The 60,948-nt window shown below is 37.9% G+C and overlaps 3 protein-coding genes across 10 annotated transcripts; all 3 read right to left on the reverse strand.

Annotated features, from left to right (window-relative positions):
• Window positions 1-9,574: 9,574 nt before the first annotated feature.
• LOC149000082 (disease resistance protein RGA2-like) lies at window positions 9,575-13,352 on the reverse strand. Its single transcript, XM_089140860.1, has one exon. The coding sequence runs from the start codon at window positions 13,219-13,221 to the stop codon at window positions 9,781-9,783; it is 3,441 nt and encodes a 1,146-aa protein (XP_088996986.1). The 5' UTR covers window positions 13,222-13,352; the 3' UTR covers window positions 9,575-9,780.
• A 5,669-nt stretch (window positions 13,353-19,021) lies between these two features.
• On the reverse strand, window positions 19,022-23,535 carry LOC149000083 (putative disease resistance protein RGA4). 7 transcript variants are annotated; one of them, XM_089140168.1, is made up of 4 exons: window positions 19,629-23,535; window positions 19,385-19,524; window positions 19,223-19,241; window positions 19,022-19,112 (listed from the first exon to the last, which is right to left on the reverse strand). In XM_089140168.1, the coding sequence occupies exon 1, from the start codon at window positions 23,280-23,282 to the stop codon at window positions 19,833-19,835; it is 3,450 nt and encodes a 1,149-aa protein (XP_088996294.1). In that variant the 5' UTR covers window positions 23,283-23,535; the 3' UTR covers window positions 19,022-19,112; window positions 19,223-19,241; window positions 19,385-19,524; window positions 19,629-19,832. The 7 variants fall into 7 exon arrangements, with proteins under 7 accessions (XP_088996294.1, XP_088996293.1, XP_088996290.1 ...); XM_089140167.1 differs by having other exon boundaries at window positions 19,338-19,524; XM_089140164.1 differs by having other exon boundaries at window positions 19,022-19,524; window positions 19,629-19,688; window positions 19,778-23,535.
• Window positions 23,536-29,151: 5,616 nt separating this feature from the next.
• On the reverse strand, window positions 29,152-60,036 carry XPO1A (exportin 1A). Of its 2 annotated transcripts, XR_016170781.1 has the most exons (33): window positions 59,603-60,036; window positions 58,800-58,916; window positions 52,967-53,059; window positions 52,810-52,881; window positions 52,105-52,212; window positions 51,902-51,984; window positions 50,420-50,561; window positions 50,119-50,187; window positions 49,932-50,009; window positions 49,671-49,733; window positions 49,530-49,574; window positions 49,269-49,373; window positions 49,046-49,144; window positions 47,987-48,187; window positions 47,322-47,381; window positions 45,353-45,463; window positions 45,171-45,268; window positions 44,971-45,079; window positions 41,952-42,017; window positions 41,479-41,577; window positions 41,279-41,359; window positions 37,220-37,309; window positions 35,972-36,057; window positions 35,764-35,844; window positions 35,493-35,675; window positions 32,267-32,333; window positions 32,071-32,181; window positions 31,772-31,879; window positions 31,563-31,700; window positions 31,345-31,482; window positions 31,168-31,272; window positions 29,854-30,026; window positions 29,152-29,741 (listed from the first exon to the last, which is right to left on the reverse strand). XR_016170781.1 is itself a non-coding variant. In XM_089140400.1 (32 exons), exons 1-32 carry the CDS (start codon window positions 59,699-59,701, stop codon window positions 29,904-29,906), a joined length of 3,228 nt encoding a protein of 1,075 aa, XP_088996526.1. In that variant the 5' UTR covers window positions 59,702-60,036; the 3' UTR covers window positions 29,152-29,903. The 2 variants fall into 2 exon arrangements, 1 of the variants encoding a protein (XP_088996526.1); XM_089140400.1 differs by having other exon boundaries at window positions 29,152-30,026.
• Window positions 60,037-60,948: the final 912 nt, after the last annotated feature.

Raw genomic sequence — 60,948 nt, forward strand, 5'->3', positions numbered from 1 at the left:
GGATGGATCTACTTATTTGGATTCCAAACTCAAACCATCCGGTGACACTAAAAGGTTAGGTTGATAAAATTCTTAATTGTTGCTTGGTTACATAATTCCATCTTGATTCTGATTTCAAATCAATGGAATTTGAATCTATAGTATCATAATACACTAATTCAAACTAAGTTACTTGAATCTACTTAATTAGATTCATGATTCAAAGGATTTGAAATCCTTAGAATGACATAAGTGCTCTATATAGTGTGTTCTTGATTCTCCTAATTAGTAGCTTTCCAAGAGGTAAAACCGGGGGGGCTGGGAAACCCGGGGGGGGGTTCCCGGGGGCGCCCAGGGGGGGGGGGGGGGGGGTGGGAGTTGGGGTTGGGGGAAAAAAGGGGGGGGGGGAGGAAAAAAACCGCCCCTAGGAAAGAAAAAAAAAAAAAAAAAAAAAAAAAACAAAACCAAACAAAAAAAAATATTGGGAAAAGAAAGGGGGCCCCAACCCAAAAAAAAAAAAAAAAAAAAAATAAAAAAAAAATATATAAAAAAAACAGCAAACACACACGGCAAAGCACGGACCAAAGAAGGATAAGAGAGTGAGACTTGAAAATTAGAGATATCTCGAATGCAATATAAAATAAAGACAAACGCAAGAGAAAAGTAAAACAGGGAGAATGGTATTCACACAGTAAAGGAAATATAAAGCCAAACACAAGGCACACATGGACAAGAACAAACCCGGCGTTGACTTCCCGCACAACAAAAACCTCCAACCCGGGCAGACCTCCACGGCCTTAAGGTTGCGCCGCGAAGCACGAAGCCATCGCAAACACCCGAGACTCCCCGATCGCACGAATCCTCCAGACCCCCAAGATGCCAAAGGGCAGCACCATCCCACAAGGAACCAACACAGAGCAGCCCATAGAACCACCAGCTGCCACTCTCAACCAGCACGAATCAGCAAAAATCCCAAACAACCGCCCAAATTAGGGTTTCACGGAGGCGTGAAGGCCTTCCACAACAGAGGATTATACTCACAACCATGAGAGACAGACGAGGGAGATGAGAGAGGTTGAGAGAGAAATTGAGATATGTCGTGAGAGGAGATTGTGAGAGACAAGCGGGATTGAAATTAATGATAAATTGATAATGATTCATGACTAAAATGTCAAAATTATCCTTGTAAAGTAAGTAAATAAACAAAAAAATAGTACCAAATTATTGATATTTGAAAACAAGAAAAGGACGGAAAGGTCGAAAAGATTTGCGAAAACGAGAATAGTAAATGCTTTTATAATAGTAGTATGATATGATAGTATGTGTTATTCCCAGATTGACACGAGAGGGGGGTGAATTAGTGCTTCAAAATTCACCACAATGTGGCGGGTCTACCAGACAGGACCACTCGAGCATCAACGCACAAGCACACGCCACCACACACCACAAGGGCTAGGCTACCAGACAGGACCACAACGCAATCAAGGCACCCAACAAGTGCAACAAAGAAAAATAAACAAAAAAGCAATGCACCGAGACGTGGTCGGCAAATTGCCTACACCACGGAGAATACCCACCTAGGGTTCGAATATTCAATACACTCCTAGATATTTTGACGCACAACAGCCAGGAACACCAATCCGCATAGTCTAAAATGCAAAGACAAGGGCACCAACCCCAACCCCCTAGACAAGCTCCAACTGCTAGGTCACAAGTAAACCAATAATTAAGTTCCCCAAATTACATTCATGATCTAGGTTCTTCATCATTAAACATAACCATAAAATAATAGACAATAACTTGTGAATACGGGTTACCTCAACTTGTGTAAGATGCATGGTAACAATACGTCTCTTTTCTCCAACTCTTTCTCTTTCAATCTTTCAGTTTCTCTCTAAAAAAACCAACAGCCATGTTCCCTTCTTCTTCGCGCTTCCTCCTTCTCTCACTCTCTTGTCAAACAAAACAAAAGACTCTTATCCAAGCTTCAGATCTCCAAAGCCAACCAACCTCGGTCGACCTCCACGCTCTTCCAAGCTCCTCAAAACGTCCTATCTCTTCTGCTGGAGTTTGCTCTCCTTATAGATTAATTAAACTCGAGTTTGAATCAAACTCGAGTTCCTATCGACTAAACAAGGAGTGTTTTGACGTACAAATCGGACTAACTTAGAGATCTCTAATGAACAATCCCACCGTTGGATTTGAAGATCAAGAAGTCGTGAAGCTCTCCTCCAAAAATCGGCTCAATCGGACACTGGATGGCCATCCGATGAAGAGGTTGATCAAAACTGGACAGAGACCCTCAAAAACGGGATTCTTGAGAGACCCTCAAAAACGGGATTCTTGAGTTTCTTTATTTGAATTGGATTCTTTCTCTCGGAACCTTTTGTGCGTTGCTGTACCATATCAAAGCCACTTAAGTTGCCAACAATGACAACACCTTCATTTTAGGCCAATGGAACAACAGATGATATAGTATGATTACCAAAACCCGAGCTATTATACGAGAAAAAGAGGAGAAATAACAAAGATAAATAAATAGAAGAGATTGGTTCCGCCTACCCTTGTAGGTACCAACCGGAATCCTCGAAATCGATCATCCGATCTTCGAGATCGATAACAACCCGTCATCGTCATCAAACACCGCCGAAAAGAGATCCCGAAATATATCAATAATCGCTAAAAGAAGCCAAAGAGTGAGAAAAAACCCTAAGTAACGAGTTGAGCATTAGAACAACCGTGAGGAGAAACGATTGAGAAAATTAAAATTTGCTGGAAATATTGAAGATTTGCTTTGCAACCCTAGATCTCATGCATTCGAACCTAATAAAGATAAATAAATAGCAGAGATTGATTCGAGCGAGTTGAAAGGGAATAGGGATATCCGCAATGAGAGAACAAATACAAGATCGAGAGAGACGAGAGGGACACAGCGAGCGAGGGGAGATGAAAGAGAGGGGAGAGAATAGAGAGCGAGAGCCGAGATGAGAGGGGTCGGAGAGATAGGGGATTAGAGAGAGATAGAGAGAGTTGAGAGGGATAACGCGACAGACTTGAGATAGATTGAAAAAGTCAAGAGAGAAATCGAGATTAAAATTAAGGATAAATTCATAATAAGTCATGAGTACAATGTCCAAATTATCCTTACAAAAATAACTAAAAAGTTAATAGATAGTACAACATTATTGGTATTTAGAAAAATTCTAAGGACGGAAACGGAGAGAAAAAGATTTGCGAAAAAGGTAGAGTACATGCTTTTATTATAGTAGTATGATATATATATATATATGCCACCGAGTGGGTGCGTACCCAAGACCTCCCCGTGGGTGGGCGGGTCTTTAACTGTTTGACTAACCCACAAGATCTATTTTCGTTCAAGTAAGGGATTTCTAGCCAATTGAAAGGATCTTCTGATCAATTCATAGATCGTTTCAATTCCATTAGTAATGAGGATTTGGAATATCAGACATTGATCGATCAAAGAGAGTTTCAACAACTAAAAGAAAGATCAATTCTTTGGGATCCTTCCTTTCTTCAAACGGAATGACTAGAAACCGACTCTTGAAATGCCTTTCTGGATATTCCTCAATATCTCGGCTTCACGGAACATGAGAAGCGGATGAAAAATCATATGCTTCCAGAATAAATCAAAGAATTTCTTGGGAATCCTACAAGATCAATTCGTTCTTTTTCTCTGACAAATGGTCAGAACTTCATATGGGTTCAAATCCTACTGAGAAGTCCACCAGAGATCATAAATTGTTGAAGAAAGAACAAGATGTTTCTTTTATTTCCTTCCAGGCGATCGGAAAATAAAGAAATGGTTGATATATTCAAGATAATTACATACTTACAAAATATTGTTTCAATTCATCATATTTCATCAGATTCGGGATGTGATATGGTTCCGAAGGATGAACTGGATATAGATAGTCCCAATAAGATTTCACTCTTGAACAAAAATCCATTTTCTTATTTATTTCATCTATTCCATGACTGGAATAAGGGGGGATATACGTTACACCACAATTTTGAATAAGAAGAGAGATTTCAATAAAATGACAAATCTATTCACTATATCAATAACCGAGCCGGATTTGGTATATCATAAGGGATTTGCCTTTTCTATTGATTCCTATAGATAGGATAAAAAATATATTCTTGAATGAGGTATTCAACTCCAAGGATGAATCAAAAAAGAAATCTTTATTGGTTCTACCTCCTATTTTTTATGAAGAGAATGAATCTTTTTATCGAATGATTAGAAAAAAATGGGCCCGGATCTCCTGCGTGAATGATATGGTAGGTCCAAAACCAAAAAGAGTGGTATTTGCTAGCATCCTTTTTGCACCTGCATGTCGCCAAAAGGAGAGCTGGGAATTTTTCTAATAGGAGATCAGAGTGTTTTGCCTTGGAGATGGAAAATTGGTCCACCTGCTTTTATCAATATGCAAATTTTTCCTTATTTAGTTAAAAGAATGAAATTGGCTGATATTATGACAATACTAGGTATTATAGATATTATTAGGCATAAAAATGTGGATATTTATAGAAAAAGAATAATGATCATTTCCTTGTCTCTCCTCTCTTTGCAATTATCCACTTCCGATTGAAGAAACCTTCAATCAAAACAAAAAATGAGCCATTTTAAATATTTCTTAATTCCATAAGGAATTGAATAAAAATTTGATTAACCATTTGCTATGATTCCTATGCTTAGTGTGTGACTCGTTGACTTTTTAGGGTAAGGCTAGAATTCAAAAAATGGACCTGTCTATAGGTTTAAAACTGTTGGACTCTACTGGAAATCTTCTTATACTGTTGGACTCCAATCGATGAAATCAAATGCAAAAACTGTGCAAAATTCATGAAGCTACTGCATTAATGGTCCGAAGATGTCTCTCCAACATTGCAATGATGCATCTTGCTCAAGGACTACTTGTACTCCTTCAAATTCAATGTGATTTCAGTCGTTGGAGAGCCACGGAATATATATAATCCCTGGAACTATAGCCATTGTTGCTGTATCTCTTTTGTTGTCTGATGCTCGACGGCATTGTAGCTTTTGTTTCAGGCGTATCCAAGAATTTATATTCAAAATGACTGCTTAAAATCAGATCAAATCCGGCAAAGAGAATTTCTAAACCAGAGATAATTCAGAGAACAATATTTAGAGGAGATGATCTATTTGATGGGTTACCAGAAGAATATAGCTTTGAGAAGCCAGATCGAATCCAAGGTACAACTTCTGCTGTTCAGCTTCCTGCTTGCCTCATAGAAAGTGGTAGATGCTACCCTTCCAGATGGTAGATGATTACGAACATCATCGAACACAATGACGGAATTCCTAGACATTGTTCAATTTCTCAGTAAGATTTACAAGGGTTCCAAGGCCTCAAATGTTAAAGTATGTTATTTGACAGTTCTGTTGGTTACTTGAAGCCCATTGCTTGGTGTTTTCTGTGGGTGAACATAGCTGGTTCACCAATTAGGACGGAAAAACTCCTAAAGTGATGCTGAGAAAATGTAAATGAAGTAGTGAAGTACTGAGAGAAAACGTTGCTACACACAGGATTCTCATGTGAACTAAATTAAGGACTTTACATGGCAATGACAGGAAATCAATCGATGGTTATCTGGGAGGGAAAAAAATCAATGATTTTCTCTTCTGGATTCAGTACTGAACTTGGTAAGTTCCCTGGCTGAGAGATTTTGTTCCTTCTGCTAGAGATCAAGTTCTTCAGCGTTGCAAGTTTCAACCATGGCCCGTTTGAAAGTGTTTTTCTTGCACGGGTAATAATCATGGACCCAATGAAGTGTTTCTAGCATGAGTACTGATCTCCCCAGTCTCTGGACTTTAGTGGAGGCCGTCGCTTCAGAGCCACACAATCTCAAACAGGAGGGAGCCTTGCTTCAATGTCTTGGAGCCTAAAGGTTACAGCTCTCTTATGGGCTTCCAATCCTTCAACTTCTGCCATCTTTGCCACATACGGACCCAGTTTCCTTAGTCCTTGTTCTGTTAATGATTGCATTGTGATGTACTTGAGGAAGGAATCAAGAGACACCCCACCATACATCCGAGCATACCCATATGTTGGAAGAACATGGTTTGTCTCCAACACTCTCTGGAGTCCATGCACGGCCCCAAAAATACAGAACCTGCAGGCGCTATTACTGTTAGGTTCCCTTCTGCTCAACGCAAAAAAGGATAACTGCAGAAGTTAAAAATGGGAAGCAAGTTCAGCCAATGTTCAAGTAAGGCATAATGACTGCGGACCATGACATGTTGGATAACTGTGATGAATAGTCCTTCCTATCAGAAATAGAGAGGGGGGAAAGGAAACAATGAATAACCTTAAATAGTCCAAGCAACAGATTTACATCATGAGGGACCAAAAGGACGATGATTGCCAAATTACAAGTCCTTGATGAAATATCAACCTAATCTGAAGGGCCAAACTGAAAAAGGTATGCTTTGAATTACTCATTGATTCTATGACTAGGGAGGGAGAAAGAGGGGGGTGGAGCGTGAAACGCACACAGGGTAGGGAATCATTTTATTGGTGAACCAAACAAAGATGATGTTCAAAAAGGAAAGAGGCAGCAAGAAATAACAGATGCGATGCAGATAGCAACATAAATGATCTTACCAGAAAAAATAATGTATTCCAATGAGAAGATTGCCTACTTTGAAGTTTGAACAGAACCATGAAGCCAAGAAAATTGCAACGTTTCGCACATATTTGGATGCATTTGGATCTGATTGTGGCAATTAATCTACCTACTCAATACCAATGCATTGTACTGTTGAATTTAGCATATAGAAGAGCATTTAGATTTTTTTTTAATTTTTCTGTCATAAATTTACATTGGAGTATGTACTTGTAGTCTCAAATGTGCTTTATTGTAGCTATATAATACTATCTCGATCTCTTCAAAAATAACATAATCGTAAAATACAAGAAAATTATAACAAAATAAGATTAATAATATAAAAAAAGGATAAATAATCATACAAGAAGAGTGGACATGACCTAATCTAGGGGAACAGATAATTTTTTATATATTCGAGGGGGGTTGCAGGGTTGAACCCACGACCTCTTGAGTTGTTGATTTTACCAATTGAGCATTCTGCGGTGGTGGTTCGTGATTCAACATCTAAGATGTGTTAGACTAAATTTTTAGTATTTCTTAATTCTTTTTTAAATCTGAAAGCTAGAGTTTTCAAGGATAATTTTCCTACACAATTTTACTCCAACAATTTTAGGAAGTTTCCACTTTCAATAAATTTTTATTTATTTTCTATTTAATTTGACTTTGTCATTTTAAAAAAGATCATTTCTTATAAAAGAAAATGTAATTTAGGAACTCTTTTTGTATTTTGGAATCCAAAATGATTAAAATACAAGTGTAAACTTGGTATTTCATATTCTCTTTTCTTTTTTCTTTTTCTTTTTTCAATTCTAAAAGAAAATGATATTGTACGTCTTTTGGCTTCTGCGTTCTGGATGGACACAATAGACATTAAACATTCAAGTACAACGGTCTTTTTACACAATTAGAACTGAGGGGGGCAAAAGTAATTTCCTAAAGAGTAGGGTCCTTAGTAATTAAGCTATAATACAATAGGGCAACAGTAATTATCCCCTATAATAAAATATAGAAGAAAAAAAAGCAGCTACAAAGTAAACTACATACAATAAAATCTTCTTCCCCACCTCTCTTCCTAGATAAATTATCTGCTGATTAGTCGAAAGAAACTCAACATCCAAGTGCAACTCTTGAACCACCAAAACCATCCTCACTAACATGTCAACACACCTACTAGTTTCACGCATGTTGTGCACAATAACAATAACTAGTTATAAACTTACTAATTATATTTTAATTTATTGTAGGAACAATTATTGTTGCCCTTTGTACTATAGCTTAACTACTTAATTGAACATTGCTCTTCACCTAAGACTTTGACCTTGATTTTAATCTAACCAATCTGTCTTGGCCAAGTTCAATCAAAATGCACATAAGGACTAGCCTAGCTTGGCTAGTCAAGGTCAAGATTTCATAGATTTATCAACGTTCACGGTGAGGAGGATAAGAATCATAAGACAGATCAATATTCCTTTTACTTTTTTTTTTTTAAATTAAGATGGATTGCATTAACAATGGAAAAAATAAATAGAAATACCTTTAGAAATACCTTTAGAAGAAAAAAAATTAAGATAGAAATACCCCTTTCCCACCAGAGCCCATTAGAGCCAATGATCTAAGTTTAATTCTTCATCTCATTATTTTTTTCCTTGGGATTTGATGTTCATCTAGGTCAACTTATACGCACCTTGACTACGTCTGCAGGGGAGCTTTTATATAATTAATATAGACATGCGCGCAGGACTACACTCCTGGCCTTGAGGGATTCAAACTCTGACCTCCTACGTGGCAGTATTGGTCTTTTACCAACTAAGTCAATCCTCCGGGTTCATCCCATTGTTTACTTTCTCCACAAAAAATCAATCAATTCTTGCAAATTCTTTACAACCAATCTCCCTTTACACAATTATTCTCTGCACCTATCAATAGGAAAAAGTTTTGGGGCTCTGCAATGGAGGGAAGGTCATAAGTATGGTCATTCCTTCTGAGCCACATTATAACCACACAAAACATCAAAGAAACAGAGATTTACATTCAAAGAAACACAGAATGCTTCCAAACAATGTTCAGAAGATGGACAATGTTTCACATTATGTATAATGGATTAAGAGGTTTGATCCAAACTCATTGAGCCCTGTGAATAACAATCATTCCATTCATAGACTGATGAGTTTTTTTACCACTGAGATCTTATGCAACATACATCTTAATCACTGCAAATCATGAAAAATTTTAAGAAATCTCTTCCTCAGATATATGTACATAATCATATTTCCATATATAGCAGTAGACACAACTCTTGGATTTCTTTCACATACTTACTTATTGATTGAATGGATAGCAGTCCCATTACTTACTATTCATACACAATACATGTTACATGAACAACTCTAGCAGATATCAGGCTTGGAAGTGCACATATACAACTCCAGCAGAACCTTCCCGACTGTCGGTGTAAGAGGACATCTTTTGGCATTGGCATTGTGTATGCAAGGACAACCTTCTGACCTTCTCTAGTTCTCTATATATGATTAACACATGAAAATCAAATAAGACTCAAGAGAAGTAATAACATACCATTGGTATTAAGCATACTTTTTGGCTAATTATATCCTCTTAGCCTTAAGCAGTCTGTGATTCAATTTGGGTGCAAGGTGCAAAAGCTCTGTCAACAAACAAGAAAATACCTCTGGAGAAGTTGCGGGCTGACCAGCTTATCTATAATCGATGTGGAAAAAGAGCTCTTCTGGAGAATCATCCTTGGACAAGACACAGCCGACACCAGCACAGAGAAGTTCATAGGTATGGTCATTAGACAATTATTTTCTGCTTCTGTCAATAGGAAAAGATTGATGCACTATAATGGAGGCAAGCAAAGATCTCTCTCAATACCCGGTGTACATGAATGGGGAAATGAAGGTTCCAAATCCAGAAATATATGAACATAAATGGGAAGAAATGTAGAGACACAACTGGAAGTAAAATTACCTTCAATTCCATAGTGTTTTCTGGGGAGTGCGCTATTCGCTTGGTATTTGTGCTCCTCAATTATTACTTGATCTTCTGGTCATCGATGAAGATGTTTGGGATGTGGGATATCTTGCTCCAATCTTCACCGATTTCTTTTTGGCAACTTCGTCTCAAGGAAGGTCACCTCATGATTCTCAACTCTCGGAGTGCCGAGAGACGCTGCAACACTCCCTCCTCCTCCCCCTGAGGTATTATAGACTTGATCTTGGAGCAGGTTCGGATATCAAGAATCTCAAGGGATGTGAGCTGCCCTAAGCCTTGAGGTAAGGAGGAGTAGGGTGATACCCTCACACGCAATAACTTGAGCTTTGGGAACAACAACACCAATGACTTTGAAAGTGAACCTGCATCTTCTTTTAAAATCAACTCCTCAACATGTAGAGAGAGAAGAGGAAGATGGGAGAGCGATGGAGTTGGCAGCTTCCAAGTCAGATTTGGACAATCCCATATCAACAAGTTCCTTAGTGATGTCGACTGGATAAGGTCTTGTGGAATTGACCTTAACTTGGGCAGAGTGTTTAGATGAAGATACTGGAGACATGGCATAAAGATGAACCCTACTGGTGCTGCTTTATGCTTCCCATCTTCTACTGCTTGGTGTACCCTCACATCCCACTCTTCCAAATTCGGCATGCTATCCAACTGAAACACTTTCAACTTTGAAAACACGATTATATCAACACTATCATCATCATAGATTCCAAAAAACTCTATGCCCATGAATTTCTGATCCATTCCACGTATTACAAGGGTTTCAAGAGATGGCAATTTCCCTAGAGTCGAGGGCAATTGCTTCAATCTTCTGCAATTCCGAAGTTCTAAGAACACCATATAGGAGAAATTGATGCACTCTGTAGGACTAGCTATCCAATTGGGGAATGCAACACAGGGGTAGTCCGAAATTGATAGTTTCTCAATGTTTGGATGCGGTTTGAGACCTTCCAGCACATCCTCCATCCTCCTCCGCCACAATATAACTTCTTCTTCAACTTTTTCTAGTTCTCCTCCTCCTCCTCCACCTCCTCGTCTTTCTATTTCAGTTCTACCTTCTCCAATGACTTCTTCTTCTTTTGGTTCTCCTTCTTCATCATTGACGTTCTCGTCAACTTGTGACACACCGTGATCTTGATCAAAATAGATATACAGAGCACGAAGGTGTTGCTTATTCTTCAAGCACGCTGTCTCAGCATCACTACCATTTTCCACTCTTCCCAGACCTATTATACAAAGAGTATCGTGGAGGAAGTTGAGATCTTTAAGTTCTGTAATCTTACATCCTTCCCTTTCTACCCGATCACCACCGCCACCGATAATGAAGTTTGATAATTCACGCAATTTGATTAATCTCCCAATTCCTTTTGGTAGATAACTTAATCGCCGAGAATTTATCAAGTCAAGATTTACCAAATTGATCATTTCCCCAATCCCTTCGGGTAGTTTATGAAGATTCCTGCAATCGAAAAGCCATAAAGATTGCAAATTATATAGACTAGTCACTGATTTAGGTAACTCTTCAAATATTGACTTGGACAAGTTAAGGAACCTTAGATGTATTAGCTTCCCTATCTCATTTGGAAGCTCTTCAAGGGAAGCACCAGACAAATCTAGAGTCCTGAGACACGTCAAATGATCAAATAACTCAGAGGAGATTTTAGGAATCCTTCCATAGGTACGAAGAGTACGTAGACCTTTTGCTTTGTAAATGAAACAAGGAATTTCGCTTATCCCTTCTAAAACTAGGGATATATGACGAGTTCTACGATTGAGTTCCTCATTTCTAATAGTATCTCTAATTTTCAAAATAAAGCATGCATCCTCTTCAAGGGATTTTGCGAAATCAAACACAAGATCGTGCATCTTGTAATATTCCCATTTGCCTCTTGACTTTGAAACATCTTTTTGAAAAAACGAACGCATAACCAGATGATTGAAGTACTCTTCACCCACCATAAATAAATCATCTGAGCTTGCTCCAGTATGATCACCAAGAAAGCCTTGTGCCATCCATTTCATGACTGTGACTTTTTTTGACATTCCATGACCACTCGGGACGTGTGAAAAATATGCAAAGCATTGTTTCAAATGAGCGGGTAAATCATTATAACTGATTAATAGGGATGGCAAAATTTGTGTATTATTACCAGATGATAAAACTGCCCATAGATCATTGTCCAACACATTTTGCCAATCTTGCCTAGATTTTTTAGAACTTAAAAGACCTCCAAGAGTCCTTGCAGAAAGTGGCAATCCCTTACACTTCTTTGCGAGTTCCATGCCAATTTTTTCCAACTTATCACACTCCTCTTGTTCCCTTCCAGCCAATGCATAATGTCTTATCAATGACCAACAAGCTTCATCACACAATATGTCCAACCTATGGACATAAGTTGCACCCATCATGTTTGCAACCTCTAAGTTGCGTGTTGTGACTATAATCCTGCTTTCTTGAGAACCAAGTTTGAGGGATCTCCTTAACGGTTCCCATTCCATTGGATCCTCATTCCACACATCGTCCAAAACAAGGAGGAAATGCTTTGCTTCAATAGACTTATTCAGTTTATCATGCATATAGTGCCATGAATTATTATTATCACCACTTTGGTAGACAGAGTCTCCAATACCACCAATTTGTTTGATAATATCGATGGCAACCTTCATTTTATCAAAGGATTGGGATCCCACATGTACCCACATTCTCTTATCGAAATGTTTCTCAACTCTATCATCATTGAAGACCAATTGGGCAAGTGTGGTTTTACCCAGTCCACCCATCCCCACAATGGATATGACTGGGATTGTTATGGTAGAAACTACTAGTTGTTGTTGTTGTTGAGTATTACTACCCACTCTTAGCAACTTGCTTATAATGTTATCTTTATCCTTGCCGCGATCAAACACCTCTGATGCATCAATGAATGCGCTAGTTTCTAGTTTACTTTTGGACTCTTTTTGAAATATTTCAGGATTCCTACTAGTAACTGTTTCATGAATAAAATGAAACTTCTCTCGCAACTTTGCAATCCTATCTACCTTTTCATTTATTTCTTTTATCCTCCAAGCAATGTCATGGCGCAAACCGACTTGCTTCAAAGAAAAGCAACAAGAAGGAGGAGAAAACAAGTTGCCAAGACATACCTTCTTAGAAGTGCCACTCGAGCTGGTGCGATGAGCATGATCATGATTGACTCCTAATCTCCGTTGCTCTTCTATTTTTGATTTGAGAATTGCAGTGCTCCACTCATCCAAAACATCATTGATGTCATAGGCAACATCTTTCAAATCTCGTAGCCAAAGCTTCACTGTCTCATCCATAAATTGCCTTTTTTCAGCATCTCTGAGAACGGCCTGGATTATGGTAAAAGTATGTGAGAGGTTCTCGACCTCGTCCCTCACACCCACGACCAATCGCACTTCTTGTTCAATCTCCTTTTCAAGGATGGTGGCCAGTTGCTGGATGACGGTAGAAACAAGTGCATCAACCATTGTTGTTGCTAGAGATGATGATGATGATATCAAGCAAATAGCAAAAGAGAAAGATTCAAGGAAAACAGACTTGAGCATAAGCAAATAGCAAATAAGAAGAAGAAGACTAAGAAAGAAAAAAACTCAAGCAAATGTGAGCTGAAGAACACCAAAGAAGAGTTAGGAGAGAACTAAAGTGAAACAAATGACAGTTTGGTTATGAGAATAGATGTTGGAGTTGATGTTTAGGAAGTCACGCTTGTAATATTAGATTATATAGATCTATACTAGACCATATAAGATTCTATCAATCTATTTGATTATCTGGGTCTTGTTTTTTAAAATAAATAAAAGAAATAACAAAAACAAATATTTAAATTTTTTATTAAAAAGATAAACCATAAAGAAAAAGGGCTATGTATAATGTATGTGCCCAATATCAGAAAAAAGTCACATCAAATGTAATAAATTCAAAAAAGAAAAGTAGAATAAAGCAAATACCAAAGTGAAAAAGTCAGATAAAGTCTAAAGCAAGAGTAAAAGTATGATTGATTTCAAAATAAAGTAAACAGAAAATATAAAATAAAATAAATTTGAAAGTCTTTCATATTATGCAATCTCCAACTTTCTTTGGTGGAAAGCATAAGCAATCAAACTTCCTAAAAGACATGAAGGTAAATGAAAGACTAGATAAGGTAAATGATTGAGTTGGTAAGTTTAGAGGTTAATTTATTCTATAAAATTAAAATCTATCAATGAAAATGTTTTTGTTTTATTAATTATGAGACATAGAAGTGGGGCCCATCAATTTGGTTAAAGCCTGCAATATTTAACTTATGATTTGGCTTTTCTTTTCTTTTTTTTGGGTCTAAAGATTTGATTAATTGATGATCAAGGGAATGGTACATTTGAATTTCTCACAAAAAATAATTTAAAGGCAGTGGTACTTCACAAGTGAAGTCATTGATTACTTCTCATCTGATTAACTTGAGAAAAAAATTTGAAATGCGTTAAAATTATTAATGTCCAGAGTTTAAGTAGAAAGGTTGCTTAAATCATTATACCTTGAGTATCTAGTTTGGATTCAAAAATAAAAGTATTCAAAAACACAATATTTATTCTCCATCCCTCCTCTATCTTTTTTTTGCTTTTTCCAACTAGTATGTATTAAACAATACTATGTTCTATAGTTAATTGGACTCTCCCACAAAGGTCCATTACATTGTTGGATCGTAACTAATCTGATAGTGTATATTAAAACATCTTTAAGTATGACTTAAAAAGAATTAAAAATAGGATTGAGACAATATGAACTCATCTTAAGGAATTGGTGGAAGAACAAGAATGGAAGCTAAATCATACATGGAAGAACATAAAATTGAGAGAGAAGGAAAATCAAAAGATTGGAAAGTCGGAGATTCAATGTAAGCCAATGATAGTTGTTTAAGAGAATAACAAACCTTTGAGCCATGAGAGACTAAGATGAGAATTCAGTACTAAAAGCCCTTGAGACTGAGAATAATTTTTAAAAAATAAAAATTATTATCGTTTGGGATTAAATTATTATCAAGTTTTCATCATCTTCATTATTATTGTATGATATCACTAAAGACTAAAAAATAATATCACTAAAGACCAACTTTTGCTTTGATTGCAGAAAAAGTAAAGTTACGAAAGTTCAATAATGATCAAGACTGTAAATGAGTAACTACGAACCAAATCTTGAATCAATATGCAAATTAAATAAGTGATACTAAAGTGTATTTGGACTTTAGTGTTAAAGGTCAGTTAATGGTTCTTATTCATTCCTATTCCAAAAAATGTTACTAAAAACTTTCTTCTTTTCACATTGTGTATGATGTTTGATATCACCAAACTTTTGCTTTGATTGTGAAAGAAGTTGTGAAACTCAATAGTGATCAAGGGTGTCAATTAAAGTACGTTTGAGTTTTTTAACATCGTTCCTCACACCCACCACCAATCGCACTTCTTGCTCAATCTCCCCCTTAATGGTGATGACCAGATTATCAATGACAGTAGAAACTAGAGCGTCAACCATTGTTGACGCTAGTGATGATATCCAGAAAATAGCAAAAAAGAAGATTCAAGAAAGAATGACTTCATGGTACAAATGTTCGTTGAGGGAATCCTATGTACCAAACACCAAAAAAAAAAAAATTTCCCATGCGGGTGAATTCACGATGCGCCAGCCCACTGGCAAGAGTTCGAGAAAAATAAAAATATCAAATTGATATCAATCTATTTGACGCTTATTAGTAAGGCCAGCCAAGGATTTGTATAATTAATTAACTAGCCCATATGGAACCACCCAAGTTGGGAGAAAGTTTCAATTATTTTACTATTGTGAGCCATGCTTCGACATATTGTTGTTACGGGGTCCCGCCCCCGGGGCGGCCGGGGTTTGGTTACGGAGCTTTTGAATTCAGAGATTTGAAATCTTTGGATTCATGAATCCGAGATTTATACCCGTTTGGTTGTGAAAATGTCTAGATTCATGAAATCTAGAGATTCATCTTTTTATAACTAAAAACGTGAATCGTAGATATATGGGTATGGGGTGAAATTCAGAGATTTCATCCCTATTATAAAAACGTTAAATATTTGCATATTCACAAAAATCACAGATTTCATTCTGCATATTCGATTAACCAAACAGTTAATTTTATAAATTATGACTTCATATATTTGAAATCTTCAAACTCATGTAACGAAACAAGCCCTTAGGTAACCCATCAAAATCGATGGATGAACCAACCACTCATATAAAAAACCCACCAACTTAAATTATCTAGATTTTTTTTCTTTTTTAATTATCTTAGAAGTCCTTAATCGGATTCACATCTTCTATAATTCTCACTCTCTATAATTTTCAGTAATTCCTATTTCGGATTGTAACGTGTAATAGTTAAGTATCCAACCATCACAATTAAACCCCAACTAAGAATTGAATCTAATAAATCCCTAATTATTGAAACACTTGCACGACTGCATCTTCCTCCTCCTCATGACCTCCCTAATCATGTCCATCTCCATTGTCAATACAGCTGCACAAGATATGTTCTATGAAGATAGAAGTCTTTAGAGTCCAGAGACGAAAATGATGAAACAATGAGTTATGTTTCTACAGCTATCCGTCTTGTCAACCTTCAGCCAAGTTAGCATTATTTGACAATCATATTTAGACCTCAAACACTTTATCCAAATCTTGATACAGTGCCCAAATCCTTGATTAAACACTCCATGATTCATTCATTTACTATATAAAACAGTACAAGTTATTGATTACATTTATGTATTGAACACTAAACTTTGAAAGGAAACGTACACCACAATTTCATAATAGACCTTACTACATTTACTCTACTAGCAATAACCAGCAATGCTGTCCAGTACAAAAACCAAAGCACATCCCCTTTGTTTCATCTAGAACAATCTGCTTACCCAACATTTGGGTGTTTCCAAGAACAGGTGGTAAGTTAAGAGTCTTCTTCAGCAAGTTGAGAATACACCAGACAAGCTATGAATGAATCACTGACCAAGTTAGCAGCAGCTAGAGAAATTTCCAATTCTATGCCACCTTGAAAATACATGGTCACATTTGGAGGGACCAAAGGTTCAAAAACATTGCCGGTCGTGTATAACATGTACCCAAGAATCCTTGGACAGGATATATGTACAGGATCATATTTCTATATATAGCAGTAGACACAACTCTTGGATTTCTTTCACATACTTCATGACTGAATGGATAGTAGTCTCATCACCTACTATTTCATACACAATTTATGTCACATGAACAACTCAAGCAGATGTCAAGCTTGTAATTGCACATATACAACTCCACCAGAACCTTCCTGAGTGTCGGTGTTAAGAGGACATGCATCCTCTGGCAGTGGCGTTGTGTGTGCAGGGACAATCCTTTTGACCTCCTCTAGTTCTCTATATATGATTAACACACGAAAATCACATTAGACTCATAGAAATATTAACATACCATTGGAATCAAGCATACTTTTTGGCTAATTATGTCCTCTTAGCCTTAAGTAATTTATGATTAAATTCGTGTGAAAAGTGCAGAATCTCTGTCAACAAACAAGAAAATACCTCTGGAGAAGTTCCATGCTGACCAGCTTATCTATAATCAATGTGAAAAAACAGCTCTCTCGAAGAATTATCCTTGGACAAGACCCAGCCAACACCAGCACAGAGAATCTGTCATTAGACAATTTATTCTCTGCTTCTGTCAATAGGAAAAGATCGATTCTCTGTAATGGAGACAAGAAAATAGCTCTCTGAGTCTCAGGGTGTACAAGAATAGGGAAATGAAGGCCCCAAAGGCAGCATCAATGTACATCAAATATAAACATCCTCAAATTCCTTTGTTAATGTTGAAAGCAAGAATACTACAGCAGAGAAGGACACAATCATCTACAATCTATTCAAGAATTAAGCAAACACGAGGTGGGGAAAAACCACAATAGAAGATCTTTTCAATGTTTGAGCAAAATGAGATAAAAGGAACAGGGTTCCATGGACTAAAGCAAACATTGTGAAGGAAAAAAATCATGTGAATAAACATGATGAGAAGCTAGCAGAAGATCATCGATGGGAAGCACTACCAGTTCAGCAGAGACGAGAGATGATGAGGCAACTCTGTTTCTAGCAATGGGAATGTTGAAACCAAAGTAATAGCCAGTTTCACATTAAAGGTCAAGAAAATAATGTTACCATGCTTGGACATCTTCACTGCTAATGAAGATGAGAAGTGTTATAAGTAGCGATAGGGTCTCCTGGCCTCCTACAATGTTGAGTTCAATTGCGGATGATATGAGGAAGGTGTGCAAGTGATGAACGGGCCTCTCCAACCACTTTGCTGATGCAGATTCAGGTGATGATGAAGGCCCTGAAACAGAAGACCACAACCAAATCTCACTCAATGGCTGCGGAAGAAACAAAATCCTGATAGATAAAAAGGGATTGAACCAAAGCTTGAAAAACTTGCTAAAAATGTATCAGATGAGTCAAGGTAAATGAAGTAAATGGCTGAATGAATCTCATATTTAAGAACCCAAAATTCAGTAGCCATACCATGAATCATGAACTCCGAATCTACATCTTGAATGGAATCAACTATAAAAAATAAACAAAAACAAATATTGGCAGTCACTAGTGGTTTGTCATCTAAGAAACTGAGAGTTTATCTGACCATCAATGCAACAAATATAAGCATCTCAATATGATTAAAAATATAAAAATAAAGAAACATGTTTATCGGGTTTAAAATTCTGCCAGAGACCTTAGGTAAATAACTTTTGACCATGAACTCCTAAAAACTACAAAATCCTTTACTCAGTGTTTTTGAGGCCTTATCACTAGATCCATACGACTGGTATCAGCTTGATGAATTTAAAATCACTTTTCATACTTTCTATCAATCTCACCTTTATAAATCAAAGTTGGTTAATATATAAATCTTAAGGTCCACAAATGGTTCTGCAACAGTGACTGTAGAATAGAATGTAAGAAGTGAACGAGACTAGAAACCAAATACATTAAATCTAAGCATTTAGGAAACTAGAATGGGAAAAGGGGATTAACCGGAAATATCTTACATTAATCAGGACTTGGTGCAAAATAGAGGAGCTTCTTAGAATGCATAGCACCGATCTCTACAGTCTATAAATCTCAATTTCTCTGAATCATTTGAATGCAATGATAAAGTGGCACTGGCATCTGGCCTGTAAGCAAAGAAGAGAGGAGCACAAATGGATAACCTGTTTTTAATTTTAAAAGTAACAAATGCAACAAGAATATCGCTCGATCAAGATTAACCCTGCCAACCTTTAGTCTGGATCATTCGTTTGCATGCTCTTACATGCCTCATGAGTTCAGCAGTGCACAGAGAAAAAAGAGGAATTTTGAAGATTGTCAGAAGAGATTGCTCCCAAAGCTATTATCCCCACATTCACCTTTGAGTCACACAAAATCATTCATCATTTGAGATTTGGCACCAGATGTGCAAAAACAGTAAAACCATCAGAATAGGTGAGCATTATGTGTGTAGCATTGAATTCCCTACCATCTTGAACTTCAAATCCCTAATTAGAACAACCAATTGTTCAGCAAAAAATTACAGAGAAATAAAGAGAGAACCCAGCAAACAAAGTAATCAACGGAGATGGGAAGCAACATACAAACATATGGAAGGGAAATTTTGATAGAGAAGCTCTTTTGACATCACCTGTCATCATCATCACACTATTTTTTCCTCTGGAAACATCCACGGTGGTCCAAATGAGAAACTCTCTCAAGCTCAGGAACACTAGAAACTCTAAGATCACCGCAAGATAGTTGGCATGGCAAATAAAGATACCTACATCTCTATAATAAAATGTACATACTCCACATCAGAGTTGCTTAGAAGCAGGCAAATTGACCGAGGATTGAAAATAAAGAAGAAAACTAATATTTTACAGTAGGCTGACCTGATCAACTTGAAATCTCCACAAGTACCTAGATTCTCCAATATCATGAACCTCAAACATCTAAAACAAACAAAAAGATTAAACAACAAACCCAAAAATGGATAGAAATGGGAAGAGAAATGCAGATACACCTTAGAAAGTAAAATTACCTTTAGTTCCCGACTGGTGCGCTATTCGCTTGGTATTTGTCCTCCTCCTCAATTATTACTTGATCTTTTGGTCATCGATGAAGATGTTTGGGATGTGGGATATCTTGCTCCAATCTTCACCGATTTCTTTTTGGCAACTTTGTGTCAAGGCAGGACACCTTGTGATTTTCAACTCTCGGAGTGCCGGTAGACGCTGCAACACTCCATCCTCCTCCCCCTGAGGTATTATGGACTTGATCTTGGAGCAAGTTCGGATATCAAGAATCTCAAGGGATGTGAGCTGCCCCAAACCTAGAGGTAAGGAGGAGTATGGTGATACCCTCACACGCAGTAACTTGAGCTTATGGAACAACAACAATGACTTTGAAAGTGAACCTGCGTCTTCTTTTAAAATCAACTCCTCGACATGTGGAAATGGAGGAGGATGGGAGAGCGATGGAGTTGGCAACGTCCAAGTCAGGTTTGGACATCTCCATATCAACAATTTCCTTAGTGATGTCGACTGAGTAAGGTGTTGTGGAATTGACCTTAACTTGGGCAGATCACATAGAAAAAGATATTGGAGATGTGGCATAAAGATAAACCTAGTTGCTTTATGCTTCCCATCTTTTACTGCTTGTTGTACCCTCACATCCCACTCTTCCAAATTCGGCATTGAACCCAACTGAATCACTTTCAACTTTGGAAATGCAATTGTGTCAACCCCATCCTCATCCTTGATTCCAAAAAACTCTACGTCCATCAATTTTACCTCATCCATTCCATTTATAACGAGGGTTTCAAGAGATGACAGTTTTCCTAGAGTCGAGGGCAATTGCTCACATTTTCTGCAATAAGTGAGTTCCAAGAAAATTAGATTGGATAATAAATTGACGCATCCTGTAGGATTACCTAACCAACTGGGTATCACAAGACCGGGGTAGTCATGAATTGATAGTTTCTCAATGTTTGGATGTGGTTTGAGACCTTCCAGCACATCCTCCATCCTCCTCCTCCACGACAACATAGCTTCTCCTTCTTCTTCTTCTTGTTCTCCTCCTTCGTACCCAATGCCTTCCCCTTCTCCTTCTCCTTGGAAAATTTCTACTTCGTCTCCTTCGTCATCCATAATGCCATCGTCATCAACTCCTGAAATACCGTCATATTGATCAAAATAGAAATATAGACCATGAAGGTGTTTCTTATTCTTCAAGAACGCCATCTCGGCATCTCTACCATTTTCCACTCTTCCCAGACCTATTATCGTAAGACAATCCTGGAGTAAGTTGAGATCTTTAAGTTCTACAATCTTACATCCTCCCCTTTCTACCCCATCACCACCACCGATAATGAAGTCTGATAATCTGCGCAGTTTGATTAATCTCCCAATTCCTTCTGGTAGATAACTTAATTGCCGACATTCCGACAGCTGAACATCTACCAAATTGATCATTTTCCCAATCCCTTCGGGTAGTTTACAGAGCTTGGAGCAATTGTAAAGCCGTAATGTTTGCAAATTATATAGACTAGTCACTGATTTAGGCAATTCTTCAAATCTTGCCTCGGACAAGTCAAGGTACCTTAGATGTATCAGCTTTCCTATCTCATTTGGAAGCTCTTCAAGGGAAGCACCAAACAAATCTAAGGTCCTGAGACACGTCAAGTGACCAAATAATTCGGAGGGAATTTTAGGAATCCTTCCATAGGTATGAAGAGTACGTAGACCTTTAGCTTTGTAAATGACACAAGGAATTTTGCTTATCCCTTCTAAAACTAGGGATAAATGACGGGTTCTGCGATTGAGTTCCTCATTTCTAACAGTATCTCTAGTTTTCAAAATAAAGCACTCATCTTTTTCAAGGGATTTTGCAAAATCAAACACAAGATTGTGCATCTTGTAAAATTCCCGTTTGCCTCTTGACTTTGTAACATCTTTTTGAAAAAACGAACGCATAACCAGATGATTGTAGTACTCTTCACCCACCATAAATAAATCATCCGAGCTTGCTCCAGTATGGTAACCAAGAAAGCCTTGCGCCATCAATTTCATGATTGCGCTTATTTTACCCATTGCATAATCACTCGGGACATGTGAAAAATATGTAAAGCATTGTTTCAAATGAGAGGGTAAATCATTATAACTTATTAATAGGGATGACAAAATTTGTGTATTGTTACCAGTTGATAAAACTGCCCATAGATCATTGTCCAACACATTTTGCCAATCTTGCCTAGATTTTTTAGAACTTAAAAGACCTCCAAGAGTCCTTGCGGAAAGTGGCAATCCTTCACACTTCTTTGCGAGTTCCATGCCAATTTTTTCCAACTTCTTACACTCTTCTTGTTCCCTTTCAACCAAGGCATAATGTCTTATCAATGACCAACAAGCTTCATCACACAATATGTCCAACCTATGGACATAAGTTGCACCCATCATGTTTGCAACCTCTAAGTTGCGTGTTGTGACTATAATCTTGCTTTCTTGATAACCAAGTTTCAACGATCTCTTTAACGGGTCCCATTCCGTTGAATTCTCATTCCAGACATCGTCTAAAACAAGGAGGAAATGTTTTGCATTAATAGACTTATTCAGTTGATCTTGCACAGATTGCCATGTAATATTATTATAATCACCATCTAATTGGTTGATGGAGTTTCCACTACCCCCAATTTCCCTAATAATATTGATGGCAACCTTCTTTTTATCAAAGGATTGCGATCCCACATATATCCACATTTTCTTGTCGAAATGTTTCACCCTGTCATCATTGAAGACAAGTTGGGCAAGTGTAGTTTTACCCATTCCGCCCAACCCAATAATGGAGATGATTGGGATTGGTCTGGCAGAGACCACTAGTTGGTGGTGTTGTTGTTGACTACTACTATCCTCTCCCACCAACTTACTTATAATGATATCTCTATCCTTCTCACGACCAAACACCTCTGATGCATCAATGAATGCACTAGTTTCTAGTTTACTTTTGGACTCTTTTTGGAATATTTCAGGATTTCCACTAGTAACTGTTTCATGAATAAAATGAAACTTCTTTTGCAACTTTGCAATCCTATCTACCTTTTCATTTACCTCTTTTATCTTCCGAGCAATGTCATGGCGCAAACTGATTTGCTTCAAAGAGAAGCAACAGGAAGGAGGAGAAAACAAGTTGCCAGGGCATACCTTCTTAGAAGTGTCACTCGTGCTGGTGCGATGAGCATGATCATGATCGACTCCTAATATCCGTTGCTCTTCTATTTGTGATTTGAGAATTGCAGTGCACCACTCATCCAAAACATCATTGATGTCATAAGCTACATCTTTCAAATCCTTTAACCAAAGCTTCACTGTCTCATCCGTGAATTGTCTTTTTTCAGCATCTCTGAGAACAGCCTGGATCATGGTAAAAGTATGTGAGAGGTTCTCGACCTCGGCCTTCACACCCACAACCAATCGCACTTCTTGTTCAATCTCCTTTTCAAGTATGGTGGCCAGTTGCTGGATGACGGTAGAAACAAGTGCATAAGCCATTGTTGTTGCTAGAGATGATGATGATATCAAGCAAATAACAAAAGAGAAGATTCAAGGAAAACAGACTTGAGCAAGCAAATAGCAAAGAAAAAGACTCAAGAAACAACAAAACTCAAGCAAATGTGAGCTGAAAAACACCAAAGAGGAAGACTCAAGAGAGAACTAAAGTGAAACAAATGACATCTTGGTTATGAGAATAGATGTTGGAGTTGATGTTTAGGAAGTCACACTTGTAATATTAGATTATATAGATCTATACCAGACCATTGCAGCTGGTGCGTAGCAGCTAGCTGAGACATAAAAGTAGTTCACTGCATTCATTATTAAAAAGAGAGAACCCCATGCGCCTGAATTTAGATAGAATAAACTAGAAGCAAAAAGCAATATAAGATTTTATCAATCTATTTGATTATTTAGGTCTTGTTTTTTAAAAAATAAAAAAAGAAATAAAAGAAATAATGAAAAAAATATTTTAAATTTTTATTAAAAAAATAAACCATAAAGAAAAAGGGCTATGTGTTTATCCCATATCAGATAAAGTTGAATAAAGCAAATACTAAAGTGAAAAAGTCCAATAAAGTCTAAAATAAAGTATGATTGATTTCAAAATAAAATAAACAGAAAAAATAGAATAAAATAAATTCGAAATTCTTTCATATCATGCATTGTCCAACTTTCTTTGGTGGAAAGCATTAAAGGAAAAGAAGCATCCAAACAACTTTAGTTATTTTTTAATATAAAAATGTAATTCTTAGACACTAGACGATAATGTCCGTACTCTTCTCGGAGATGTGTTATTCATCTCGTGTTTTTTATATTAATGCCGCCGAGTGAGTGCGAACCCAAGACCTCCCCTAGGGAAGTTATTCATCTCGTGTTGGACATAGTCAAGCGTGGCCTTTCCAACTAAAAGTTGCACAAGCAATTAAAATTTGAAAGACTAGATAAGGTAAATGATTGAGTTGGTAAGTTTAGAGGTTTATTCTATAAAATTAAAATCTATCAATGAAAATGTGTTTGTTTTATTAATTATGAGACATAGAAGTGGGGCCCATCAATTTGGTTAAAGCCTACAATATTTAACTTATGATTTGACTCTCTTTTTTTTGGGTCTAAAGATTTGATTAACCGATGATCAAGGGAATGGTTCAATTGATGGATTAAGGGTCTGTTTGGCTACATGAATTTAGAAATTTCAAATCTCTGGATTCATAAATGGAAATTTATACCCGTTTGTTGCGTAAATCCTTGAATTCTTGAAATCTAGGGATTCGTTTTTTTACACTAAAATCGTGATTCTATAGATTTATGGGTATAAAATTTCATTATAAAAGCGTTAAACATTTGCACATTCACAAAATCACATTAACAAAACTCTTCGAACCACATATTCAAGTTCATCAAATCATTAATTTTATGAACCATGAATCCATAGATTTGAAATCATCTAGATATTTGAAATCTCCAAACTCAAGTAACCAAACAAATCCTAAAGTAATTAGAAGGTTTGGATGCCAATTGTTCATTATATTATTCTTTAAATTGATCGTTTAACAAATGGTTATAATGGCAATGTTAGTTTTTTTTCATAAGTGTTTAAACAAGGGTTGTTAAACAAGGGTTTTCATTCACATTTGTTTTTTGCAGACGACACCTTCTTGTTTTGCAAAGCAGAAATCGAAGAGGTGCTAGCTCTTAAAGTTGTGCTGGAACTATTCATGGATCTGACGGGACAAGAAATAAACTTTGAGAAAAGCGGGGTCTTTTTTAGTCGGAATGTGATGAGGGAACAAAGAAGCCAGATACTTTCAATTTTGGGAGTATCCGAAATCAAGGGAGGAACAATGTATTTGGGGTCAAACATGGTGCAAGGAAAGGCTAAAACAAAGACAATGCAAGTCGTGGTGGACCGAATGATGCAGAAAATGTCAATGTGGAAGGCAACAAATATATCATATGCAAGAAGGGGGGTGATAATGCAAGCCTCAATCCAATAATTGGCCCTATACCAGATGCAGTTCCTGAGATTCCCAAAAGCTACATGCAAGAAAATAGATGGGATTTGTCAAAAATTTTGGAACAGTCCAATAAGAATAGGCAACTGAATCTAATAGCTTGGGGGAAATTCTATCAACCAAAAGAAATGGAAGGAATGGGATTCAAAAGAATGGAGGACTACGATACAGCGTTACACCTCAAACAAGGATGGCGAATACTCTCTAATCCAGAGGCGATTTAGGTTCAAGTCCTCAAGGCCAAATATTTTAAGTATCAGAGTTTTTTTGCCCCAAAAGTAAAAAGGAAAAAAGGATCATGGGTTTGGAATAGTATCACAAGCATCATTCATGTACTAAGAACAATGGTGAGAAGGGTGGTCGGCAACGGGAGAAGAACCTCGTTTTGGTTTGACCCATGGGAACAAAACCAAGAGAACAACTTAGTAAGGGAGCAGAACATTACAAGATGGCCTCCGGAGGCAACAGTTGCAGAGGTGGCAAGTGATCTATTCAATCATCAGGAAGCCAGGGAACCAATGTCTCTTGCGGCAACCATTCCTCCAATCAACCTTTCAAACCAAGAAGATTCTTGGTCTTCCACAATCTCAACAAATGAGGATTTTTCGGTAAAGTTGGCTTTCCGTGAAATGATGAAACAGCGGTTTGCGACTCATGATCACCATCTTACAAAATAGTGGAACCAAATGTGAAAACTTCCAATCCACCCCAAATTTAAAGTATTTTTTTGGCGTGTTATAAATGCAAGTCTCCCGGTCCGTGCACACATGGAAGCCAAGCTGATTGCGTGATATGCGGGAAGGAAGAAGAAACAACGTGGCATCTTTTCATTTCATGCGAATGGGGAAAGCGAATCCACACAGCAAGCCCGTTGGGACTACGGATAGAAAACTGGAGAGATATGTCCTTACTGAACTGGTGCCAAAAGATGTGTCTACTTTTAACAAAGGAAAAAAGTAGATGGTTTATGTCAACTTTCATAATCTTGTGCTACTTTATTTGGAAAGAGAGGAATAATAAACTTTTTAATATGAATACACCTAACCCGTTTATGGTGCTAAGGAATATCTAGAAATGGATAAAAGATTTAAAGTTGTAGAGAGAGGGAGAAAACACCAACTTATCTGTTCCCTTTAATAATACAAATCATATTAACAGAGGAGAAAATTGGTGTACAAAAATGCCACAGACTAACAAGAATATTATTCTATGTGTAGGGATTCTTAATCAGCAAATAGGAGCGGTTGGATGGAGCACTGGAGCGTGCAAAGACGGACATTTAACGTCCGTCAATTTTGGAAGAGGAAACGAAAATGGGATCTTGGAGAATATGCTCAAAGGTTTGCAATAGGAGATCGAAAGCGCAAACAAGAGTGGGTTTAAAATGGATGAAATATGGACAAACAATCCTAACATTGCAGATATCCTACCATGGCCTTCAAGAAAAAAAAATGGACTCTTCGGGAACAAACAATTATACTAGAGTTGACAACAACGACAAAAAGGTCGGAATACAAACCTTTCACAAACCCAGTGCTCCAGATATATTTTGAGGGGTATGCCAAAACGGCATTAACCTTACAAGATGACTGTAAAAGAACTATTTTCAATATCTGTAACTGTTTTTTGACGTAATATTAATGCAATTTCCTTTTTCATATAAAAATAAAAAAATAAACAGGCCCTTAATCAATAAAAGTTTTTTCTCTTTTTTCTTTTTCTTTAACTCTCAAACGTATTGTTAAAACCAAAACACTCATGATGTGAGTAGTTTGGCAATAACTCTCAGAAGAAAACAAAAGTTGTCATTTCATCTTTATTCAATTCACTCAAAACGTTATCGCGAAAACTCTTCTTTTTACATTTTGTATGATGTATGATATCAGTGTCACTAAAGATCAAAAAAATAATATCACTAAAGACCAACTTTTGTTTTGATAGTAGAACAAGTTGTAAAGTTCAATAATGATCAGGACTGTCAATGAGTAACTATGAACCGAATCTTGAATCAGTATCCACATTGAATAGACGATACTAAAATATATTTGCATTTTAACGTTAAAGGTTCTTAATCATTCCCATTCCAAAAAAAAGTTGATCAAAACTTTCTTCCTTTCACATTTTGTATGATGTATGATATGACCAAAGACCAACTTTTGCTTTGATTGCGGAAGAAGTTGCGAGAATGATCAAGACTGTCAATGAGTAACTACGAACCAAATCTTGAACCTGTATCCAAATTGAATAGGTGAAATTGAAATATATTTGAACTTTAGTGTGAAAGAAGGCCAGTTAATGGTTCTTATTCATTCCCAATCCAAAAATAGTTAATAAAAACTTTCTTCTTTTTACATTTTGTATGATGTATGATATCATCAAACTTTTTCTTTGATTGTGGAAGAAGTTGTGGAAGTTCAATAGTGATCCAGGTGTCAATTAAGTATGTTTGAATTTCTTGACATTTTTCCTCACTGCCACCATCAATCACACTTCTTGTTCAATCTCCTCCTTAATGACAGTGACCAGATTATCAATGATAGCAAAAACTAAAGCGTCTAACATGGTCGATGTTGTTGAGCCTCTAGGGAAACGAGGGGTTCAACTTCAGTATTGTGCACTAAATGCACAGCACTGTGCTACCAACAGTCGAGGTCGAAATCTCAGTCTTGGCAGCATGTACTGCATATTTAATGCACAACATGACAACACTCAAGTCTTTGCAAGAAACGAAGAGATGACATCATCTGAATTTGATCAAGTGCAGAAAACAATGTCTAAGTTTCAGTTTTCATGGGGATGGAAAACAAGAACCCTCTACACATCAAGTGAAAAAATTCCAGCCTTAATTACCCACTTTTTTGGGTAAATGCCTAATTACCAAAGCAGATTCTTCTCTCCTATACTGCCAAGAATATTAAGTTTTTTCCCAAAAATCTTCCTCCAAGGCTAATAATGTAATTTTGACAAAATCTTACCTGCTAAAAAGCAAAAGAGTTCTTTCCCAAATCACTTTGTACGTACATGTCAAAGCACAGTCTAGAAAGGATATGTCCAAGTTTTGCTGAACCTTCCAACCCAAGTGATGCCCTGAAATGGAAATATTTCATTGATAGTGAACTTTTCATCCGTTTTAACCAATCTCAGAAGAGAATGCCATTCTAGTGATGAAGGCCATTGGAATTGGATGGAAGCGCTGTGTTCCACATTTTGGATTTGTTACAGAGAGAAAAGCAAGTGCTGAATTCTACTCTTTGATAAAGCAGCCAACTACATGAATTACATTGAACTGGCTAATTTTCCTCCACTGGCTGGTAACCCTAACTGTGATATTCCATTATTAACAAAACTTGTAACAAATCAAGATATTTCTCTCCAACTCCTATCCGATGCTAGATTGAGAGCCCTGAATGGAATAACCAAAGCCATTAATGAAGTCTTGTGGAAGGGGCTTTGGGGATACCGTGCTGGAGAGATTGGGAGATGGCATCATTGTATTTGAAGGATTTAGCATTAGAGTCGAGCAGCGAGGAGATTGAAATTGATGAAGATGGGTACCCAACAGGGGCTACAATATCAGCGTCCGTTCATATACTTCAGATACTAGCAAGGAATTTAACTCCGAAAGTCTAGCTACTACCCAGGCCCTGGTTCCATATCAGATAATACGAAGGAGAGAAGGATAAATGGGAGATGTCGAGGAAGGAATTTAAGGTTATCCTTTTTTCAGGGGTCGCTTTACCTTACTGTCCAAGTATATAAATCATATTAGATTTGATTATCATCAACTACAAAAAGTTCATGTTCGTCCAGAATCATGGAGCATATTAGATTCCGACCCAACTCTCCAACACTAAGAAAGTGGCACACAAAGATAATTTGAAAGTCAACGAGCTCGATCAATTGGTGTATTTCAGACAAAAAAACATTGGTGTTTCATATGGCTAAAGTTGGTCATCTGAAGGGTTACCAACTAGATACTAAAAAGCATAAAGAAATAAAACCTGTTGTTGGGAAGATGAGAGAGTTCACGCCCAAATAATTCATCAGCAAAAGGATCCAAGACAACCAAAAAAATGAATTTAGAGAGATCAACAAGATACAGTTTTTTTGTTTCTCAACAGAGACCCACCAATCCAAAACCTGCCTAAACTAGTATAAAGTAAACACTATCTTCAATCGTTAAAATATCTAAATGGGATATTACAAGTATAATCCCAGATCATTTTTTAGACACCTCCAGTTGCCAAAAACACGGTAAGGCCAGATTCTACTTGGCCAGAAAATGAAACTATATCTCTCTACATTAGCAGCAATCACTAGATCTCATCCCCTGTGATGAGCCATCCCCTACTTCAACCGACAACACAAATGCCCTGTAAGTATCACCAGTAGTCCACAGACGGCCCTTGCCCTCCCTAGAGAAGCACCTTCGCAAAGCACCAATCTAAAAAAATTGAAGTTGGGAAATGGGGGCACAAGGAGATTAACAGAAAAAAATTAAGAGCACCTTCCCGTTCACCACCAAAGAAAATTTGGTAACGATCCAAGGCACTCACTGAGTGGGCAAACACACGAGATTAGCAACATCAAAGAACTTGACCGACCGCTATGAATCTACCATCTCATCCTGCAACTCACTAGGGGCAATAAGCCCTGGAATAGAAAGCATGCGTTGGCGCTCCTTTTCTCTCTGAGCTGCAGCCTCTTCGGCATAGAGATCTTTGTTATCCTGCAATACATTTGAGCATTAGAATGAGAATCATATATTGTAGCGAACATAAATATGTAAGGATATTACAATTCCAAATTCCCTTGATCCAAGATCAGTTATAACAATTGACCATAACCATAAACACAGAAAAGCCACTTTGATCCTCTGGATTCCTAGGAATATGTATTTACTAAAATTTATAGGGATGGTTGGTGCTCTGGGACCATCCATAATAACTGACAAATTGTCACCTTCCAGTCTCATTGTGTCAAGGGTGAAAAGGGGCTATCTGGGAGCATTTACACAAGGCAAGTGATGGAGCAAAGTGCCAATCCTGCTTCATGAAAAAAACGGGGGGAAGTTCCAGGTCCCACTGATGCTGCTTCTGTGTGTACTCCCACTCGTCCTGTGCTGTTGCACAGGTCACTGACACAAGTGCCGGGTGGTGCCAGAGATGAAAAAACTAAGTTTTTTTGGTAGACCAGCACCTGGGCCCAGCCTGAATAATACCAGTGGCAGGCCATGGCTATGCCTGTTCACAGCACTCAGTAAAAAACCTTTGAACTTTCTGAGAGAAAGGGGTTAAAAAAAAAAAGAGAGGCTGAAACTCGAGAAGTATTTCGGCTGAAATAAAAGCAGATACAAATTTTCGTTAAGTTTGATAAATGAAAAGAACCTACGCACTCTTAGCTACTGATATATAAAAATAAATAAAAAAAAGGAATGAATCCCTTCAAGTAGAAGATAATCATGAATGTAGCATTTGCTAATAATGCATGACAACTCTTGACATAACAAAAATGAAATATAAACCCCAGCAAGTAGAAGCAAGAAAATACTGCTCCTTGTAAATAGCCCAGCACACCTAAAACAAGGTAGATATAAATGGGAAGTCGCACCAAACCAGGAGTAGACGAGAAATTTTGAACATTGTGTCCATAGGTTGAAGCGCATCACCCTCAAACCAACCCCCCCCCCCCGGCCAAAAAAAAAAGAAAGAAAAAAAGAAAGGGGCTTAGTAAGAAAGATCTCACACAGATGCTGCAGTGTTGGATTATCAAGTGGTTACACACGGGCATGCATTCAACAGAAACAGACGCACTTAAAGGCAATAGGGAAGACAGAAAGCTGAAGTCTGATCCAACTAATTTAACATTACCTGAGCCGAAAATTCTTTTGACTGTACAAGAAAATCTCGGATATGATCCTTAAACGTGGAGAGGTCATTCCTCGACTCAAACAGCCCATTTACAAATTGCGTAACCTGAAAAGTCAAAGTTGTTCAAAACAATGAAAATTTGAAAAGGCAAAATCCAGTTAAAGGTCCATTCCCTACCTCCGCTGTGGTCATGTTGGGAAATGATGAACCCAAAAGTTTTATGGTGTATTCACGTATGAACATAGAATTGTTGGGATATGGATAAGGAACTGTAGCGGCATCCCACAGAGGTTCCGTCAGTGATCTGGAGTCCACCTGAACAGGTATCGAAACTGTAATGATACTGTAGCTAAAAGAAATTGAATCAAAGTCAGCAAACTTGAACTTTCAGTTACCAGGCAAAACAAGTGCTGCAGCACTGCTACGTGCAATTTGAACCCAGGTTTATGGAATGTGTCTGTCAGAACGGCAAAAATCTCTTGCTCAATCGTCAAAAAGTAAGTCCGGTGAAACTGATTGCAGAACTCAGAAGCCTGTATAATCCATAAGAGTAAGATCTACAGTGAAATCTGAAAAAAGACGATGTCAGTAACAAGAATCGCACCTGGAAGTTTTTCAGCATCTCCAACAAAAGAATGAGCCCAGTTTCAGCAATATTTCTTTCTGTGTGCCGAAAAGCCCAGATAATTGAATCCATTACAAGCTTCAATTGCTGAGCAAAAGAAGATAATGAAAACAGATCAGCTCATTAAACTGTCGTCAAATAACAAAATAGTCAAGTAAATAATGTGTGCAGACACCTGCAAATAAATAAACTTAGGAAAACCAACCACACAATATTATCACGATATCAAAATTAAGCATCAATCTCAGGAAAACATTTGTGATGGTTCCATAACCAACCTGACTTGACAAGTGAATCAAGGCAGGAAAACAATGTGTAGCAATTGCACGCAGTAAAGAGAAAAATTTAAGGCGATGTTCTGGGTAGTCTTCAAAATTCTTTGTAATCATCTGCAAGAAAAGTGATTTGGCAAATAAGAAAAATGTGAGGGCAAACAACAGAGAATGGCTCTTTTAACACCAGCAACATATTTACCTCAAGTGTGCACTCAAAAATCGCTTCAAATATACGTGGCACATCCTCTGTCATTACACCCTTGTACCTAAACATGGGAAGAAAAAATGTATTCTAAAAAAAAGGGGGGATAGCAGGAGGAAAATGATTACACTGACTAGTTCATTACATCATCGGATCACCCTAGTTAAAAGAAAATATTTATGCTGCCTTCTCAAGGGATCCAGTAAAGGCTCTATTTAGATGAACAATTTATGGAGCAAATCATCTACTATAAAAAATAATAATAATAAACAAAAAAAATTACCAAAAAAGAAGAAGAAGAAGAAGAAAGAAACAAAACTGCACAACCTAAAACACAACTATTATGTAATTGTGAAGCAAAGACAGCCAGAAAGCAGATTTCCAAGATCAATATTCATGCAAATGCACAATTAGACAGCACCACAGTAAATATAGCATCTACAATAGACATTCACTGAAAGCAGTACATACAGCACCAACCAAATTACCCAGATCCATTGTCACAAACACTAACACTAACACTCAAGCTTGATCTATTATAAGGTTAACAACAGTGTATAATAAACACACCCTCTCCTTCCAGCCTCCTCACCCTGGACATGCACGTCTGCACACACATGAACCTATATGGAAACTGGAACTAAGGTGATAAGGGTCAGGGACCCTATTGCACTTCCATGCATTGAAATTTGATTATCTGCTCTAAGACAATCTTGCAACCATTTATCCTTAAAGCTCGAGCAGAAAGTAAGGGCTGTTAAGAGTATTATACATATGACGGGTACTTTGGACATTACCTATTATCTTATTGTATTATGTTTTATCCTTTCCTTTTCTTCTTTTCTCCTTTTTTTTAAACAGAAAAAACATTTGGCCTGCCGATGGAGGCATCTGTAATTCCTAGGACCATATTTGTAAGCCAATTTAGGGGAAAGGAGTCCGCATTCTCTCTCTCTCTCCCAGTGAATGTCTTTTTATCACTCATAGTTGTAGTCACTAAAGGAATGTGTAGTTGAGCACAAGTCATCCCCCCAAAATCTGCCAGATGCAACCACTTTGGCTTTCTTAAGCTATGTTTTATCCAAAATGCTTTGATTTGTGTGTTTTGGCTGTGGGTGGGTGAGTTGAATCATTTTAAGACATTTGTTGTTATAAGATGAAGCCACATTATCATAAGTGAATGTGGTTTGTCTTTCTTCTGGCTTCCATGGGGTGTTTCTTTCGGAATTTCTTTTCTCCCAAGCACTGGTAGATAAAGAATTTTGGTAGTGAGTATTAATTTTGATTGGGACAACAAGCTGACTCTCTAGGTGTGTGCACACATCATGTCAGAGGTCAGTGGACCGAAGGAAGCATCAGCTAGTGGCTTGAATTTATCAACCATAGCCTGCAAATCGAATATGAAGAATCAAAAAACCCAGATATCCACTGCAAAGTTGAACAATACCAACTATTTGGATTGGGCTCACTGAGTGAAAGTCCTCTCTGCAAAGTTTACGAAATGTGGATCAAGGCTCTCAAGTCCAGTGATAGCGATGTCTGAAATTGGAGGTTGATAACTCTACCGTTACGACTTGGTTGACTTTCCCCATGAATCTGAGATTGGTAGGAAGTTCATGAAAAATCAGACTGCCAAATAAATTTGGTATACTATCTCTAAGATGTAGACCGAGTTGGCAAGTCAGTGAAGGTCAACAAAGTCCTTCAGAAAGCCATCATACTGAAGCACTGTGCCTGGATTATTTATCTGGGAGTATGATCACTATAGGGACCTTCAGCTACCCAACCAAGCCCAAGGACAGAGCAAAGGCATATTGGAAACTTGAGAAAGGACATGTTTTATTTTACTTGACAAGCTGAACCTGAAAAATGAGCAAATCCTAGTGCAAGTTTTGAGATGGCCACCACAACCTTCTTCTGATAAGGTACATAGCCACTTGTATGCATTCCCCCAGCTTCCATAGAGAATGACAAATTGGAGAATGACGCCAGGGGCCAAATACTGGAGATAACAGATACATGTAGTCATTGTAGGAAAGCCACGAAAGAAAGGCGTGCAATGCTTCATGAACATCCCTCTGAACTAGCAGCTACTAGCATGTGTGGTGGAAAGAGAAGGGAAACCAGAACATACACCAATGGTTGAAACTAAGTGTACAAAATCCCATCCAGACTACACGTAGATCACAACTCTCTCACTAGGGAAGATCTAGAAACCTTTCAAACAGATTCAGATGGATAGCTCTCTTTATTTTACAACACCAACTTCACCTAGCCTTGCAAGCTTACATTATCTCCTTTCATCTCCTTGGGTCATTGGCTCAGAAGTCACCAACTACATGGCAGGTCAATGGTTCCCCTTCCTCGGTTTCTGGTAAAAATACTGGCATGTTACCTATTCAATTTTCCCTCACTCAGTTCTCCATCTTCCTAATTTTGCAATTAACAACCAATATTAGTGAGAGGAGTCCATTCCCTTATCAGATATGATTCAACACTTCTCTTCTTTTTTCTTCCTCTCACCTTCTCCTCTTTTCTCCCTCTCAGCTCTTACCTCCTCTATTATCTTCAATGAATATGTTTCCCAAAAACAAAGAAGGTGACAACAATGTATATCAATTTAATTTTGAAATAATATCACCAAGGAGGAAAGAAGGGAATAACAGAAAGACACTCCGACATTCCATAAGGTTAAACCAAAACTGCAATGGTTTACAACCAAAACCCATGCAAGATGTCAAAACCCCTTATCTAACATATGAAAAGTACCAGCAAAAATTAAGAACATTTAATACACAAATCTCTAGAGAAATTCACTCTGAAACCACCATGTATATCAGCACCATAACAATTTTTGGGTACTTTGCAGTAAATGTGTAATTAGTTTTCCCCTCTCATAGAGTGGATTGTTAACATGATCATGAGCAGATTCTATTCCTATTTCAAGACTTTTGATAACATAGAGACCACTTCACAACAAATTCACTTACGTCTCTTTCTTTAAAGCATCACCTTACATAAAGTGAAGTTAATCATATTGTAACAGAATGTAAACCAACTAGACTACTTAAACAGTTTGATGGGATATTCCAACCACCACCACCACATGAAGGCCAAAACAGTTAATGCTGGCTCTGTTTTTAAAGTAATGTCTCCTAGTTGATACACATTGAAAGAATAAGTTTCAGCAAACCACATGGTTAGAGGTTAGTACAGCACTCACTTATTAATGATTGTTGCAAAAAGTGACAAGACCTCAGACTCCCTGGCATCTGGCAAATTCCTAGCATAGTCGCCCAAAACAGGATCCATCATCGGTGGAACAAACTGCTTTCCAATTTGAGGCTGATCTTCAGCTTTGTCCAAGAATGTCTCGATGAGCTTTAGGGTTTCCCTCTTGACCGACCTGTTTCAATAAGGAAATAATTTAAATACATAATTAAAGATTCCTGGATTATGTAGCAGAAATGACTTGATCGAAAAGTCTCCCTTACCTCAGTAGTTTTACATAGGAAGTTTTAGAGGCAAAGGGCCCTCCTTCAGCAATACCGTTTGATATAAGCTCACTATACATTCTGTAGCAAGCATCAGATTAATGAGTGGGGGGAAACCACTAACAAGCAGGAAAATAGAATGGAAAAAGTGTGATTCATAAGTCAAAATAGCATCAACAATAATGCGGCAGTTTGGAAAGGGAAGCACCTGTACACATTGAGCATGTCCAGAAAGATCAAGGATATCTGGGACAGGAAATATGTTCCAAGTGAACTGGCAACACTTGTATTCGTCTGGCAAGTAATCAATAATTGACCTTAGTCAAAATAAACAAAAACCAGCACAGCCAACAAAAGGTTCACGAAATTAATGCATAGATAGAAAACCTAGAAGAATTATCTCCACCAGACAGTAAATCAAACCTCATTATATGCCAAAAGAAAGTCAAATGACACATTGAAAGACGTCAGCCAAATTAAAGGAAGCTACTGATCATCCAGAGAAGGTAGGCGAAAAGATTGCTTCCACACAAAAAGTATCATCTTGCTCCATAGAGAATTGGCCTATCTTACACCAGTAATTGTCTTGAAAAGCTAAAATATGTCTGGTACATTTATTCTTAAGACATGGACGGCTTTCAGGAATACGGAGGCTGATATCCTAAGACTCCATAAGAAAAGCCCTTGGATCACAGGGTTAGACAGTACAACCCACTCCTCCCTTAAAGTTGTGTGCACACCATGACAATGTCAACACATCACCACGAAAGGGGGTGAGCTTTGGTGCAATGGCAAGGTTTCTCCAGGTCTAGGTCTCAAAACAGCATCCACACAAATGCAGGGAGAGGCTGCAGACTTCATGACCCCCCAGGGTCGCCCTGTAGAGGCAGGAGCCTCATTTGCACTGGGTATCCCTTTTTCAGTTGCTTTAAAAATATCAGCCAAGTTGTTTCGATGCTTTCTATTTCATTGGAACAGAAGTAATAGTTACATTGTGAACAAGTTAGGCTAGCCAAAAGTTTTGACTTTATTTGCTCTCTAATCCATTATACATATCACTCTTGTATCCAAGAGGCAAAATGGAAGGATAAAAAAGCCAACGTGTTGGTGGCATCAGTCATTCATGCTCAGGAGATTACAGCAAACAGAAGCAAAGTGAGCACTCATTAGCATAATATGTATATATCCCTGGTGTAATTACCACCCTCCCCCATCTCAACCCCCCAAAAAAGCCAAAACCCAGAAAAGAACACCAAGCCCATCTATCAGTGATTTTGACCAAGTAAACAATACTAACTGTACAATTGCTAAACCAGACACCCTCCCCAGAAGAAAAAGAACAAAATTTCTCTTAAAAAAATAATTAAAGAGAGAGAGAGAGAGAGAGAGAGACCACCACCATGATAGGTATATGCTCAGCACAAAAGAAATGAGTGAGCATAGCATATAACAGTACCTGCAATATGTTCAGTACAGTCCTAATCACATCTGGGTCCTTCAGGAAATCTACACGCTGGCGAGCTTGCCCAATAATTTCTGCCCATTTCTACAGGGGGAAAAAATAATTTGAGTCAGTTAACAAAAGGAGCACTGGCTAATGCAATAAACAAAATGAATCACAAAGCATTAGCAGCAAGACAAGACAAGACCAAACAAAATGGAAGCAATAGCAGCAAGATAACACAAAAAAAATGGAAGTATCACTACTATGAAGACAAATCCCAGTCAGTACAAAAGGTAGGCATATTTTCAGCAAAATCTGCTTAGACAAAATAAAAATTTGCCACTGTTACACTAGGAAGCCAAGGTAGCACGGTTATCAAAGCGTCCGCCTAGGCACGCCTGCAGCCGCCAAAGTGGCAAAGCGGTTTCTGAACCGCTTAAATTGTTGCCGCTTAACTAACGGGCTGATTTCTTGCCCTTTTTTTGTTTAGGCACTACCGGTTTGCCGCCTTTTGCGCCATATTGCCGCCTAGATGCTAAAGTAACCGCTTTTTTACATTTTGTAATTTGTGCATATTATTTTTCCTTTTTTTTAATCATAATTTATTCTACAATGCTATAAATAAATTTAAATATGTGAGCCATTTCGGAATCGAGGCCCAATTTGCAAATGAACTCCGAGGCCCAAAGTGTCTGTCGGCAATAGAATGGGAAGCATGAGCCATAATCAACATTGATAATCAATGAATCATTAAATAAACAATGACTTGGAAATCGGAATAATGAGATCATTAATTTATCATGTCGGCACTATTTGGTTAAAAAAAGGGGGAAATGGATACATCAATTTTAATTACTGATCTATGCACAAGAGTACAAGACACTTATTCGACATCACACTATCATAGAGGTAAGTAAGAATGTAAAATTACAACTTTCATTTTCATTTTTCTACTGATAGTACATACTACATAACTATTGTTATGAATTGTATGATGATTGATGAGATGAAGTTATGTTTTTAATCTTTTTTTGGATAATTTTTCATAATTGTGATTCTTGAATGCTTTTTTTATTTTCATTTTTATGAATGTGATTGTTGAACGTTTGTTTAGTACTTTAGTTTATTATAAAAAGTATTTGTATTAAAAATTTAAAAGTAGCTATATTAAAAATATTGATTAAACCCCTTTTGTCGCTTTATTGCCGCCTAAGCGCCGCTTAGTCGCCTAAACGCCAAGACGGAGCCCCAATCGCTTTGGTCGCTTTAATAACCTTGCAGGGTAGATGACAAGAAATCATTGTTCATATGACTATTGGTAGTGTCAACTTGGCATAGTCAAAAGTTAGAGCAACCATACCAACATGATTCTAATAGAAAAAGCTCTAGTTTGCAATGGAAGAAAGCTAAAGAGGTCCTCATTCAAGTGGGAAACAAGATCAGCTAATGTTTCAGCCAGTGAACACGTGCCTGCCCGTGGTCGGTAGGGTTAGCAGAAAAGCTCCATATGTAGGCAAGTACCCTCTTCAGTAGTCCCCACCACGTTTCTTAGGCATATTTTGTTTGTACTACATGCCGTGCATTCTTATTGACTATATGCCTTCTATCGCTTATTTTCTGGTGCAATAAATGCTTTTAATGTATAAACTAAAAAATTAAATATAAAAATGGGAAAGTCAGAAGTTTGTGAGGTATAAGCCTAAAAACTGTTCTAGCAGTTGGAAGAAGGAAGAATTTCTCCCACTCCCCTAATCTTATCCCTTGTTTACTTAAAATCCCCTAACTTCACCTTTGATACTGCCAAAAAAGTGGTCTTACCTTCCTTCTCCCACGTTATTCTAAAATGGCCAGACTATCCTTCATTTTATCCTTCATTTTCACATTGTAACCAGTGAACTCTCCTTCACCCTCCTTTTAACCCTGTTACCTCTCCTCTCCTGTCCTTATCTGCATGCAACAGAGTTACTGAACTATAACCCCCTCTTCCAATTGCACCCCCACCACTATTGGAACCACCACCCTTCCACCTCACTTTCGTGTCCCAATCCCTCCCAGTTCTCTTTAACCCACTTCCTCTCCCGCCAGTCAGCCCCACCATGCTGCCTTGCTGCCAGCCACGGTTCAGTTAATCCGACAAAGTAGTATTTTCTCAGATTACAGACTGTATCAGACTATGATGATTTCTTAGGGGGTTAGTCTTTGCGGAAAAGGTTTATAAAATGGGGCTTATAGTGAGATCAGTGGCTAGGCTTGGAAGAAGTGCATTAATCTTTGTGGTAAAGGTTTATAAAAAGGGGTTTCTAGTGAGATCAGTGGCTAGGCTTGGAAGAAGTGCATTCATCACATATTGCAGCAGTATGAGCATATATTTGATGAACTGGTCAAGACTGATGAGGATTATTATCATAGGGAACTAATCTGGTGGAAGATAATATGAAAGAAAAATGCAAAAACATTAGAATTAGCACGAATTTGTGTCAAGAGTTGAAAGGAGAATGCAAGCAAGAGACCCAAATCTGGTAGTCTTGATAGAGTTCCAAGTGAAGGTTGTGTTCCAACTCCACAAGGTGAAGAATCTTTTTCATTTGGGGCCAAAATGAGAATTATATTAGTCTCTCCAAAACCATTGTGGAGGCATTAAAACCTGTATTTACAAGAAAAGGGGGTGGGGACAACCACCAAACAAGACTTAACCTGAACTTTTTAGCTCCACCAGATAGAAAATCCGCATACCTATTTTCTAGCCTATTAACATAACAAACCGAACAAGCATTATGGTGTAGCACATTTGATTACATCCTCCCCCTGGGAGGTCTCTGCTCATAATATTCAGGGGAATCAAACATATGTATGCAATCAATCAGAAGGAAGCCATAGATGGATTTTATGATTCAAAAGTTTCGAATACAGAATATCTTTCTTGCACCCACTCTGTCTCCACACTGACACAGGCATCAGTTCATCCATCTGAGAAAAAGCAAGCTATGTCATCCAGGTCCTCTTGATGAGTCAATTTCAAAATCACAACCTAGATCTGGCATGGGAGAAACTAGCAGCAGGCATCCTCATGAGAACTCATCTCCCCCCCCCCCCTTTATGCAAGAATCTTACCTTCAAAAAGGAAGCTGTCGACTACTGTAGGCAATCTCAAAGAATCCATTACATACATAGGGAACACTCCAGTGTTGCAAAGTTACACATCTGTAACTCATGGTTCTCAGTAGTCCAATGTAGTAAATTCAAGAATTTTTGTGGAGTAAAGATGCTAACAAAGAACTGATTCTTCACAGCAGAGTATACCATACTACTCTCTCTTTAGTTCTAAGTACAGATTTCTGAATGTCCCTCAATCAACTCATGGATTTAAGCCAGTAATATTTGCTTGGATTAACAGAATTGGGGAGCAGGACAGCAAGGTAGCGCAGGACTGCAGGAGAGTGAGAGTTAAGGGAAGTTAGAGTAAGAATGGGAGATAAACAGCACGGTGAGGAAGGATGATCGCAGCTTCCAATAGGAGTTGGGGCACAACCAGAAGACCAAGGGATGATCTGACAACTGTCAGAGACAAAGCCAAGAAGAAGAGGAAGAGAGGGAACTGGATAAAAATAGGAGAGAGAACCAATTACAATATGGAAATGAAGGATAATTTGGCCATTTTGTAATAGCAAGGGAGGAGGGGTAAGAGTTCACTTTCATCAAAGGAACCAGAGGAGAAATTTTTGCTAGAAGAGCTTGAATAAGAGAAAATTTCAGGGGAGTAACAGAAATTTTAACTTGAAAGAAGAGCCACACGTTTGATGAATCACATCAGTTTTTAGTTCTTTGAGGAGTTTTGGTGACATTGCAAAAGTGATGTTCGACTAGAAGACATGGCAGGCATCAGAGGATAAAGTTGCTGTGTGCTGATCCCCTTGTCAGCTCTCATTTTTTTGTCCTTCAGTGTCGACTCCTTTAACTCGAGCATGTACAGTTTCTATGTCATAGTTTTTTCAGCCTTGATTTTCATCTCTAACGAAGTAGTTAACAGCAAAAACAAAGAGAAAGAGAAGACCATGAAAACAAAACATCTACCTGATTTGGAAGTTCCATCAACCTTTGCAAGTATTCATCCCTCTTTTGTGGATCAGATTCAGCTTGAATCATGTTACCGACCTGGAAAAACAAGCAGAAAAGTGACCATTATCATGCAGCAACCAAACTGTCCTGACATAGGCACATAAAGGCTTAATTGTAGTTACTTGGAGCAAAATATAATATGTTCAAAGACATACAGATTCATAAAATGTATGGATCTGGTGAGGCTCAAGATCTGCAACAGTGGTCGGAAGACCTGTCAGCAGTTCAGAAACAAAGGGCTCATTTTCCCCAACCTGCAAATTGAAGGCGATGCAATCACAGCACAATCAGTTAGTCCGTATAACATAAAGAATACTATTTCTGGCAAAAACTAGAAAATCTTAAAACTTTAGCAGCAGTAGAAGAATCATACTGGCACTAATGATACAACACAGAAAATGACAATTATACTACGGTAAACAAAAGAGGGCATACGGGAAAATTTGGCAACAAACAGATATTCTCAGACAATTTATTAATTGAATTTATACTTAGAGACTAATTGACACGGCGTACAAACCATTCCACCCCCCCCCCCAAACCCAACCCTAAAGAAATATGTCATAAAAACTGCAATGCACCACTATTCACTGTAGTAATCAAGTACATAAATAGGACAAGAATTCACCTGTACAATTACAAATTTACGCTTGCACTTTTGGACAATCTTCAAAAATGTGTCACAAGCCATATCCTGAAAATGAGGAAGGAATCAATTAACAAAACGCATCTGTTAATAAAGCATGCATACCTATTCATATAATCTGTAGCTTGTGCACGCATGGAAGGGGGCTGAGGTAACATCCACACGGTATAATTGTAAAAAACCATGAATGAAGTAGATGGATGCTTTCTCACACACCATGAAGTTAAATCCGCAGTTTCAGTCAAAACCACCACTGTTTTATAACACATTTTGGTTTCAATGAAGATTGAAACGCAACTCGGTGTGACTCAATAGGAATGCAGGGAGTTAACAAAAAATTTGGCTTTTTGGCCGAAATTTTGGGGTTGAGTCAGTTTCAGTCAAAACAGTGCATATGTAAGCATTGACTCAATCAAATATAACCCATTTCATGAGCTTCAAGTGGGTTTTATCTGTTCAAGAAGTAATTTAAGCAGAGAAATAAAATATAAAAAAAATTAAAAGACGGTATTTTGGCCAAAACCACATGCATTTTCTAATCTTTTTGTGAAACAAAGTATTGATGATTACGACAATGCATTGCTAGTAATGATTTCTCCATACGAACAAAATTTCTCTAGTGAAGTAGAGAAATAGAATTTTTTTAAAAGATGGTATTTTGGCCAAAACCACATGCATTTTCTATTTTTTTTGTGAAACAAAGTGTTGATGATTACAACAATGCATTGCTAGTAATGATTTCTCCATACGAACAAAATTTCTCTAAAATCCAAAGACACAGGCAGACCCTTTTTCGAATATGTTTTGAGCCAAAACACAACGTGGTACTGACAGTCTGACATAGAATGAAAAGAATGGTGATGCAGATTCGCTACTTTTGACCAACCAAAAACCCAATTTAGTGTATCAAATAAAGCATCCCCACCCTTCCCCTTTCTCCCCCCCCCCATCGGACCTATGTTCTCCATCCCTGCAGCATTCCCCAAACCTTATTTCCCATATCTCTTAATTCATCCATTCAGATCCCCCCCCCCTTCTTTGGGTTCCCCTCCTCCCCCACCTTCGACCATAACCCCACCCTAAATTACTAACCAAAACCCTAAATATTATATGAACCTCTTTTTTAAACTTTAATTGAACTTTTGAACTTGTCAAAAGGCAAGGTCAGATATGCACCAATCTAGCCATTAGATCTGTCCCAAACTTTAGGAACCTCATCCTCCCAATCCTAGCGACCTTCCCTTCCAATTTAAGCCCCTATAGGACAAACCAAACCCTAGTCTAAACCCTACTTTATTTGCTGCCCTAAATTCCCAAACCCTATATAGTATTATCCTTTCAACCCTAAAACCCTAGGAAACCCAATCGCAGGGTTTAGAAACCCTAAATGCTGCTGAATTGCTTTACTAGATCCTGGTCATTTGCCTCATTTTTGGGGGTTACATCACCTTCAAGTGGAGGGGTCTATTTATACATAATATGGCAGAATCCTAATTTAATTTGGACTCCTAACTGAAATCTAATTGAAAATAGAAAGTAACTCAAAACAAAAACTCACTTAGACTAGGACACTCAAAACTAAAACTAAAACATACAGAAGAGATTATTCTACCCTAATAACTAATGCTGGTCAGAATTTACATAACTGGTTCAATTGAACTAATTAATTAACCTATTTTTGTACCTAGCCTAGATACTAGACTTTTGGGCCCATGGCCACACAAATATATTGAACAAAGGCCCAATATTCAGATCTTTCAACCCTACGTAGATTCTTAAGGAAAATAGGACGGTTCAATATTGGATCTGCATCAGAGTTATATCCAAGGAGGTTTCACTTAGTCCTTGGTGAGTAACATCCAAGACACAGCAGTAGCTGTGGATTTAGCCTTCAAATCTACCTCGATTCTTGAAGACAAAATTGATGAAAATCCAATTCTTCCCCATCCCACCCCCCCCCACCCCGTTTTTGTGTTTTCTTGAAACTCAAGATACTCCACCATTCCATCCAAAAATAAGAAAACCTATAATTCCTAATTCCACCAGCCAAATACCTTCAAATTTTATACACACCCCTACAATATCCCCCTACACTTGATCCTCCTCGAACAAGAACACAGATCTAGCCCAACCTCCCCATTAGATTATTACAGAACTTGGGAGGATCATTTTCCTTAGTTCCATATGCAATGTTGTGTAAGTTTCTACTGAACTATTCACTCATCTAACGCATGGGATCTTCCACTACACCATCCCCTGCGACACTTCCCTTCTAAAAACTCCACGCCATCTCTGTAACAGCTTGGCTTGTTACTCACTTTCTAGGCCCATAGAATAGGCCATTACCAAACAAATCTATGGAACAAAGGCTCCATTACCAAATAAATCTATGGAACGAAGGCCTAACACCAATGGCTATCAACCTATTCGAGTGGAAAATAGCCCAGTTTGGTGGTGGGCCCGCATCAGCAAGCTTTTTGAACTATTACTGCCAGTGAATCAGGAAATCCCAAATGAGTATGGGACATTCATACTGCATGAATATAAGACTGTATCATAGTTTCTTTATCAAGTGAGCTCCTTTTATAGATCAAAAGTTCATATCCTTGATTACAATGTTTTCCCCCACCAACACAAACGTGTGACCTTGAGACCCGTTATACCAAACCCATGCCATATCTTCCAGTAACTCATAGAGTCAATAGTCCTTTGTAAGTATGAAAAGAAATATTTTAAGTGCTCATGACTCTCTATGTGAGTGACTGTGTGCCGTTCCATTTCTTTTAAAGTAATTTTCCATGATCCCTTGTCTTTTAAACATGTCAACCTTGCACAATATCACCTTCTAATTGACCTGAAAATAGTTGGTGGTGAACTATGAAAAAGCATGACTAAGAGTCAACCGTTACATACAGTTTATTAAAAGGAGTGGTTGATCTAGGTTTTGGTGGGGAAAGTTGAACACAGCAAAGTAAATAAAATAAGCTGCAGCAAAAGATACCTGAACTCCCGGGTGTGTTTCATGCATGAACTCAAACAACTTATTGACAACAGTTTTCAGGAACTTCCAATGAGCCCTTAGGAACTTTGGATACTGTCCAACAACATACCTACAAATTGAAAGTAAACAATAAGAACGGGGGAACTAAGTGATAAGATAAGGCTTATTGTACAAAGAATGGCATTTTTCAAACATCTTACATAATGTTACTTGCAATGACAGCCTTGTTATCTTTCCCCTTAGTAATCTCACATAAATTAAGGAGATCCCGGATGACCATCACCAGAAATCTATTCTCCTACAGAAACACACAGCCAAGAGTAAGAAGGGCAAACTTGTCTCGTTTCCAAGTCTTCATAATGAACCAATCAAAAACGCATACCTGCTCCTCTGCCATGGACCCAGATATAGATCCTATTGCCCAGCATAATGTGTTTAAGTTGTTCCATGACCAATCCTCACCATTCAGTTGCTTGCTTAACTTTTTCAACATCTGAGATTCCCAAAAAGGAAAACTCAGCAACTGTAGCAATACTAATAGTTCTTTCCAGCAAATACAACGATGTATTCAAATCAACTAACAACTAACAAGTATCAAGGATCTAAAGAGGCCATCTAACTCTAAAATACACCCACCCACACACGCACATATATATACGCAAACCACTTCAATTTGAATACAGAAGCATATGAAAGCAATTTCAAACAACCATATAAGGGAAAGGTGGCATTAGGTTTCCAAGTCTACAAGTGCATGAAGTAAAGAACGATAGTGATCAAAGAACCACAGCAACTTTATAAAATTTACGTACATAATCCCCTCACATTGCAGAATAAAGAGATTACTGATAGACATGGAAGGCCAACCTCATAAGACAGCCGATCCCATCCTCTCCCCCAGGAAATCTCCTCATTCCCCCTTTATTTCCTGTTTGGAATTCCCATCCCATATTTCACCCCCAACTCAAAAACCATCAAAACTTCAGAACCATCCATCACAATCCATCCAAACTCCAGCCATAATCTTACTCAGAGAACTTGCTACAAGATCTCACTAGAGATCTCCCTTTCCCCATTTAGTGAGACAAGCGCTTAGCACATAGGATCTCAAATCTTGACTCTCGAGTTAAAACTTTAAAGACTAGATCATCATTGAACCTTGTAAGTTGCAATATGAACACGTTTAAGTACTAGACTAGCTTGAATTTTGAGCACTAAGAGTATATGAAGTCTATAATACGACATTTTAAGGTTTTTCTTCAGCCTACTGATTCCCCACTTGGCTGAAGAAGTGCAGCTCCCATTCACACTATTTTCTACATAAATCTGTGGTCATCAGGGTGTTCAAAAGGGCTGAATAGGCGGCTAGACAGCAAGTCTCAGACCCCCAATACCCGTCAAGCTTTTTTTCTTTGTTCCCGGGGGGGGGGGGTGTTCATCAACTCGGCAAGATGTTGAAATCTCAAGTCAGCACGCTTTTTTGATTTGATTTGATGATATTCTAGACCGAGTCCTTGAACCATGGCCAATACCACCACCATAACCCTTATGTTCAGTACCAATTGCAGCCCCCAACCGCTCAAGTAAAACCCTAGATCTACCCATTCTTGATTTTGTAAACACTTTCTCACTCCAAACCAAGACTCATGATAACCTCAGCTTCTATGTCCAAACTTGATGGAATTTGGTGAACATCTCCCAGGCAATTAGCTCTAGTTACATTCCATTGACATTAGGTCTCCCAAAGTGATCTCCAGAAACATGTCCCATTTCCCTCCATTAACCAATTTTCTTCATTTACTTGAAAAACCTGCCCTAAAGCCCTCAAACCTAGCCAATCCATCCCAATTATCACATACACCCACAGTAAACTTATCAGCTAATATCATAGGTTAAGAGGTCACCAGTTCAAACCCCACTCAGACCACACAATATAAACCCCAAACACCTAAAAACCCCATAAGCAGAATCACCTAGCCCTTCCTTTATCTTGGGCCTGGAGATAAGCCTGACCTAGAGGTCTCTGCAGCTCGGCCCTCATTCAATTGAGTCTACATCACAGACAGTATGTGATGAGAGTGACAAACCTGGGTAATGAGAAAGTCAATGATCCACATGGGTGCTTCCAAGGTTACATGTTGACCTTTATCAAAAGTCAAAACTACTTATTTGCACTCAAGAGCATGCCAAGCAACCATGACAGTGGAGTAAACTACACAGTGCTAGAATTTGATTCAAAGAATAAGACTAGATATCCAATAGGACACACAAAACCACTACTGTTAATTGAGTAGAAACTAAACCGGCTAAATGAAGAGCTTGCAATAAAAAAGCATTGTTATCCAAAATACCTGCTGTTCGGTATCTTCATGATCAAGGTGTGACAAATAGATCAGCGTTTCCCTCATGATCTGCAACATTGAAATGATCAAAAATGCACAACAGAAACAAACGAACTACAACAGATCAAGATATGCAGACTAAATACTAAATAATTAAGATATTGGACCATAATTAGAGATATGATTACCATCATAAAATATCATCAAGGACCCTTTTAGCTAGGAGCGATGTAAATATTTGAACAGCAGAAAATTTTGGAATCAAGGAATCACTTCTAACCAAGCTGGATACTTTTACTTAGTAGACAAGTAAACTTACATCACAAAGTGCACCTCAATGCAATCCCCCTCCCCCCTCCAAAAAAGGAACTTTAAGATTTAAATCCAACCTCATCTCACATTGCACAAGTAACCAACCAAACAATAGTGGTCTCACAAACCATCATCTCTGTAATATGAACAGGCAAATTAAAGAAAAACATAATATCTTAGCAGTATTAACTGGACATTTTGCCATATTATAGTTTCTTACAAATAGTACAAGGATACCAAATAACATCGGTACTTCTCTGATAATATGTAATTCATGTGCAAACCTGATGCACTAATGACCTTTATCTAGCTATCTAACTTGTGAATGGATTTGACTCAGTATCTGGAGACTAATCACTCACCTTATATTGAACAAGTACATCATTGTCTTTCATGGTTTCACGGACAATATTCCCATTCTCGTCCTCAACAATCAAAACTTCTTCAGGTTTTGCCATACGACAGATCATCAACATTCTTAGCTTTGACATTGGAGCAGCATACAACTGTCTACGTTGGAGAAGTTGTTGGCCAAGGCCATCAACCATACCAGGAACCAATGGCTGCAGAACCAGTAACATAACAATTACACATAATAAGCAAAAGGATTCACAGAAACAACTACTCCAGCTCCAGAATAAAAGATAAAGCACCCACAGAAAACAGAGACTAAGCCACAAAAACCGATGAACACAATTAAAATGAGCCGTAGAAGCATTGTTGCAATTGATATTAAATCCAAACCAATAGCATCTTGTATGTATGGAAGATCCCTCAATACCTCTGAAACAGAAACTACAGAGTTCACAACAAGAAGAAAGCAGTTCTCCAAAAAAATTAAGCTCTCTCCATATCAGCATAAGTATAATACCAAAGAGCTATGTACTATAGAACATCTACAATATATATCCAATTAGTAACCATATGGCAAATCCAAACCTTTGCAAATGTCTTGAATTATATTGGTTTATATTCAGATTATGAGAATGACCAAAGCATCAAACAAGTTTCCTAAACTTCTTGAGTATCATGTCTCAAGAACTCTGTTTCAGAGCCCGACTCAGTCAGCCAAAAGACAGAGTTGACCAGAGATCTCAGGCAGTTGGTTGACTTGCTTTGGATGAAGTCAAACCCAGGATTCAGTGGGAAATTATACTAAAATACAGATATAATACCACAAGTTAGCTTAGAAATTGAGTTCTCCAGTCAATGCTGTTTCCTTAATCCATACCCCATCTCATATCAATTTTGCAAAGAACCTAGACATTTCTGAGTACTCAGAGACTCGAACCAAGTTGAGTACACAAAAATCATCAAAATAAAAAATGATAGAGTCCTACTAAAACCATAATAAAGTTCTACAGTTCTACTGAATTCCTCAAAGGCTCAAATCAACCCCATCTATTTTAAACTACACATACCTGAAGCCCCATCATGCCAACGGTTGCTACAGGATTCTCCTGAGTATGCTGGTTCTCAAACAGCTCTAAGACTAGGGAGTTCCAATAGTCCAAGCAGACCTGCAAAATCATATTTCAAGGAGTATAAATTGTGCTGTAAATACTGGGGACCAATTAACAAGTACACACCCACACAGGAGTGAGTGAGTGTGTGTCTGTACACGTGCATGTTAAATGTAATTACCTTGAAAACTTCCGTATCATCAACATACGAGATGCCAATAAGATATTCAAGACCCAATAGAAGTGCAGCTCTATTTTCTGGAGTTTCAAGTATTCGAATATGGGACTGCAAACGAGGAGGAGCAATTAGAACATATTACTACATTACATTTTGTTCAGAACCCAGACAGTATGAACGACTAATACATGACAGCATGTAAGCTCTTCATTGAAGGATGTTTATGTCATGTAAAGCTAAAATCTGTTACAAACAGACACTTGCCTTAAGCAATGATGTCAAGAATAATGCCAGGTTCTGAATAAATGCCTGAGAATGATCCCAAACAAAACAGTCTGTCAGTGACACAGGCCAAAAACGTTAGGAAAATTAAATGCTGATACTACAAAATTGTAGACAGTACACCTGCTCCTCACTAGATCCATGGGCATATGCATCAGGAATATTTGTTCCCGGCGGAAGAATGGTCTACAGAACATAAAATGTCAGCACGCAATTCAATGAACAGCACAGTAAGCCAGGGAATACAATTATCGGACGCAACTTGCAAGTAAAGGGAGGAAAACACATTGAGTTAACACACATAAATCAAGGAAACCGTAGATGGCAATCCAACAACTTTAAGAATCTAAACAAATTTAGAAATGTTAGTATTAAATTATATACCTGTAACTGCACCATGAAAATGTCATACATTTTAATATATTGTGTATTATAGTAGTCACCGAACTGGAGGGCCGCAACCTGTGAACATAAAAATGTTACTTCAAAGTTCAAAGAATGATAACAAGAGAAGAAAGAGAAAGGAGGGGGTGTGAAAAGACGAGGAAAAGAAAAATTAGAGATTGCATACCTCTGTTAAACACTGGAGAGTAACATTCCGATATACTGCCACAGGGAAGAAATTCAAAAGCGTTTCGAGCTATGATATGCAAACAAAAGGCCAACAGGTTATAAGATTAACAATGGAAATTTGAAATAACTTGAGGCAAAGAAAGGAAAAGAAAAAGAAGAAGAGTCCATTATTACACAAACATTTCTGTCATATTGAAAGATAATACCTCCGAATTCATATTTGCAAGGTGCACACACACTCTCTAACTGTTAGAAAAATAAATTACACAACGAAAATCTACTTTGTTTAGAGCACAAACCAATGGGGACTCGAAAATATAGCCCAAAGGAATCCACGAAAGGAAAGCATGTAACGTAGCAAGTGTTGCTCGAATGAGTTCAGTCCTTTGAGATGCTGCTGAGAGCACGTATAAGCATAACTCATGAATGAGCTGAAACTCACTGCAGACAAACCAAACCTACATATCAATAAATTACAGTACACAAACAGGAAGCATTTAAAAAACAATGAGAAACAGTACGCAATTTAAAAACAAACAAACAAAAAAAAAAGAAGATGAAGAAGAAGATTGATCAACCAATTGTACGTTGAGAGAGCTGCAAACGAAGAACGACTACCATATTTGCAAAACTTAAGTATCCACTATCAGTGGACTCTTCCACATGATAAAGTTCCTTTAAAAAACAGTTGATCAAAATTATATTCAATTAGCCACGCCCCCACCAACCCCATACCACCCCCCCCCAGGGGAAAAATAAATAAATAAATAAAGCAAGCGAAAAGGAATGGATAATTCCCCACTTCCATTCCTTGGTTTAATAATTGCCTATTCTAAATTAGAAGACCACAAATAACAATTAAAAACTCATCTTGTGTATGATACTTAAAGCCAAGGATAACATCAATGGAATTCTATAATCTATATTGGTAGGAGACCAATGAGAAGCCAATAATCAGGACCTGCTTTGAACAATGGTAACGCAACTATGCCAGAATAGGTGATTTTGGTCATATTAGATGGTAGGGTTAAGTTGGTATAGGGGTCTTTGAACGAAGGTCCTGTTAAGTTTCGATGGTGATAAGTGAGCTGAAATGAATTGATATCACTGGTTAAGTGTTTGAGTTAATAAAAGAGGAGGTTATGGAAATTTAAGGTTTTGGTTGGACAGTTTGGCATGCATGTCTGGGACTTGGATCAAGTCTCCCTTAAAGTGAAAGAAGAACTCAATCCACGGAACTCTTTTGATGGTTGGTCAGGTCCAGGATGAGTTTAGGGTTTGAGGAAGTTCTGTAGCAGCCATAAGGATCCATCCATGTGAGACTAGTGAGATTCCCCCTCCCCCCAAACAGAACAACAAAAGGCAGGTGAGAGGGTATCAAGAGACCTTGCTTCACTGGTTAACTCACTGTTCTCAGTGCTGATGTGAGTTGAACAGTCACAGGGTAATATAGGAATCACAGAAATACAGAACCATTCTCAACATAGAAGAACTAAAGATTCACTTCTTCCTAACTAAGCTCTACAACGAACATGTCATAACAGCGCTTTTAGTTGGCAATTATATTTTCAACTAAATATAATCAGAGACAACTGTAAGAAAGTGGCGAGAAAGACTTTGAAACATAAAAAACTCATTAGGATACCATTACTCGTTATCATCAGGGTGAAGGTCAACCCAAGTCTGCAATCGGTTAGGTTTTTGCAGAAAAGAAGAAGCATCAACAAAGACACCCAAACCAAAAGAATAATATGGAACACCAAGGCTGACAGCAGAATTACCTGTTTAATGACTGTTTAAGTTCCTTGATCTTTTGTTGGGTCATCTCCCCCCTAGAGAAATCAAAAACTTCTTCACTTAAAAGCTGCAAAACAAGCATATTATCAGCATATGCCTCAAATAGCATCCAAAAAGAACAATAAGCAAGTTTTATTCTATAACTGTGCAGTCCACACCTAGTCTTTGTAAAATAAAGAATACATACCTTTAGTATAGCCATGCAGTTTTCACATAAGGTTTCACTAGTCTTTGCGGCTGAGACAAGATCTGGAATAAAGCTTCGCCATTTAGCTGGCCATTCATGCTTCAAAATCTGCATTTTCAGACAGTATTAAAAAAAACCATGTTAAAGTAATTATGAATACAAGGATGAAACATGTTTAGACGGTCCAATTGAGCCAACTTACATAAACCTATACTAAACCTGGAAGACAGTAAGCTTCTTTATTCCTTCTTCGCCCCCCCCCAAAAAAAAAAAGGGTGGGGGAGGGGTTTGGTGTTACAGGGGTGCAGAGAAAGCTAAACATAATCCAGTATTTGACCAAAGCAACAACACAGCATGACCATGAAGATTGTATATGGATACAAACACAAATATGCACACCTTAGAAAGAAAGAAGGGGGGTGCATGCTACAACTCAAGCTTATCCTTTAATGTCACTCCAGTCAGAATTTCAAAAAAGAAATAGCATTCCAAATAAAAGTGACAAACCACATAGAAGTAAAGTAGTAACAGTATTAAATGCAACCATGTATGATTGAGCATAATTAAATGTGAAAATAGATAATCAACAAACCAGAAAGATTAACATAGGAATGTAAATTATCTGGAGTGACATGAATTCATCCAAAAAAGAAATTATCTGGAGTGACCAACCAACCTGGGAGACAGAGGAAGAGAAGATATTACCTGAACCAAAATAATATTGAGCTTATTGACATAAAGCCTTTCCCGCCGAAAAGAGGCTTCATTACTTGAAAGCTATACAAGAAGAAACATCAACACTGGGCGTAAGTAAACATACACAGCATAATGTGAAACATAAACCAGTCAGTGAAACATATACCTGTACAATGACCTCTGAAATGTAATTTTTCATTCCATCTCGTTGTTCAACCGGCAAGGCATTCCATCTGTACTTGATGACACCTTCCAGAACCTAAACAAACAAAAGCAACATAATACTCTCAATTTCAGGCAACATATAGATGCAAAGAGAACGGGTCATATTCCTAAGATGAGTGGTAGTTTTTGAGTGATTTCTTTTCCCCTTTTTGACAGGAAAAACAATTAATGGTAGTTTTTGAATGCTAGGGGGAAGTATAGAAATCACTTCAGTGAAGTGTTTGACTCCCACATTTTTCCACCGAAGCAAACATCATTTACATTATACACAAATGCTTTGACAAGATTTAAGATGGTGATGCCCCATGACTAGTGAAGGTTACCTTACTTTCATGACATCTGAATAAAGCCCTTACAATCACCTCTAAAACCCAGACAACCCAAGCAAAAATGACTATCCTTCTAGAACAAAAACCCCATGTCATGGAGGAAGTCAACTTTTTTAGGACACACCAAATACACAAGGCTGCTGCACAGAAGGGCCTGAGGAGGGTCATAATGTACACAGCCTTATCATTGACAAGGAGGCTGTTTCCAGATCTAAACCTATGACCACCTGGTCACAACGGAGCAACCTTAATAGCTGTACCATGGCCTGGCCATCTAAGTGGGAAACCGAAAATTACCCAAAACCCAGATATTCGTAATTTATCCATTCTCTGGGTGAAGATAATTTATTCTGCTCTAGTTCAAACATCTTTCAACATCAATTCACTTTTCTGCCTAGATTAAGTTCTCCTTAGCAACTCAACCAATTATTCATTAAGTTCTAACACACTTAAAGTCCAAAATCAGTAACAAAAGTACACATACATAATTTCATGCTGGCACCAACGTGCTTGTGGTAACTGACTATGATGATCAACAGTTAATGAATTATACGAAAAAATATTAGAAGCAATTATATCAACCACAGATTCCTTTTTTCCCTTCATCTCTAGATATGAATCCTTTTCCTACAGACAAATAGGTACATAATTAAGACAAAACTAGTAAGGAAAGACCTCACTCCATCGTCCCCCACTCCTAACCACCACCCACCAAAAAACTCCAGTAAGATATCCAACAATGTCAACAACTGCTACAGAGATGAGCCAGCCGAGGTAAATACAAAATACACAGAGAAGGCATATAAATCACTCAATAGCCTTGAATCTTGGAACCTCCAGAGGGTGATTGAAGACAACACCACCAGGGTCCAAAAAGAGTCGAAATAATAATATATAGTAAGAGAACTTTATTCATGATCTTGATATCAGAAAAATAGTGGTCATCTAAACTTCAATAACACTGCATCCAAATCCCAAATAGAAGACTCTAACTGAATACAACCTCCCTTGAGCATCTTCAGCAGCTCTTAGTCAACGTCTGTATTGTATGGAATTGCCCAAGATATCGTAGATCTTTCTTCACAGGAAGTGTCAAAGCTTAAACAAGAGGTGGTAGATGATGTCATTGTTCATTACTCCGCTTTCCCACACAAGGAGTATGAGAATGGGATATAGCAATGAATTCACACTGAGACACAGATCCAGTCCTGTTCTTTTGTCCTTTTAGAAGGAAGATAAGTTTGTGAGGACCATCCAAGCCCCAAATGAACATCATTAAAAAGTCACTCACAATCCCAAAAACAAAAAGAATACAATGAAAGAAATAGAGAAATTGCTCCCCAAGTCATATATTAGATGATGAAAGTGTCTAGAAAGTTCCCAAATCATCTATAAGATGATGAAAGTGTCTAGAAAGTCAGCTTTTTCCAAGCTCAAAAAACTCCTACAAAGAGATCCATCTATTTGCATCCAAAATATCAGGATTCTTCCAGGCCACATTTGTTTGATGGGGTTTTATGGGTATAAATGACAATGAAGAGAAGTTATGAAACTTACTTGGATATACAACAACTGGAATCTTTGGTTGCAATGAGCAAGGAAGTTGAATTCCCAAGTTTGCCCCCATTGTCCTTTCAGCAGTGTGCTTTCCCCACCCAAACATTTTGAAGTCCCACCCTTTTGGTAGGACTTTGCTCAGAAGATAAGGGTAACTTAACAACAATGACAACAACAATAAACATTATCCCAACTAAATGGGGTCCATTACATGTATCTTTGCCTTCTAATCAGCTCTTTTGAAGGCCTAAGCCATTGCATATCCTTTCTCACCACTTCTCCTAAGGCTATTTTAGGTCGACCCTAGTTCCTTTTGTTCCTTTGATCCAACATCTTCACTCGTCCGTACAAGGGCATTTATCCTCTATTTCAAACGACTTTCTCATAGCTTATTATTTATCAAAGCAACCCTCAACCCAATACTAACATGATCATTCCTTACTTTATCCTTCCTAAATTTGCCACTCATCTATCTTAGCATCCTAATTTCTGCTACACTAAGTTTACTCATCCCTCTTAGCATCCTAATTTCTACTACACTAAGTTTACTTATAGGATGCTTCTTACTACACACCATATATCATAGCTGGTTGCAGTGTTGTACAACAGTCTTATAGAATTTATGTTTGAGCTTCAGAGGAACACATTGATCACACAAAACCCAGATATAACTCTCCACTTCATCCACCCTATTTAATTCTTTGAGAAACATCATCCTCTGTATCACCTTTTTTATTTAACGGAGCCAACGTACCTACCTAAATAATTGTTTTGCAGAATCTCCTTCTCATCAAGTGTTACCACTTTATTGTCCCTCCCATCATGACCAAAGTTACACACTAGATATTCCATCTTCATTCTACTTAGTTTAAAACCTCTTCACTCCCAAGTTGCCCACCATAGCTCTAACTTGGTAATAATCCATACTTGTGTCTCATCTACCAAAACAATATCATCAACAAAAAGAATATACCAGAAAACCTCATCTTGAATATCTTAGGTCATATCATCCAGTGTAAGTGCAGATAAATATGGGCATGAACCTGATCCTCGATGGAGTCAGACATTGCGCTGTCAAGGCTTCTGCTCCACCAAAGACCTCGGAAGATAGGGAGACATCATAAAACAAGATCTAATGAGATCAGCCAGCAACCCTGCGAAATCTGCCCTAACCAACTCCATGATAACAGTTCATCCATAAACCAGAACAAGCACCAGTAGCACTAATCAGTAAATCTCTGCTTTGATAAGAAAGGGAAGTAGAAATGTTGAATTGATTCATTGTGGGGCGGGACAAACTCCCTCTTCAAAATACTGCAGGCACACCAAGTGCACAAGGACTGGGATTACATCTCCCCCAGGTAATTCCCTTGGGGTCCCATCACAGAACATGTAGGCCCTACTCCCCCTAATTTTCACCCTGCTATCTAAACAGAGTCCTGAACAAAGAGATTTCAGGTTAGAAAATGAATGCATTCAAGGCACATGAAATCAAATACGAACCAGGGCTCTTCCCAGGAATTGCCTTTATAATCCATCATAGAATAATCAATTCTTAACCAAACCACCTGATGCAGGAGGAAAGAACAGGAAATGGTTTGGTACCTCACTGAAGCAACTCTTACCAAAATTGGGTTTGTTTTGCAACATTTAATCTATATAGGAGCCAGATTTACATAAGACTCAAATAGGAGAGGTAGATTACACATCGGTTAATCTAGCTTTCTTATTTTGAGAAGAGTTTTAGGTGTTAATGTTTCTGTGTATGTGACTGTAATCCAAGGATAGGCAAACAAAAATTAATGGATGAGTCATTCGGAGAGTTTCCTATGTGGCATGAGCCATGTGGCCGTGTTTCCCACTCCTCCCTATAGTGCAATCTTTTTCTTCTAGTTCTTTCTACATCTCAAGTTCAATTTCCCCATCCCTCCCCTGTTCTTTTACTTTTTTCTTCATTATTTTCCATTCCTGCTCCAGCCCTAATATTGGATAAACAACTAATTCAATCTCTCTTACATCTCCCCCATATGTGACCTCTGCTCTCCCTCATCTCTTTGGTGTCAACTTGCATACCTAAGCTACAGTAACCCAGGGCCCCGCATTCTAAAACCTTTTCAGTAGAGAAAATCAGATGTAGTGTCTCAGCCATTTTTACTTTTACTGCCAGCCCAGATTAAGCAAGCTCCAACTTCTTCCTGAAATTTTATTTAGGATTGCTACTGAATGATTTGAGGTGGGTCAGGGATTAGGAGTTCCTCTTGAAATCCCACCTCGATTGAAGTCTTCATGAGCAAGAACTCTCACTTGAATTAGATCATGTCCTACCACCCTCACTCCAGGTGTTCAATAGCTGGAAGAAAATATATCTTTTTATGTCTCAAATAAGACCAGACTTTTGAATAATTATTAAGAAGCTCCTCTGATTTTAAATGCATCTATTACCTTTGTAACATACCAACTGGATCAGCCCATTGAGTCAAATTACAATTCAACCTCAAGATTTATTTTTCTTTATTTCACGAAACCCTAAATTTCAGATTATTTGCAGTTTTCTACCTGTCAAGTCATTAAAGTTTAGCCCCAAGATTTTACTTTTCCTTATTTTAAGAGGTCCTAGAGTTCAGATTACTTACAGTTTACTCTCCAACAATAATAAATAAAATTGGATGGGTAAGAAGTATCTCTCCAACATTCACAATTCAACACAAGATGCCCCACAAGGCATAGTAAGACTGCATATACTATGACCCCCGCTGTAGTGGACGAAGCCCCATGCACCGGATATGCCTAATATTGGAACTGGCAATAGTTTATTAGAGTATGTCACACATGCACATTCTAGAAGACATCTAGGCAGGCACCTTTGGACCTTGTTTATATCACTTTGCACCCTTGGCTCTCCTACACCACAACAACCATGCCCACATGGGTCAGTATCCAAGAATTGAACTTAGAACTAAGTTATTTAGATTTAATTTCGAGACATCTTTATTTACTTATTCTCATAGAAATCATATTACTAACCCTGCTAGGGTAGGGTCGTGGACAATCCACAATAAGCCATATTAAGTGAAATTCATATTTGTTCTCAGTAGAAGTGTCCCATTCTAAAAGGAAATTCACATCTCATTGTCCCCCAACTGGATTAGGTAGGTATTATATAGGATTCTTTGTCGATGTAGAAATAACAACCCTAGTTCCAAGATACTGTTCTATACTTCTGATTCAAGAACATCGTTGTTTATGTTCATTCCATTCAACTAAGGATCTGCTCCCACTGTGTTCAACCTGCACTGCCCTTAGAGTTGTTTAAATGGATTCATTTTCCAAGCAAAACCTAAAATTACTTGATTATCATTGAAGTTTGATTGTTAACACTCATCTATAACCAATGGCTAGTAAGAATACTCAAACTCGAGTTGAATCCCAGACCTCGACACTTCAAATTAAAACCAAGAATTTATCAAAAGTTCCAGGCTATCACTCAGGATTCAGTCAAAAGACTTAAAAACCAACACTTTGACAATATGTACAAAGCATCCTTAAAAGGTATTATGCATCAACTGGCCCCTTTTCAATTTTTCACATTTAAAAATAAATATATATTTCATCCATCCTATACACCCACCAGAAATCTTTTCTTTTCTTTTCTCTTCTTTTGCTTTTGGGAGGGGAGTCGTGTTTGGTGAATACCTCGCTTGACCGATCTCACCCTCCCAAGATCCAGTCACATGTAATGTCCATCCATGCGGCTCAAACACACTTGGAAGAATAAAAAGTGCTTCATGATGGGAAAACCACAGCCTCGACACAGTGGTTATTCAGTTCATATACGTACACATCAAATATTAACATCCGACAAAAGAATATAGTGGACAATAAACCAACCTGAAGTGCAAAGAACTTGGTGTTAAGGTTCTGCGAGTTTTGGAGAATGTGAACCACTTGCAACCACATCTCAGGGTTGTTTTGCAACTCCCTCAAAATCTGATCTGCAGCCGTCCTCTGCCACCGAAACAAAATAGCAGGTAAAATTAGCTCAACATTTGATAGTTGACACAATCATAACAGAAGCTTCCACGACAAAATCCAGTTACTAACTCCGATAATAAGTACTAAGGTCCCCTGGGATTTCAGAAGAAATGAGTCCGCAACAACTAACACAACAAACATACAAAGTAGCACCTTTTCATCATTAAACAAGCGTCTAAGACAAATTACGACACCATTAGGCTAATCTGGGGGAAAGGAATCGCCTTTTCAACACAGGAACTACTTCAGGAGTCCACAGAGTTCAAACTCAGTTCCTTCTCGGAAAAGAGAATTTCCAGTAGAAAGGAAACCTAGAAAACCTTTCCCTAGCCGTCCACCTCAGTTGGAAAATAATAGGGATAGAATTGCATTACACTCGTCAAAGCAAATCGAGAAATTCTCAAATGGAAATATAAACAAGAGAACTGAAGATTGTTTCGAAGAAATCCTCAGCGATACAAACATTTCCATCATCAGAAAAGAAAAGAAAGAAAGCGGGAGGGGGGGAACTCATTTCGAACTGTAGCAAAACCCAACTCATGAACACAAAACCCCATCTCACATCGATGAGACTCCCGAACCAGTACTTGACAAAACGACGAAATAAAACATCGCGAGTTTCATCTCCATTAACAAAAATCAAAACCAAACTATCTCACCTCCTCTTTAGATCCCGTTCCATAGAACGCCGCAACGGTGGCATCGAGTACAGCCACATCGATCGGCTGACTCAAATCCCTGAGCTTTTCAGCTGCCATGAATGAACACCAACAAAAACGCTACCCTTAATAGATAGCTTCAAACCTTCAATAATCTTTACAAGCTCCTCGAAATCGATCTCCAAAACCCTAGCGAAGAGAACAAACAAGGAACCCTCGTAAACCCTAATCCTCCATAAGAGAATGAACTGAGAGCTCCGGAAAGAATGATAGAAAGGCTGAGGGAGAGTGAGAAAGAGAGAAAGAGAAAGACTTTGAAGTGGTTATTTTCCCACCCCTTCCCTCCTCTTTCTTTTTATTTGTTTATGGTTCGGTCGAGGTGTTTGTATCCCGAGAGCTCACTAGAAAGATAGAGTCACTGTGCCCTCCAAATCTCCTCTGTGAAAACAAACAAATTTAAAGCAGCAAATTAGAGGAAAAAAGGGTTACATACGCCTGAATTTAAATGCATATGGTTTTATGTAAAATTACAAGAATTGCCATTGACTAAAGGAAACAAATTCTCATGCTTAGTGATAATTAAGTATCCATTTGTTAACTCACTCCCCCACTTTTGGGTGTTTTTGACCATTTTTTGAAGTATAAAATTTTAAAAATATAGTAAAACTCATGAAATTTGCCATATGTTTAGAGTGTCAAATTTCATAAATACCCTTTCTAAAACTGTCTCACTCAAATACAGCTGCACATGGTTTTGCTTTAAGAAACAAATGCAACAAAACAACAAATAGTTGTTGCATGGAAAGTGTTTCTCAAAACAAAAGAAAATTCAAAAATTTTAATTTATGTTGCAAAAATCATGTGAAACGAAACGGTTTTGGTGGATTGTAAAACGGGTCCTTGGTGTCTATTGCATTTTCAAAAACCCTACCTCATTTTCTCTCCTGCCCCTTTTTCTCACTTATAAGACGATTTAATAGGGGGATATATGTCTTTTTCTTTCATTTTATTCTTTGTATCTAAGGCTAATTCGGGCTAGCTTGCGCCCACTTCGATTACATCATCAGAGGAGGAGCTTTATTGTCCGCAAGGGTCGAACCCATGACCTCTCCAGTGAGAAGTATGGATCTTACCACCAACCCTGCATTGACATATATATATATATATATATATATATATATATATATATATATATATATATATATAATATATATATATATTATTTTTTTTTTTTTTTTGTATCTGAGGTTCATTTGGATCAGCTTGTGCACACCTTGATTACATCCTCAGGGGGAGCTTTGTTGTCCGCAGGGTCAAACCCATTACCTCTCCACTACAAAATATGG

The sequence above is a fragment of the Hakea prostrata genome, chromosome 11, assembly GCF_041222555.1.
Source record: "Hakea prostrata isolate BN-2017 chromosome 11, UWA_Hpros_2, whole genome shotgun sequence".
Lineage (NCBI taxonomy): Eukaryota > Viridiplantae > Streptophyta > Magnoliopsida > Proteales > Proteaceae > Hakea > Hakea prostrata.

Excerpts from the sequence above, each read along its gene's own strand:
- LOC149000082 (XM_089140860.1), bottom strand. The coding sequence starts at position 13,221 with ATGCTCAAGTCTGTTTTCCTTGAATCTTTCTCTTTTGCTATTTGCTTG.
- LOC149000083 (XM_089140164.1), bottom strand. The coding sequence starts at position 23,282 with ATGGCTTATGCACTTGTTTCTACCGTCATCCAGCAACTGGCCACCATA.
- XPO1A (XM_089140400.1), bottom strand. The coding sequence starts at position 59,701 with ATGGCAGCTGAAAAGCTCAGGGATTTGAGTCAGCCGATCGATGTGGCT. Across the intron at positions 53,060-58,799 it reads CCAAGTTCTTTGCACTTCAG|GTTCTGGAAGGTGTCATCAA; the intron begins GTTGGTTTATTG and ends TTGTTTGTTTAG. Across the intron at positions 49,575-49,670 it reads ATGGATCTAGTGAGGAGCAG|GCATTTATTCAGAACCTGGC; the intron begins GTGTACTGTCTA and ends GATCATTCTCAG.